Here is a 72,089-nt window from a genome sequence, read left to right as displayed (position 1 = left end):
GCTGAAAATTGCCTCTGCAGCAATCGGCGCGCCGCGCCAGAAGGTGGAGCGCCGCTCCAAATAACTGGAAATTGTGGTCGAGCCCAAAACAGGTTTCAGCAACTTGTTTTGGCCATAACTTTTCGACCGTAACTCCGTTTTCGATGAATCAAATATCGTTGGAAACGTAATAAGATATTCTATCCAATGGTAAGGCTTTGAAACATCAACTCAAACTTTATTTGGGGTTGAAAAGATACGTACACACCTTGTCACTTCGGACAACGACCAGTTTCCTTCGACGTTCGAGCAAGCAACACGTACACTTCATACACGCATCGTACACCATAAATACATTATGTACAATAAATATTTGGGTCTTACAACTCTCCCCCACTTAAACTCGATCACGTCCTCATGATCTTCTCCACTTAACCAATTCGAAACTACTCAACGGTCCTCAATTATAAGTCCCAATCCGACTTTTCTAAGCAATTCTTCCCAATGAATCGCCTTTAACAACTAAAATCGTCACCCGCGATTTTATCGAAACTAAAATCCGAGCACTAAAACCTGCTCAATCCCCCATACATCAGGAAAACTCAACAGATCTCGTACCGAGATATCAACCCTATAGTGTACCCTTTCCAAGTACAATGCTAAAAACAACCAAATATCGACCTAAGGTCAACAACCCAAACGATGAAGACCAAGTAAAGACGAATCCTTACGGATAACACTTACCATCTAACACCCTTAGTAGTGCGCAAACATAGCTAATACGCAACTACCCAATTACGTGAGCAAAATACGGCTATTACATCACTAATCACACAACATGGTCCTTACGACCGAACCATCAGAGCTTAAAACAACCAGTGGTTCTCAAGTCCAACAACGCGAAGGTTAGTTCACACGAAACCCATGGTGTACAAAAACGGCTATCGTGATATATCCGTAGTGTGCAAAAAGGCTATTGCAACACTACCAACCATATGTGAGCGAAACACGGCTATCGCATCACTATTTATCAACGTGTGAGTAAAAATTGGCTATCACTCACAACCACGAGTGGTTAACGAAGAGCTAATCCTTCCGGATATCCCTCGTCACCTATCTTAAGTCAAACGCGGTCAACATAGAGATAACCCCAAATAAACACCACATAATCACCTTGTAGTTCACAAAATGGCTATTGTGTAACTACCACCCAAAGTATATGATAATGAGGCATCGTAACCTTTCTCAAAGTCCCATTACTCTATTCCCAAAGGTAACCACACGGCTATCACAATCGAGCCAAGAACCACCCACATTACTCATAGACACAACAATAATTCCCTAGAAGAGAATCCGGCATACACATCCCTTTACCGAGGGATCTTACCTTGCTCGTCGAACACGTAAATTATCTCCCAATGAGATTTACCACCTTACCACCGCGGTGATAATTTAAATCCAAAAACCGTAAGTATAATTTATTCCAAATCGTACTTTTACCACAATCGACCAATGTAGGTCTCAACACTAGCTTCGAATCCCTACGAGCATCGTCCAAATATCACTGCAATAGAACACCTTCGTGCAAGAGTACAAACTCCCCCACTTAGGACTCCGCTTTGTAACCACATCATCGAATAATAGCATCCCGTGGAATGACCACTAACCTAACAACTAATGCGCCAAATCGCATTACTGTAACTCCTATGAGAGAGACGAGGTTCACCCGTCTTGCATCTCTTAATACGCACGTTACCATAATCTTGCTCCAACCTTGAGCATACGAAGGAATTTAACCTATCCTTAAACTCTTTGAACGAAGAGTCTACCACAATTTACACAAACCTTACACTTGCAATAATCCAATTGCTATAGTTTGTCAAATTTCCACCTAGTCACTCATGTACCTAAGGGTTTCTATCCGGTACCCTAAGTACAATGTAGCCGCAACACCATCGGAGTCGAATACCACGCTAGTAGGTATGAAAGAGGCACCTAACGTTGCGTCCCGTAGACTCCATTTCCAACATACATCAAGACCAAAAACACTCGATCTCAAGGGTTCTATCCACCCGTCGAACCTCATGGTTCAACAACTTCAACACGAAAGCAAAACGCTCTAATAATCGAACACCAATGCACATACCTATGGCTTGGTAGAAACATTTCCTAACACTAAAGAATGCTTGGTTGCACCAAGTCTTACGCCCTTCGCCCGACAACCAAACGTCATCATAGGGTGTTTTCATTAGGAATGCCACCCATACTAATACTACGTATTACCGCCATGCATTCGTCCCCAGGGCGAATTTCCATGAGTCAACGACTCAAAAGCTACCCCGGTGCACTATCATCAAAATCGCTAACAAACCGAATCTTCACCGAGTTCACTAATCCCGCACCCTTATGGGTACCTTTGAAACATACACTCACTTGAGACTAATTAGACCACGAAACAAAGTTTAAGTCTCTAATACATACATGAATCCATCGGCACACAATAAACAATAATAAGGCATATTTGTACCAAAGACGAAAATACCTGAAACATCATCGTTGGACTTCTGTGCTTCACTATCCATCGAATACTCGCGCTCTAACCTCTTAACTCGATCGGCGAACGATTCGGAACACTCCAACCTTTTGTGTCCCTCCTTCCGGCAATTAAAGCACATGATCGTACTTGAAGGCATATTTGGACAATCGCGTGTCATATAACCTCATTGTAGATGATCATAACCCGTAGGCGCGAAATCCCCCAACTTACAATCTCTTTTAGCAATCAATTTAGGACACTTTGGCTTTTGGTGCCCTTCCTTCCAACAGTAAAAACATAACTTCTTGCCCGACGGGCACTCGCGAGCCTTATGTCCCCTTTGCCCACATTTGTAACACTTCAACCCACAGGGGCCCAACGCTCCCTTCTTCATGCTACTAGCCGCCTCAATTACACCTCTACTTTGATTATTAAACAACTCGGGACACTTCGACTTCCGGTGTCCCTTTCTTCGATACTTGAAGCATATGTCGTCTTTAGGAGGCGCAAGCGTGCAATCACGCGATAGGTAACCCTTTTCAGCACAATTATAACACGTAGGTACATGACCTCCCTTACTCCTCTTCTTCACGTTTCTGACGCCTTCAGGCGCACTTCTTGTCCTCTTACCAGTAGCACTTGGCTCCAATCTTGCAAGTACATCCTCTTTACTACTACCTCGAGGTTTAGAAAACCTCTTCTCAAACTCTTCCCTTACAACCTTAGTCACTTGGTCTCGGACCATTTCGGTTACTCGTCCTTCGATTGACTCTTTGACTACTTGACCAACTCCGTTGGCGAAACCCAAGACGCGTTGCTCAATCGCGGCGTCAACCATTACCGCTAACTCGCCCTTCCTTTCATGAGTAGGCCCTTCCGTTCCGTATTCATCTTCCGTCTTCATTCTTAAGAAATGAAATAGATTAACCAATGGAACGAAAAGATATAACATGTATGTATATATATATATATATATATATATATATACATATACCACACTACCCCATCTTGCTCAACAATCGTTGTACATTGCTTGTTTGACATGATTTGCACCCGTAACAACGGTAGCTAGTCGTTGTTACGCTAGCACGTCGCGTTAACTCGCTAGTACAACGTCTATCTCGCTTGATGATTGCTAAACACAACACAAACAATTAGTACATGATTAGTTCACATAAACCTATGCACTAACCAATCCCGTTCCGACTCAAAGTCCTACAAGTCCCGCATAACGCGCACACAAAAAGTCTAAGTCTAGGCGCCTATCTCAAGTCACCTAAATACCTTAGACCATGCTCTGATACCACTTGTAACAACCCAAACCAACCCGCGAACAAACCACGTGAAAATACAAAATAAAAAAAATTTGCTGCAGAGTGAACTGGCGCGGCGCGGCCATTCGGGTCTGTCCGGAAAGTCTCAAAATGCGAAATAGATTGACTAGTTCCCGACACTTTTATACGAAACGCTTTTTACCATACCTCCAAATATGTAAAACTAACCTGTTTCAAATATAAAATCAATGTTTTACAAGCAGGGCCCACATCGGCCATTTTACGAGTTTAATACAATTTACGAGTTTCGACCACCAAAAAGTTTAAGTTCCAAACTACACAATGAGCATGGCGTTTGGGATTAAGCTACCCAACTATCGGTCAAACTCCAAGAGCTACTAAAGCCAAAAGCATCCCCTAGCATCAAGCGGGATCTCTAGTCCAAAACGATGCCCTTACCCTTGTCCAAAACCGAACCTATAAAAATAGTAAACAATGAGAGGGTAAGCAAAGCTTAGTGAATGCAATAATTATACGAATACATATATAATTATACCTACTTGCATACACTTACACACCAAACCGTAAACACGCTAGCATACACATTTAGCTTATCGTCACAATAACAAGCTATAAATCTCCAATACCACAAGCTAGCATAACAACCGCATATGAATATAACTCGAATAATATAATACGCTTACAACACAAATAACCATGGTTAACCAATAGTACAAGGGAACGGCGCTCGCGAAAACGCCATCGGTGTTCATAACATCCGTTAGGGCACTTAACACCTCGCACCACTAACCCCTAGGGTGGCACCTTAACACCTCGGCACATCACCCTGAGTGGCATCTTAACACCTCGATGCATCACTCATTATTTTTATGGAGTGGTGTCTTAACACCTCGACACTACACTCCTAGGTGGCATCTTAACACCTCGATGCTACACCCGAGTGGCATCTTAACACCTCGATGCTACACTCTTCACGTGAAACGTGGTGTCTTAACACCTCGACACTACACATTTCACGCTACAACAAATAGATACATTATATACCTACACATATAATTATTCCACTCACATTGTCGCCTTGAAGAATGCTACCGAATAATCTGCAACTCGTCAATAGAAAGTACCTATTCCATTATCACAAATTCAACAACACACTTAGATTGGATTTACAAACTAACCCAATTTGACACTTAGTGCAAATTTGACCCAAATGCACTTCCAAGTACAAACCGCGCCCAAAATTAACCAATAATCACTAGCACAAGTGAGAATGGTCTTAATACGCCAATTAAACCCAATCATAGGTGTTAAACACCTATCTTTCCCATAAAGACACTTAAACCCTAATTTGACCCATAATAAGTCAATAACACGCCATTAGCAAGTTTTGACACCAAAACATATTTAACTCGGTTTTATACTTCAACTTAATCCATTTTAAGTTTATAAACCTTACTAAATCGACAATTGGGTCATAACCGTCACCAAACCCTAATTTTGACCCATAGTCAAAATTAGTCAACCAAATAACCCTAAATGGGTTCCAATACTTCCATAATCACTAAACCTAGTGATTAAACCCAAATTCAAGTTCTAAACATAACCAATTTGTTCACCAACCTAAAATCCACCAACACTAACAATAAACCCGATTACTAGCATCACTAAACCCACTTCATGAGTCTAAATGGGTTTATCAACAAATCAAGTTCAAACCCTAACTTTGAATAGCAAAATCAACAATGAAATTCGGAGTTAGAACTTACCAATACCGCTAAAATGATGCCGTTGACGAGTAGAACAAATTTAATGCTTGAGGTTTGACCCGAAACAACCTCCTTCTTCTCCAAATGGAGTTCTCTCTCACTAGAACTCAATCTCTCTCTAGGGTTTGAGGATGGGAGTGTTTGTGTGGGTGAGAAATGAGCTCTAATGGAGTTCTAGGTCAGTCTTGATGACCCCAAACCGACCCTAATTGAAAAGACCAAAGTACCCCTCATTTAAACCTTTTAAAAAGGCTGAAAATTGCCTCTGCAGCAATCGGCGCGCCGCGCCAGAAGGTGGAGCGCCGCTCCAAATAACTGGAAATTGTGGTCGAGCCCAAAACAGGTTTCAGCAACTTGTTTTGGCCATAACTTTTCGACCGTAACTCCGTTTTTGATGAATCAAATATCGTTGGAAACGTAATAAGATATTCTATCCAATGGTAAGGCTTTGAAACATCAACTCAAACTTTATTTGGGGTTGAAAAGATACGTACACACCTTGTCACTTCGGACAACGTCCAGTTTCCTTCGACGTTCGAGCAAGCAACACGTACACTTCATACACGCATCGTACACCATAAATACATTATGTACAATAAATATTTAGGTCTTACAGTTTGTTTTAAAAACGAATGCAGTCTTTGAAAAACGTCTCATATAGAGGTCAAAACCTCACAACGAAATCAATTAATATGAAACGTTTATAATTATTATGAACGGGACATTTCATTCCAAATGATCTGGAAGTGGTTTCAATTCTAACTCGGGAGGTTCTTCAATTGAAGACTTGCTTCGGTAATCCACATCACGTTCGAGTTCTTTGAACTCCTCCTCAGTCGGCTCATAGCCGTTTTCCATTAAGGCGGTTAAAATATCCACCTCCTCAACCTGCAACTCCTCATCAATTTCAACCAATGAGCATTCTCCTAAACCCTGTAACTCTGGGAATTTCTGCAAAAACTCAGACTGGACATCCACGGTGTTAAGAAAATAACATGTATCATCGGTGTAAGCAGGGTATTTTAAAGCATGGTCGATTGAGAATGTTGCACTCAAGTCATCTATCCTAAGGGTCAACTTTTGGCCATAAACATCGATGATACACCTAGCAGTATTCAAAAATGGCCGACCCAAAATAAGTAGAATCCTTTCATCCACTTCCAAATCCAAAACCACGAAATCAGCCAGGAAAACCCATGACCCGGTCTTAACTAGCATATTCTCGATAATTTCACGAGGGAATTTAATAGAACGGTCAGCTAGCTGAATAGCCATACGCGTGGGTATTAACTCCCCGGGGTCTGGCTGTAAATAAATAGAATAAGGCATTATTTTTATGCTAGCCCCTCAAATCCGCCAACGCCATCACACAGTCCAAATTACCAAGTAAACAAGGAATGGTAAAACTCTCAGGATCCTCAAGCTTCTCGGGAAGCTTGTTTGCCACTACCGCTGAGCATGCAGCATTCAATCTAACTGAAGACACATTCTGCAGCTTCTTCCTGTTAGTTAGCAAATCCTTCAGAAACCTTGCATACTTTGGCATACCTGCAATCACATCAATAAAAGGCATATTTATATTAACTTTTTTAATCAAGTCCATGAATTTGAACTTTTCCGCCTCAAGCTTCTCCAATCTCTGCTTTCTCGGGAATGGGAGTAGTGGTTGATACTCTTTAACTACCAGTTTAGCAGCAATGGTTTCCGGTACCCTGACAACTTTCTCAATCACCTGTTCTGGCTCCTTTTCCCCCCTCCGGTTCACTAACGACAACCGGTTCACTATCCTTAGCTAACAGCACTCGCAAATCATACTCATCGGGATTCCGCGGTGAATCATATGCTAAACCACTTCTGATGGTGATAGCATTAACGTGCCCATTCTTCGGGTTAGTATCTGTTTTACTCGATAACTCCCCCGGTTTCCTTTCATTAATTTGATTAGAAAGTTGACCAATTTGTTTCTCCAGATTCTGAATAGCCGCTTGTTGATTTCGAAACATTTGATCATTCTTCTCATTGTTCTGGGTCACAGTAGTAACAAGCTGAGTTTGAGACATCACAAGCTTTTCGATCATCACTTCTAGGTTAGACTTTTTCTCTTCGACTTGGGGCTTCTGAAAATATCTGAGAACTTGCTGTTGATAACCTCCACTAGATCCTGGCTGGAACCTCGAACCTTGATTACCTTGAGGATTATAAGGATTGTTGAAATTCCTATTAAACTGTGCACGTCCCTGAAACTGATTGTTGTTCTGTTAACTAATATAAGCGATCTCTTCTTTCTGGTTCATAGTCAAACCTGCATCACAATCTTTTCCTAAATGTAATCCCCCGAAAAACTCACAACCAACCTTAATACCATGCATGTCCTTTTCCAACTTCTCCAAGTGTCTACCAAATTTGTCTAACTTAGCATTAATAGACCCATAATCATCATACGCACCAGTGGTTTTGGTTCTCTTAACTGAAGCTGAACGAGATGACTCATGATCTTGATGCCATTCGTGAGTGTAGGCAGCTTGCTTTTCAATTATCTCTAACGCCTCTTCTTCTGTCTTATCCATTAAAGTACCACCTGCTGCTTGATCACTACTCTGACGCATTGGTATGTCACAACCCTTATAGAAAATCTGGACCTTTTGTAAATCATTCAACCCGTATTGTGGACACGAGCGTAACAAATTAGAATAACGGTCCCAAGCATCAAATAATGTCTCACTGCTCTTTTGTCTGAATTGTGAAATATCTGCTTGAAGTCTAGCAGCTCGAGACGCAGGGAAAAACTTTGATAAGAACTTATCTTCCAAAACTTCCCAAGAGGTAATCGCTCCCTCTGGTTGCTTATCTAACCATCTCTTAGCTTCTCCCTTAAGAGTCCAGGGAAAAAGCCTTGTCTTGATCGAAGTATTGGCAACCTCATGCAGCTTGAATAAGTTGCAAACATCATTGAAAATACGAAGATGCTCGTTAGCATCCTCACTATCCTTGCCATGAAATTGGCATTCAGAAGAAATCAAACTCAGAATTGGCCATATGATTTAAAAAGGCTGAGTGATGTTTGGTTGAGTAATCGAATTGCCTTGGCCATCTCGGGTGGCCTTCAGCTTTTCTGCCATAGTCTGAGGACGAGGTGGTTGATTGGCTATCTCTTCAGTCTCGAATGTATCTAATGAAACGTAAGAGTCTTCTGCTTCGTGGATTTCAGGTGGTGTATCAGGCACCACAGTCTCAGCACTACTACCCAAATTAATTATATTATCACTTGAAGAAGCTGCTGAATCCACTGTAGACTGTTTCTCTTGACTTGATGCTCTAAATAACTATCTTTCGGGTTAGTCAAATGGTTGAAGAACAGGAGAATTAGAAGAACGCGTATGTGGCATGCACTACCTGTTATCTGCGAAATCACAACTAACGACTGATTAAACGCACCGATTCAACTGAGAATAAACGAAAAGTAATAATAAACTATAATTAAAACTAAACTAAGACCAATTAGATAACAATCTTAATTTTCGACATAACTGTCCCCGTAAGCGGCGCCAAAAACTTGATGTGTGAAATTGCGTTTATAATTTATATGTGGAAAATACCGGTTAAAAGGATTACTACACACTAACGGGCAGTGTACCCGATCGTGCAATAGTATGAAGTTGGTAAATCCGTATTCGTTCCAAGGACAGTTTAAACGTGAAAATTAAGGTTGCTACTAATGAAATTAAACTAAGTTAATCTATTGAAATGAAAATTACGAGATAATAGTTTTGTTGGCTATTTAATGATTAGCCAAAACAATAGTATTTTTTTTTTATCTAAAAACAGAAAAGGACAATATTTTTTGGTATTTTAAGATTTAAGCTTTAAAGCAACAAACAAATAAAACAAGATAGTTGTAAACAATAATGAGAAAGAATGCTTGTCTAGACCTTTTACACCTAATATTGGATGCATTTAGATTAAGCCTCAGTTATTATCTAACTTATGTGAATTATCTAGTCGGTTCACCTGGAATTCCCCAGCGCAAACACTTCAATTAAGATTACACGACACGGAATTCCCCGTAGCCTAAGACCTCCTAAATGTGACTAAATATCTCAACTGAGATGAAGACTCGAATCACACTCACACCAACTCTCGTTGTGTGTGATTCACCCCTATTTTGTCTAGCCTTTTGAATTCAATTTACTCTCGTCTCCGAGTAAGCAAACAACCAATTAAGACAAACCAATTGTAAATTAATGTACTAAATTATTGAACTCTCATCCTATCAAACAAGTACACAACCAATTGAATCGAAAAGTATAGCTTCAATAAGAATCGTTCTTTAATTCAAACATCAAATCATCATTAATTAAAAGAATAACTGATAAGTAGCATCTAATTCAAAGGTTTATAAGTCTAGACAAACATTAAATAACTTAGCCAATAACCATGGCAACAATAGAAATCAAAGTAATAAATAATAAAGAAAAGATTGTTTGATAATTTAGAATCAACCTAACACGATGAATCTTGATTAGTGCTGAGATTGATCCTTGAAATCGGAATGATTGGAGCGTTATAGTGACCTTAGAATTTCCCAAAATTGACTGAAAATCGCCCTTCTTGCTCCAAAATCGGCTGCCAAAAAGATTCCTTTTCCTCCTAAAAACTGCTCCCTATTTATAGGGTTAAATATCTGGCCGACCCGATCTGCGCGGTGCGCAGTATTATGCGCGGCGAGCACTACTAAACAATTTTTGTTGTTCGTAATTGAAGATTACTGATCTGTTTTGAAGCACATTTGCACGGTGCGCATGCTTCTGCGTGACGCGCACTACTGAATACAGAAATTCTTCATCCATTTTTGTTTATAACTCGACTAAATCACCACCAAAGTCACCCAATAACGTAGAACTACTGTAAACGCACCATAAACACCATGAATCAATCAAATAACACTTCTCAGCTCCCAAATCATAAACTTCCAAATAATCGCGAATAATAACCAAAACCATATCCGAATGGACTAAAAATGATGGATATTGCCATGATAAATATATGAGAAATGTGCAATATCAAGCATCACCATCATCAACACCAACAGGATCATTACCACCACCAACAACCACATCCGTATCCCACACCTCAATATCACATCTAAAATCTGTACTTCGAGCATCAACATCATACGCACCATAGGTACTAAGGAGTACCAACAACAACAAATGATGAAGTATTGATTTCATTAGTGAAATACTCCGCGAAGATTATGTAATCTCTAATGTTTTAGAGATTATTCATTTCTAATTCAAGTCAAAAATCAAATGAACTTAATATGATATTAACTCATTACATCTGTATTACATCTGAAAAAAATATACATACATATATTTTCATAAAGACTGTAATGAAAATTCTTTGTACAAAGTATTAATTGTGAAATCTTTAACGGGTAGGTAATACCCGGAAAATATTTAAGTTCGCACTTAATATCTTACACTGTACATTCTTCAATTTTGATTCAAAAATCATTAACTATACTCACTATCTTCACAGTGATACACAATCATTTCATACAAATTCAATTACATATTCTGACAGAATAGAATCCAAGTCAAGATTTAACAAGTGACATCATTCTTTGATCTCTACATCTTTCAAAGCTATACTTTGACTTCAAAACTGTGCAAGATCCTTTAGCATTGTTATTACCGAAAATAATCTTGCAATCCCTTTTCAAAGTATCCAGTTTTACCACACTTCCAACCAGTCAACTTCGACTTATCAGATTAGCCTCATAGTAACTTTGATATATACGTTTTTGTTACCGGGGAACCTTTTATATTCCACCACATTAACAGTAAACGTACGAGCAACTTCATTAGCCTTTGACTTAAGCCTCTCCGAAAAGTCACTATATTTGTTCATTAAAACCCTATCATATACTCATCCGCATCTTGTAACGAGAATTGCCATACCAATTACTGGGAATCAGCAATCAGTATTTTGAATCTCACGGCGTTTCTACATCAACAGTTATATATATACATATAATGTCTATCTCCTAGACTTACTTACTTTTAATGTGAAGTTTCTGAAAAACACCCCAAACTGCGAAACTAGTTCTCCGAATTTTGGAAAAATGCTGATGAAGCAGCAAAAACTGTAAACGACTTTAATAGTCGAAAGTTTGATGATAAAGAGTAGTGTGTTGAAAAAGCTTAGAAAATGAGAAAATTTGGTACTAAAAACGGATTGAGAAAACCATGAAGGAGGCTGTGGACAAATTACGAAGACTAAACCTACCTTCAAAGAATCCAAATGATTCATTATCTGCTGAAGTCATTAACGAATACCTTGCTTCTAACTCTAAACCTTTATGAACAAATCTTCTTCATCATCCTTCGATATTAGAAATTCTAAGATATCATCATATCTTTCATTATAAATATCTTCGATATTTCTGAAGATATCTTCATAACTATTATTATCCAAAATTAATTATCTCTTCGCGCTATCTGTGTTACAACATAAAAGAAACTATTTTAGTTTCTAAATTCTAAAAATTTTGAAAAATGGATGTTTTTGAAGTAGTGTTGGGAATTGAAGCATGAGTTAGTATAATATAATGACACTTGATCAACGTGATTATATTACATTAAGTCATGCTGAGTTTCTAATGGAACGTGATAAAGGTTCACAGATCATACCCTCATCATGAACCATGGTACATAACTCTTTCATTCTATTTAACCTCTAAACTATCAAGAAAATATTTTTCTTGATGATTCGGTCTTTTTCGGATATTCTGGTAATTTGACAAATCAAATCATGCTATTACCTTTCCTTTCTGCTTTGTATATTATGATCATTCGAAACTCCATACCTACGAATTCTGGACCATTATTCGCTTAACTTGAAGTCGAGAAGAGAAAATGAAAGCATGAAGCTCCGAAATATAATGGAGAATATAAAGCCCGATAACAACCCCGAAATTACAAACCGTGTATATCAATGCGTATATGTGATGACCCGTCCAAATCCAATTGGACGAATACATCATTCATCGATTTCACAGAGAGGTTTTGACCTCTATATGATACGTTTTGTAAACATTGCATTCTTTTGAAAAGGCACACCATAAATGAATATATAAATCCAAGGTTTTCTACATCTGATGATTTCTACGTATAGACAATCATCGTATATAATAGTTTACCATAATACATCCGTTGACAGTGCAGTCAAAATAAGATACATGGTGATGATTTTGTGAATGCAAAGTTTTCTCGAATAAAGCATGTATGACTCCATGCACATAGCTTGTATAACAGATAAGCAAACAGCGGAAGACTTCTAGGAATATGAGAATAAACATGCTTAAAAGTGTCAACACAAAGGTTGGTGAGTTCATAGTTTTAATGTTGAAAAAATCTGTATATAAAGGTGGATCACAAGATTTCAGTTGCTTCATCCAGAAACGTTTATCAAAATATTCTACAAAATTGAGCACCCTGGTAACTAAACTTTAACGTTATAATAAGTACCCCTGTTTTAACATACATGCAAAAAACATGTACAATACACGCAATCCAACGTGTACTAAACTCAAATAGCATACGTCTATTTTATTGTTCAGGCTAGGGTTTCTATACCTGGAACAGACGGGGATGTTAAGCCCTATGGATCCATATATAACTACTCGTGCCCACCAGTTCTTATAACCGGCAGTTACTAGTTACCAAAGCTAAGGGATTTTCGGTTCAAACTCGGTGTAGAATTTAGTATGTACTTGTATCCATTGCGTTTAAAATAAAGTGCATGTATTCTCAGCCCAAAATATATATTGCAAAAGCAATTAAAAATGGATCTATGAAACTCACCTTAGCAGCACATAAATTCATTCACCGAAATGTGACCGAAATTCGGAATGCAAAGTAACCGTAGATCTCAACCTAGAGAGTATATGTTGGTCAATAAATGTCTAACAAGCTAGGTCGGGTCATAGTGTATCACAATCCTAATGCTCGAGACCGATATGAAAAAGTTAACAAAAGTCATCTCAAAAGTCAACCTGACCCAATATGATCTTTAAATCTATACATGTTTATTAACATAGTATAAGTCTTGATAATTGAACGAATTTATAGTTTATCAAACTCAAAATATTATTTATTTCAGGAGTTATATTATATTTGAATTATCATGGCAATCGAAAATATTTTATTATTTCACATAGTTTTCCGATACTTGTAGAATCAGATTATAGTGTTTATAAAGCTTTAAAACATGATAAGACAGTCAACTTTGACAATTGTTCAACAAGACGAGACGTGCCTTATATAGAAATTCATTTACTCGATTAGTAATATTTGAAAATCCAATTTATCAATCTTATAAAAAAGTTGTTTAAATATCAATTGCAGATTCAAAAGCAATTTCAATTAATGTTAATCATAATTCAGTTGATCATAACTTTTAATCCGTTCCTCGAAAACACACGATTTCTAAATGAAAAGTTATTAATTTTTTGCCAGCTTTCCAATAACATGCATATCATATACCTTATATCAGTAGTATATGTATTAAATTTGTAATTCATCCTATAACTATCTAACGACAAAATTTAGCATACAAGCATGCAAAAACATATATACTTGTGCACTAGACATGGATACACTATTAATATATAAAAGGTAAGATATGAATGCTCACGTATCAATATTGTGATTCAATATTGCAGGAAAGTACGTAAACGCAACGGAAATGTTAAACGCTAGGTTGACATTTGACACATGATCATAACCCCCAAGCAATACCCATAACCTCCATAGCTATAACCCATAATTTCCTTAGCTATATCCCGCTCGAAAAGCTTGTTTTGAAAATAACTTGCTCATGACCTCGTCGTAGTATTTTATGTATAATAATACTAATAATAATACCAACAATACTAATAATAATAATAAGATTTATAATAATAATAATAATAATAATAATAATAATAATAATAATAATAATAATAATAATAATAATAATAATAATAATAATAATAATAATAAATATAGATAGCAGATATTGAGAGATATATGTGTGTGCAACAAATCTGAAATCGATCAAATTTATAGAGAGTGCCTGACCCAGACTGCCATGCGATCGCATGGCTATCTAGGCCATTTCCCATGCGATCGCATGGGATGGCTTTTACAGCTCATGTTGTTTTGTTATTTTGCTTGTCGACATAATATTATAATTATATTTAATATATTTAATTTATATTAATTAATTATATATTATATTATATTCACGTGCATAGGTAACTTGTAATTTTTGTTTCGATAACTTGTACGTTGAAGTTCAACTTATGTTCCGGTTCCGGTTTCTCGAACGTCCTTTCGTACGCTTTATTAATTTGCATTCTACGTTTCGTGACTCGTACCATTGTCAAAATATAGACTTAAATTATCCATAAACTATATCACTCAACATGTAACTTTAATGCTCGAGGGTTTTGGTTATATGCTTCATTAAATCATCTTCTCGTTATTTATATATATAATAATATTAATTTAAATCAAAACGTTTTATATCTAAGTTAATATTATATTTTATAACATTTGTAAAATATACATACATTTTCATTTTGAATAGTGGTTTTTGAAAATACTGTAGCTTTTCGGGTACTGTAGCAATTCAAAAATACTGTAGCAAATTAGTGTTTTACTTGTTCATCTTAAACGTTTTAGTTAACTTATCTAAATATCAAACGAATTAATTGAATGTTACTATCGTTTACTAAATAACTTGAAATTATATATATGTATATATCTTTATTTAATATACATAAATCAGTTTTTAAATACACATTGCAAGTTATTTATAATTAATTTTAATAATTAATATTCCAACTTATTGTATATATATATATTTTTTAATTCAATCGTTTGGAATTATCTTTTAACTCCATAGTTAAATATATCAATTAGATATTCAAACCAATAAGTTTAATGTATAGTATTATACAATTAATACTTTGTTATCGTTTTCTAGTTATAATATACACATATCTATTTACACATAATTGTTTGTAAATCGTCGAGAATAGTCGAAGGGTAATTGAATATATAAAAGTAGTTCAAAAATTTTGAGATTCAACTTTTTAGACTTTGCTTATCGTGTCGGAAACATTAAAGATTAAGTTTAAATTTGGTCAGAAATTTCCAGGTCGTCACAGTACCTACCCGTTAAAGAAATTTTTTCCTGAAATTTGATTGGGATCGTCATGGCTGACAATAAGTATGTTTTCATGACTCATATGAGTTAAAAATTAGAGTTTTATCATCACTGAGTAATATAAATAAAACAATTGTTTATGCGAAGAGTACGAGTGAAGTTATCGCAAAAGAGTGAAGATGAGTAAATACATGTTCGCCTTAACTCGTGACGTAGCCACGGTTGATTTCCGAAATTCAAGGAAATTAAAGAAAATCTTCAAAATCTAAATAAGATTTGATTCTTCGGTAATTAAGGAAATTAGGATTTTCTCTGATTCAATGTGTAATCTGCCTCGATTTCTATGTCCGTTATTTCGCTATAAATCAACCTCTTCCGTTCCATTATTTTCATCGCTCCTACATCTTCTTTCTCATTTCATACTTTCAAAAGATTGTGAAAATGCTTCATCCAGTTCTGATCCTTGATCTCATTCTGACTGTTACCACAATCATCCTTCTATTCCAACTTCCACCAGAGGAATCTGTTTACTTCTACTTCGCTCTTGGGGTAGTGGTTTTCATAATCCTTCCTTGCATTTGTCTTTCCATAATTATTGACATCTATGGTTAATGATCTCTTCTATTTGCTGTGATTTATTCTCCTCTTTATATTTCAAAGCTTTGTGCTTGCTTTCTCTTCCCGACTTTAAGTCAATCGAATAATGGTCCAGAATTCGTAGATATGAATTTCAGAATGAACATAGTTAATGTTCTAAGAAAGAAACGGTAATAGCATAATCTAACTTGTCAAATTACCAGAATTCAAGGGAAAGATAGGACTATCCAGAAAATACGTTCTTGATATGTTTATAGATTAGATAGAATGTAAGAGTCATGTAACATGGCACATGATGACGTTATAGTCTGTGAATCATCATGTTTCATTAGAACTCAGCATGACTTACTGTAATATAATCACGTTGATCAAGTGTCATTATATTATACTAACTCATGCTTCAGTTCCCAACACTACTTCAAAAACATTCATATTTTAAACTCAAAGGTTTTCAAAATATAGAAACTAAACAGTTTCTTTTATGATGTACTACAGATAGCACTAGGTGATAAGTGATTTTAGATAAGAATAGTTATGAAAATATCTTCAAAAATATCGAGGATATTTATAATGAAAGATACGATGATATCTTAGAATTTCTAATATCAAAGGATGATGAAGAAGAATCGTTCGTAAAGGTTTAGAGTCATGAACAAGGTATTCGTTAATGACTTCAGCATATACTGAATCATTTAAATTCTTTGAAGGCAGGTTTAGTCTTTGTGATTTGTCCACAGCCTCCTTCATGGTTTGCTCAATCCGTTTTCCAGTTCCAACTTTTCTGAGCTTTGCCAACACACTATTCTTTATCATCAAACTTTCGACTGTTAAAGTCATTTACAGTTTTTGCTGCTTCATCAGTATTTTTCCAAATTTCGGAGAACTAGTTCGCAGTTTGGGCATTTTTCAGAAATTTCACATTCGAAGTATGTAAGTCTAGGAGATAGACGTTATATGTATATATATATATATATAACTGTTGGCGTAGAATTATTCCGAAATTCGAGAATAATGATTGAAGCTTTTTGGTATGACAACTATTGTTACAAGATGTAAATGGACATATGATGGGGTTTCGATAAATATAATGATTTTTCGGAAAGTCAAAGATCAACAAAATTGTTGGTAAGTTTCCTGCTAATGTGGTGGGACATAAACAGTTACCCGGTAATGACGACGAAAAGGGAAAACGTATATATATCAAGGTTACAATGAGGTTAATCCGAATGAAAAAGTCAAAGTTGATTTGCTGGAGGTGTGACAAAATTGGCTAATTTGGAAAGAGATTGCAAAGTTATTTTTGGTAATAACAACGCCAATGGATCATAGATTCGTGTTAAACTTCTACTTAAATTCCAAGAGTTTTCCAGGTGCATGACTATATGCATAAGTCTTTCCTTTCGTAGGTAACGTGTGGTTGGATCATCCTCTCGGTTGTTTCTTAATTGAGATGTTTTCAAGAATCATGAAGGGTTTGAACGCAGATTGTAATCGTCATATGATGTTCTAGAATTTTGAATAACATAATTATTTTTCTGGGTTTTATGAATAGGAGTGATGTTCTAGCACAGTTTTGAAATCAAAGTACAACTTTGAAAGATGTAGGGATCTAAGAGTGATGATATCGATTATATCTCGACTTGGATTCTGATATGTTAAAATTAGAATATATAATTGAATTTGAATGAGTATGGTTGTTTTGATTTCTATGAAAGAATATATCTTGTTTTAAAAGTAATGAGTATAGTTGATGATTTGTTAAATCAGAATCGAAGAATGTAACATATTAATTGTGAATTTATTTATCTCTCGGGTATTACCTACCCGTTAAAATATTCTCATCATTAACAGTTTGTACAAATGAATTTTTAATTACAATCTTTATGAAAATATACCTACATATATATTTTCTTTAGATGTAATCATGGATTTAATTTAATCTCATCTGGTTTTCGATTAGGACTAGAATATATAATCTCTAAAACTTTAGATATTACATAATCGCCGTAGAATATTTCTTCAATGAAGTTATGAATTAATACTTCATCGTTTTTTGTTGTTGGTATTCCTTGGTATCTACAGGGGGTATGACATTGATGCTCGAGGTACAGATTGTGATGTTGAGGCATGTGATGCGGACGTTATTTTTGGTGGTGGTAATGGTACTGTTGGTGTAGATGATGGTGGTACTGTTGATGCCGGTGATGCTGCTGGTGCTTGTAACCTTTGCACCATATTCTCCAAAGCCACTACTCGAGCGCGAAGCTCATTGACTTCTTGTATTATACCGGGGTGATTGTCGGTTCGGACGAGCGGGTGAATAAGATCTAGAATTTGAGATAGTATATAATCATGACGAGATACTCTGGAAATGAGAGAGAAAATGGTATTACGAACATGTTCGCCAGTAAGTGCTTCAGGTTCTTCGCCAAGAGGGGAATGTGGTGGATGAAAGGGATCACCTTCTTCTTGTCTCCAATGATTAAGTAGATTACGAAATCATCCCCAATTCATCCAGAATAGGTGATGGCTAATTGATTGATCCATTCCGGTTATGCTGCTTTCAGAGCTCAGGTCGAATTCCATATCAGAATAGCTGTCGGAATCCAAGGAATTTGAACTAGATGCAGGATCCATCTTGTATAATCAAGGAATTAATTTTTGATATGAAATAGATTATAGGACTTAGATTGGTATTCTTCAACACATAATTTATATATGTACATATAATACCAAAATCCCATTAATTACGGAGAAATTTTCGGAAGATGTCAGGAAAAGTTTACAGTAGCAGATATGCTAAGATATGAATTAGTCTGTACACTATCTATGCAATAAATGCAGGAAAACGTGTCTAGACTTAAGAATGATAAGCAAGTAATTTCTGACAAGAAATGATAAGCAAAATTCGGTAAAAACAGATACGGTCATAGTCCAGACTCACTAATGCATCCTAACAATTACCAGTTAAACACACTAATGAAAATTCTGGTTCCCCATGACCTCAAGCTCTGATGCCAACTGTGATGACCCTTCCAAATCTACTTGGACGAATACATCATTCATCGATTTAATAGTGAGGTTTTGACCTCTATATGATACGTTTTGTAAACATTGCATCCTTTTGAAAAGGCACACCATAAATGAATATATAAATCCAAGGTTTTCTACATCTAATGATTTCTACATATAGACAATCACCGTATATAATAGTTTACCATAATACATCCGTTAACAATGCAGTCAAAATAAGATACATGGTGATGATTTTGTGAATGCAAAGTTTTCTCGAATAAAGCATGTATGACTCCATGCACATAGCTTGTATAACATATAAGCAAACAGCGGAAGACTTCTAGGAACCTGAGAATAAACATGCTTAAAAGTGTCAACACAAAGGTTGGTGAGTTCATAGTTTTAATGTTGCGCATAATCTTTATATAAAGGTGAATCACAAGATTTCAGTTGTTTCATCCAGAAACGTTTATCAAAATATTCTACAAAATTGAGCACCCTGGTAACTAAACTTTAACGTTATAATAAGTACCCCTGTTTTAACATACATGCAACCAACATGTACAATACACGCAATCCAACGCGTACTAAACTTAAATAGCATACGTCTGCTTTATAGTTCAGGCTAGGGTTTCTATACCTGGAACAGACGGGGATGTCAAGCCCTATGGATCCATATATAATTACTCGCGCCTACCAGTTCTTGTAACCGGCAGTTACTAGTTACCAAAGCTAAGGAATTTTCTGTTCAAACTCGGTGTAGAATTTAGTATGTACTTGTATCCATTGCATTTAAAATAAAGTGCATGTATTCTCAGCCCAAAATATATATTGCAAAAGTAATTAAAAAGGGATCTATGAAACTCACCTTAGCAGCACATAAATTCATTCACCGAAATGTGACCGAAATTTAGAATGCAAAGTAACCGTAGATCTCAACCTAGAGAGCATATGTTGGTCAATAAATGTCTAACAAGCTAGGTAGGGTCATAGTGTATCACAATCTTAATGCTCGAGACCGACATGAAAAAGTTAACAAAAGTCATCTCAAAAGTCAACCTGACCCAATATGATTTTTAAAGCTATACATGTTTATTAACATAGTATAAGTCTTGATAATTGAACGAATTTATAGTTTTTCAAACTCAAAATATTATTTATTTTAGGAGTTATATTATATTTGAATTATCATGGCAATCGAAAATATTTTATTATTTCACATAGTTTTCCAATACTTGTAGAATCAGATTATAGTGTTTATAAAGCTTTAAAACATGATAAGACAGCCAACTTTGACAATTGTTCAACAAGACGAGACGTGCCTTATATAGAAGTCATTTACTCGATTAGTAATATTTGAAAATCCAATTTATCAATCTTATAAACAAGTTGTTTAAATATCAATTGCAGAATCAAAAGCAATTTCAATTAATGTTATTCATAATTCAGTTGATCATAACTTTTAATCCGTTCCTCGAAAACACACGATTTCTAAATGAAAAGTTATTAATTTTTTGCTAGCTTTCCAATAACATGCATATCATATACCTTATATCAGTAGTATATGTATTAAATTCTTGATTCATCCTATAACTATCTAACGACGAAATTTAGCATACAAGCATGCATAAACATATATACTCAAGCACTAGACATGGATACACTATTAATATATAAAAGGTAATATATGAATGCTCACGTATCAATATTGTGATTCAATATTGCAGGAAAGTACGTAGACGCAAAGGAAATGATAAACACTAGGTTGACCTTTGACACATGATCATAACCCCCAAGCAATACCCATAACCTCCATAGCTATAACCCATAATTTCCTTAGCAATATCCCGCTCGAAAAGCTTGTTTTGAAAATAACTTGCTCATGACTTCGTCGTAGTATTTTATGTATAATAATATTAATAATAATACCAACAATACTAATAATAATAATAAGATTTATAATAATAATAATAATAATAATAATAATAATAATAATAATAATAATAATAATAATAATAATAATAATAATAATAATAATAATAATAATAATAATAATAATAATAATAATAATAATAATAATAATAATAATAAATATAGAGAGCAGAGATTGAGAGATATATGTGTGTGCAATAAATCTGAAATCGATCGAATTTATAGAGAGTGCCTGACCCAGACTGCCATGCGATCGCATGGCTATCTAAGCCATTTCCCATGCGATCTCATGGGATGGCTTTTACAGCTCATGTTGTTTTGTTATTTTTCTTGTCGACATAATATTATAATTATATTTAATATATTTAATTTATATTAATTAATTATATATTATATTATATTCACGTGCATAGGTGACTTGTAATTTTTGTTTCGATAACTTGTACGTTGAAGTTCAACTTATGTTCCGGTTTCGGTTTCTCGAACGTCCTTTCGTACGCTTTATTAATTTGCATTCTACGTTTCGTGACTCGTACCATTGTCAAAATATAGACTTAAATTATCTATAAACTATATCACTCAACATGTAACTTTAACGCTCGAGAGTTTTGGTTATTTGCTTCATTAAATCATCTTCTCGTTATTTATATATATAATAATATTAATTTAAATCAAAACGTTTTATATTTAAGTTAATATTATATTTTATAATATTTGTAAAATATACATACATTTTCATTTTGAATAGTGGTTTTCGAAAACACTGTAGCAAAGAGTGGTTTTCGAAAACACTGTAGCTTTTCTGGTACTGTAGCAATTCGAAAATACTGTAGCAAATTAGTGTTTTACTTGTTCATCTAAAACGTTTTAGTTAACTTATTAAAATATCAAACGAATCAATAATTGAATGTTACTATTATTTACTAAATAAATTGAAATTATATATATGTATATATCTTTATTTAATATACATAAATCAATTTTTAAATACACATTGCAAGTTATTTATAATTAATTTTAATAATTAATATTCCAACTTATTGTATATATATATTTTTTTTTTAATTCAATCGTTTGGCATTATCTTTTAACTCCGTAGTTAAATATATCAATTAGATATTCAAACCAATAAGTTTAATGTATAGTATTATACAATTAATACTTTGTTATCGTTTTCTAGTTATAATATACACATATCTATTTACACATAATTGTTCGTGAATCGTCGAGAATAGTCGAAGGGTAATTGAATATATAAAAGTAGTTCAAAAATTTTGAGATTCAACTTTTTAGACTTTGCTTATCGTGTCGAAAACATTAAAGATTAAGTTTAAATTTGGTCAGAAATTTCTGGGTCGTCACAGTACCTACCCGTTAAAGAAATTTCGTCCCGAAATTTGATTGGGATCGTCATGGCTGACAATAAGTATGTTTTCATGACTCATATGAGTTGAAAATTAGAGTTTTATCATCATTGAGTAATATAAATAAAACAATTCGTTTATGTGAAGAGTACGAGTGAAGCTATCGCAAAAGAGTGAAGATGAGTAAATACATGTTCGCCTTAAATCGTGACATATCCACGGTTGATTTTCGAAATTCAAGGAAATTAAAGAAAATCTTCGAAATCTAAATAAGATTTGATTCTTCGGTAATTAAGGAAATCTAAATAAGATTTAATTAAAGAGAATCCTAATTTCCGCAATTTCCAAAGAATCAAATCTTATTTAGATTATGAAGATTTTCTATTCCTTAAATTCCGGAAATCAATCATTACTACGTCAAGAGTTAAGACGAATCTTTATTCTTTATTTCACTCTATTACGATAACTTCTCTCATACGCTTCGAGTAATCGGATTATTTTATCCATATTATTCAACGGTGATAAAACTCTATTTATCAACTTATATTCGTCATGAAAACATTTTTATTGTTAGCCATGATGACCTCACTCAAATTTCGGGATGCAATTTCTTTAACGGGTAGGTACTGTGATGACCCGGAAATTTCTGACCAAATTTAAACTTAATCTTTGTATGATTAACGTTTCCGACACGATAAGCAAAGTCTGTAAAACTGAATTTCAAAATTCTTGAACTATTCAAATACCCTTCATTTGTTCTCGACGGTTCGCGAACAATTATATGTAAATAGATACATATATATCCTATAACTTGAAAGCGTAACAAGGTATTAATTGTATGATACCGTACATTAAACTTATTGGTTTAAATATCTATTTGAATATATATGATAAGTTGGAATATTAATTGTATGAATAACTTGCGACGTGTACTTAAAACGTGTTTATGAATATTGAATATATATTATCTTGGTTATAAACATTTGATAATACTATTGTATTAGTAAATAACAAGATGATGATTTATAGAAGCAAATGACCAAAACAATCAAATGTATAAGTTATATATCGAGTGATATAGTTTATTGATAGTTTAAGTCTATATTTTGTCAAAGGTACGAGTCACGAAACGTAAAGTGCAAGTTTCCTAAGCATACGAAAATGCGTTTGAGAAACCAGAACTGGGACGTAAGTCAAGAGTCAACGTACAAGTCATCGGAACCAAAATTTCAAGTTAACTAGGCACGAGAATATAATATAATATATGATTAATTAATATAAATTATATATATATTATATAATTATTATATTATGTCGACGAGCTAGATTACAAACTTGATCATGAGCTGGAAAGGGGTACTCCGCGATCGCGGAGCCCTCATACACACAAACATCGCAATCGCGGAGCTGGGTGACACAAAAGTGGCAAAATGAGCCATGCGATCGCATGAATATAACATATAAACCCCATGCGATCGCATGGGGACTGATTTCAGGAAAAGTGTATAAATAGAGCTCGAGTTTTGCTTCTGCACACACACCTCTCTCTCGATATCCTCTGTATTATAATTATATTATTATTATTATTATTATTATTATTATTATTATTATTATTATTATTATTATTATTATTATTATTATTATTATTATTATTAAAGATTAAGATTATTATTATTAATCTTATTATTATCATTAGTAGTATTATACAAAAAATACTACGACGAGGTCTTGAGCCTGTCACTTTCAAAATAGGTTTTCGAGCGGGATAGAGCTAAGGAAACTATGGGTTATAGCTATGGAGGTTATGGGTAATGTTCGTGGGTAATATTCGCAAGTCAAACCTAGTGTTTATCATCTCTGTTGCGCCTACGTACTTTCCTGCAATATTGAATCACAATATTGATACGTGAGCATTCATATCTTATCTTTTATATATTAATAATGTATCCATGTCAAGTGCTCGAGTATATATATTTATGCATGCTTGTATGCTAAATTTCGTCGTTAAATAGTTTATGATGAATCATGAATTTAATACATATATTACTGATATAAGGTATATGATATGCATGTTATTGGAAAGCTGGCGAAAAATCAATAACTTTCATTTAGAAATCGCGTAATTTCGATGAACGAATTAAAAGATATGGTCAACTGAATTATGATTGACGTTAATTGAAATTGCTTTTGAATATGCAATTAAGATTTAAACAACTTGTTTATAAGATTGATAAAGTGGATTTTTAAATATTACCAGCCGAGTAAATGAATCCTTATATAAGGCACGTCTCGTTTTGTTGAACAATTGTCAAAATTGACTTTTTGAAATGACTTTTGATAACTTTTGTATGTCGATCTCGAGCATTAGGATTGTGATACACTATGACCTGACCTAGCTTGATAGACATTTATTGACCAACATATGTTCTCTAGGTTGAGATCTATGGTTATTTGGTATTTCGAGTTTCGATCACATTCCGGTGAATTACTTTATGTGCTGCTAAGATGAGTTTATAGATCCCTTTTTAGTTGTTTTTGAAATCTATATTTTTGGGCTGAGAATATATGCACTTTATTTTAAACGCATTGGACACAAGTACATACTAAATTCTACACTGAGTTTGAACCGAAAATCCCTTAGCTTTGGTAACTAGTAACTGCCAGTTATAAGGACTGGTGGGCGCGAGTAGCTGTATATGGATCCATAGGGCTTGACATCCCCTTCTGTTCCAGGTATAGAGACCCTAGCCTAAACTATAAAACAGACGTATGCTATTTGAGTTTAGTACACGTTGGATTACGTATATCGTACATGTTGGTTGCATGTATGTTAACACAGGGGTACTTATTATATATACGTTAAGTTTAGTTACCAGGGTGCTCAATTTCCTAGAACATTTTGATAAATGTTTCGGATGAAACAACTGAAATCTTGTGGTCTACCTTTATATACAGATTATACGAAACATTAAAACTATGAACTCACCAACCTTTGTGTTGACACTTGTTAGTATGTTTATTCTCAGGTTCCTAGAAGTCTTCCACTGTTTGCTTATATGTTAGACAAGCTATGTGCATGGAGTCTTACATGGCATATTTTTGAAGGAAACGTTGCATTCACAAAATCATCACCAAGTATCTATTTTGACTGCATTGTCAACGGAAGTATTATTGTAAACTATTATTTACGGTAATTATCTATATGTAGAAATCATCAGATGTCGAAAACCATGGATTTAAATATTCATTTATAGTGTGCCTTTTCAAAAGAATGCAATGTTTACAAAACATATCATATAGAGGTCAAATACCTCGCAAAGAAATCGATGAATGATGTATTCGTCCATATGGATTTGGATGGGTCATCACATCAAAGGTTGACTAATGGAAGCATACCCTTTTATACACCTCCTGTAATACCCCGTGAGGCCCAAAAATCCTCTTAATTACTTCAATGACTTAGGAAGTGGCCACTGTTGCATTACTTCAATCTTTGCAGGGTCAGTAGAAACACCTTCTGCAGTAATCACATGACCTAAGTATTCAACCTTAGGTGTTGCAAAGATACACTTTGATTGTTTAGCATAAAGTGTATTTTACCTCATTAACTGCAGTACCATATCCAAATGCTGCACATGTTCCTCTAGACTGGAGCTATAAATGAGTATATCATCAAAGAATACCAACACATACTTCCTTTAGAACTTCTTGAAAATTTCATTCATTAATGATTGAAATGTGGCTGGAGCATTAGTGAGACCAAATGGCATTACAAGAAATTCATAATGTCCTTCATGGGTACTAAAAGTTGTTTTAGCAATATCATCATCAAACATCCTGATTTGATGATAACCAGACCTTAAATCAAGCTTTGAAAACACTGTTGACCCACTAAGTTCATCAATTAACTCTTCAATAAAAGGAATTGGAAACTTATCTTTCACAGTTTGCTTGTTAAGCTCCCTATAGTCAATACACATTCTCCAACTGCCATCCTTCTTTTTAACCATCACTATTGGTGCAGAAAATAGACTCTGGCTAGCTTTTATGACTCTTGTATCAAGTAATTCAGTAACCATATTCTCTATGGCATCTTTTTGGGTTGGAGGATGCCTATATGTTCTGACATTAATTGGTAGTGTCCCTTCCTTCAAAGGAATTCTGTGGTCATGACTTCTTTTTGGTGGCAGTTTAGTGGGTACTTCAAATTTGTCAGAATATTCCTTCAATAGTTGGGCAATTTGTGGTTCTACTTCCGTTGACCCATTATGTTGTGTGTCCATGCCATAGCAAGTGACATGATAAACACACAAACACATAGATGCCAGATAAGCCCCTTGCTACACACAACTCTTGTCCATTTGCTTACCCTTGACCCACTGCAATGGTGCCTTTTTTCCCCTTAAAACAATTCTATCTTTGTTGTATGTAAATACCATTTTTAATTCATCAAAATTCCATATGATGTTACCCAACTTCTTAAGCCATTGTATGCCCAAGACCATGTCACAGCCCCTAATTGGTATAATCACCATATCATCAATGAATTCCTTACCATTCATTTGCCATTGAAACTGTTTGCATTCCCCAGAACTAGTGATTTTGTTACCTCCTGGTATGCAGACCTGCATGGTACTCATGTTGCTAGCTAAACACCCAACTTTCTTTGCAAATTCTAAATCTAAAAAGTTGTGTGTACTTCCAGAATAAATTAATATGTGAACAACTTTCTTGTTGATGTGACCATAAACCCTCATAGTCTGATAATCAGTTGTTCCAGTCAAAGCATGTAATGAAATTTGTGGAGAGTACTCAATTACCTCATCTGGCACATCAATGTCTTCATGAACTGAGGTTGTTATTTGTATTGCAGGTTCATCCACTTCACTTCCATCTAACCCATCATCTGCCAACACTTATAGTGAGTACATTTGTTCACTACACTTGTGACCTGGGGCATATTTTTTTTTATCACAATAGGAACACAGCCCTTGTGACCTCGTATCTTCAAAATCTTTTTATGACAATTGTCTTTTTGGTGCAGGGTTCTTGACAGGAGCATTGTATGGTGTAGATGCCAATGCTAATCGGTTATTGTTTGAGGGCAGGGTTAGTGTAGTGGTAGCAGTTTGTGATTGGGTTCATGTTTTGTAACCAGAGTAGGTAGTTCTTGGTGTGGATAGTAATGGAGTGAATCTTTTCTTGGTGGCAGTTATGGTGTCTTCTTGTAACTTGGCCAAGCAATATGCATCTTCTAAAGATTTAGGCCTGAACATCCTAACAGGTAACTCAATCTCCTTTTGCAGGCTTGCCAAAAACAAACTAATGCCTTGTTTTATAGTGATCTTTACCTTGTTCAACAATACTTCAAATTCATCCTTGTAGGTTTGCACAGACCTACTTTGTTTAAGATTCTTGAGCTCAGCCATTAGATCTTCAACAATGGATCCAAATCTCTTGAGAATTGCTTCAGAATAGGTGAGCCAATCCACATCTTCACCATAGATTTTCACAAATTTTTGGTGTCAAGTTAAATGTCACAATCCAACAATTTTATGGCCCAACCCACTAAGTTTGTGGCCCAATATGTCAAAATCAAAAAAGGCCCAAGAACCTCATGGAAGTTCACTAGAACTTTCCCATGAGTTCTTCCATGGAATGGTATAGAATGTCCATGGAAATATCTAGACACATGAAGCTTCTAGTTCTTAGATCTTAGCCATCCATTGTATTTAATCCTAGCCATCCATTTTGTGATATGAGTAGTATAAATAGGGGTGGCCTTATTTGGAACATCACACCTCAAATCTTAAACATTCTCTCTTGTAACGCATTCTCAAGCAATATAAGTATTTTCTTCAATTCTATTTGTTCTATAATATTTTGTCTTTTGGTTACTTGAATCGTTATAAGGTCCGAGTAAGGCTGACTTAGTAGAGACTAAGTGCTGCACGTGAGCTTATTGAGATAAGTCTGTGAAATTTGGTATCAAGAGCAAGGTCGATTCAAGGAGATGGCAACCGAGACCGAGAAGAATGTGAGCTCAACAAGTGGTGTGATGGGTGATGAGACTCATGGTCGGGCAGAGACTCGCCAAGGAGCCAAGAAGAACCGAGGTACGTCCAAAGACTTTGTCGCAAACTTGGACAAGAGGATCATGGATGTAGAGACATCCATGGATGACGTGAAAGCAAAGTTCGAAGACATCCACCAACGTTTAGATGGTTTGGACGGGGACTTTGACGAATTGAAATATGATTGCAAGAGTGAAATCAACGTGCTAGACGTTGACATGCGACATAAGATCCATGACTTAAGGGGTATGCTCATGGGTGAGATTACGAAGTTGCGAGGCAAAATGGAGGGGGAGGTCTCCACTATTCACCAACGCCTCGTGGATTTACAAACCAACATGAACTCTTATTTGAGATTCATGGCTAGTGGGGGTGGCAACACTGGATGCAATGCTCTGAAGGTAGACGTTCCTAAGCCGTCACCATTCGTGGGGAAGCGGGAAGCCCGAGCAGTTGATGATTTTATATGGGAGATGGAACAATACTTGGAGGGAGTCAACATAGTGGATGATGCAATGAAGATCAAGATGGCAACCCGTTACCTGAAGGATACCGTAGCATTATGGTGGCATCGTCGATATGGAGATATCAAGAAAGGTACGGTTACTATTGATACTTGGGATGATCTCCTTATTGAACTTAAGAATCAATTCTACCCCAAGAAGGCTCAAAAGGATGCGATGAGTCGTCTACATAAATTACATCATTTCGGGAGGATTCGGGAGTATATTAAAGAATTCACGAACCTTAGCCTGGAGGTCCCAGATATTCCCGATGATATTCTTCTCTTCTATTTTCTAGATGGTTTGCAACATTGGGCTAAAACGGAGTTGGAGAGAGGAGGAGTCCAAGGCCTTGCCACCGAAATTTCTCAAGTGGAGGCACTAGTCGACCATGCTAATAAGAAAGATTCGTTCAAGTCAAAAGATAAGAAGGTGAGCCATGAAAAAGGTGGGGGAGATAAGCCCGCCCAATCAAGGAATGATAATACACGTAAGCCACCAACCGGGAATAACAAGAGCATAAAAACTTCTTACAAGAATGATGGATGTTTCATATGTGATGGACCACATAGAGCCCGAGATTGTCCGAAGAAAGCTAGCCTTCATGCTATGGAAGCTCAAAAGGCGGGTTGTCAGGATGAGGATGTGTGCATGGGATCGATGCAAATACTCAACGCTATCAACGCCAAGGTGGAGGTACCCAAAGTAATGGCTAAAGGACTCCAATTCGTGGAAGTTTATGTTCGAGGAAACCGGGTACGAGCTTTGGTAGATACGGGAGCTACTCATAACTTTGTCTCCACCGAAGAAGCTAAGAGATTGGGGATTAAAGAGATAAAGGAGGGTGGAATGATAAAGACGGTGAACGCGAATGCTAAACTGATTAGTGGGGTGGCTAAAGATGCGCAAGTGAATATTGGAGAATGGGAAGGAATGATTCATCTATCAGTCGTGCATATAGATGACTTCAATTTAGTACTTGGGATGGAGTTCCTAGATCAGGTACGAGGTTTCCCTATGCCGTTCACTAACTTACTGTGTATCTTAGATGGTGGGAAAACTTGTATGGTGTCGACCGAACGTGGAAGCAAGAGTGCATCCAAGTCACTTTCGACCACACAATTCAAGAAGGGATACAACAAGAATGAGACTTGCTATTTAGTGGTAGCAAGGCAAGAGACGGCCGAAGAAAAGGGAAAACTAGAGGTACCCAAGGAGATTGAGAAAGTCCTTGATGAGTTCAAGGATGTCATGCCTAAGGAGTTACCAAGGAAGCTACCACCTAGGAGGGAGATAGACCATGCGATCGAGTTGGAGCCAGGATCAAAACCACCTTCCAAAGTCCCTTACCGAATGGCCCCACCCGAGTTGGAGGAGTTGCGGAGACAACTCAAGGAGTTATTGGATGCGGGATATATCCGTCCCTCAAAAGCCCCTTATGGTGCACCGGTGCTATTTCAAAGAAAGAAGGACGGGTCCTTGTGAATGTGTATAGACTACCGAGCACTGAACAAGGTAACTATCAAGAACAAATACCCAATTCCGCTTATTGCTGATTTGTTCGATCAACTTGGGAAAGTGAGATACTTCAGCATGTTGGACTTGAGGCCGGGATACTATCAAGTACGAATTGCCGAAGGAGATGAGGCTAAGACCACTTGTGTGACGAGATATGGCGCTTATGAATTCCTAGTCATGCCCTTTGGCTTAACCAATGCCCCTGCCACATTTTGTACTTTGATGAATAAATTATTTCACCACTTCCTTGACAAGTTTGTCGTGGTGTACTTGGATGACATAGTCGTGTATAGCGACACCATGGAAGATCATGTGAGGCACTTGAAGCAAGTATTCCAAGTACTAAGGGACAACGAGTTGTATGTGAAGCTAGAGAAATGTTCATTCGGATTAGAGGAGATGGATTTTCTTGGACATAGAATTAAAAATGGGATGTTACTCATGGACGGGGTTAAGGTCAAGGCAATTCAAGAGTGGGAGGCACCAATGAAGGTGACTGATTTATGATCTTTCCTTGGTTTAGTAAACTACTATCGTCGTTTTATCAAGGGATACTCGGCGAAAGCGGCTCCATTGACAGAATTATTAAAGAAGAACAAAGCTTGGTTGTGGGATGAGAAATGTCAAGCAGCATTCGAGGAGTTGAAAGGAGCTGTCATGGAAGAACCGTTGTTGAGACTTCCAGATGTGACCATTCCGTTCGAGTTACACACAGACGCATCGGACTTTGCTATTGGAGGAGTTCTAATGCAAAAGGGTCACCCGATCGCGTTCGAAAGCCGGAAACTTAACGAGGCGGAAAGAAAGTACACTGTGCAGGAGAAGGAGATGACAGTGATGGTTCATTGTTTGAGGACATGGAGGCATTATCTTTTGGGATCAAGGTTCGTGATCAAGACGGATAATGTGGCAACGAGTTATTTTCAAACCCAAAAGAAGTTGAGTCCCAAACAAGCTCGTTGGCAAGACTTCTTAGCCGAATTTGACTATGTGTTGGAGTATAAGCCTAGGAAAGCCAATGTGGTAGCTAATGCCCTAAGTCGTAAGGTGGAGTTTGCAGCGTTCACAAAACCACAATTCTTCCTTCAAGATCGTATAAAGGAGGGATTAGAGCATGATCCTATAGCCAAAAACCTTGTTGGATTGGCTCGAGATGGGAAAATGCGAAGGTTTTGGCTCAAGGGTGATCTATTATTCACCAAAGGAGACCGGTTATATGTGCCTAAGTGGGGTGATCTTAGACGGACAATCTTGAAGGAGTGTCATGATTCAAAGTGGGCTGGTCATCCAGGTATCAAGAGGACGCTGACATTAGTAGAAGGCACTTATTATTGGCCAAGGATGGAAGACGACGTAGAGACGTACGTGCGGACATGCCTAATATGCCAACAAGACAAGATAGAGCAACGCCAACCAGGAGGACTATTATAGCCGCTACCTACACCGAAAGGACCATGGGAGAGTGTTTCCATGGACTTCATTACTTGCTTACCCAAGTCGGAAGGGTGTGGGAGTATTATAGTCATGGTAGACCGATTTTCTAAGTATGGTACCTTCATAGCCGCATCATCCAAAGTTACCGAGAATGAAACCGCAAAACTATTTTTCAAGAATGTGGTGAAGTATTGGGGGATACCGTATGTGATAGTAAGTGATCGAGATCCAAGGTTCACATGGCGTTTTTGGACGGAGTTATACAAGATCATGGGGACAGACTTGAATTTCTCCACGAGTTTTCATCCCCAAACGGACGGACAAATGGAAAGGGTGAATGCACTATTGGAGCTCTATCTTCGACACTGCGTAAGTGCAAATCAACATGATTGGGCTAAGCTTCTTGATATTGCTCAGTTATCTTATAACATGCAGAGGAGTGAGTCCACGGGGAAAAGTCCTTTTGAGTTGCTAACAAGGCGTCAACCATTGACCCCGAATGCCTTGGCCGCTTCATACGATGGAAGAAGCCCATCCGCTTATAGGACGATGAAGGAGTGGTACAAACAGGCCGACTTGGCACGAGCATCACTAGATAAGGCGGCTAAGAAAATGAAGAAATTGGCGGATGAGAAAAGACGACATGTTAAGTTCAAAGTTGGGGACCAAGTAATGGTGAAACTTCTACCTCAACAATTCAAAACATTTAGGAAAGTGCATAATGGATTGATTCGGAGATATGAAGGCCCATTCTCGGTGATTGGACATGTTGGGAATGTATCTTATCGAGTTCAACTACCGTTAAAATTAAAGATTCATCTAGTCTTCCACGTAAATTTTCTAAAACCTTATCATGGAGATGAGGAAAACCCAGAACGAGGAGTTTCCAAACGTGCACCAATGGCAGTTGCGACTTCGTTTGATCCTGAGGTGGAAGATATCTTGTTGCATCGAATGGTATGAAGACGAGGTGTGCCGAGCTATAGAGAATACCTAGTTAAGTGGCGTAACTTACCCGATAGTGAAGCAAGCTGGGAGGCCAAAGACTTATTGATAGTGCTCCAAATGAACATATATTTAGTAGCAATATCCTCCCAATATGTAAATTATTTAGTTGTAATTGTCCTATTGTAAGTTGTAATCATTTATATTAAATAAGTGCGAAGATAAAAGGCGAAAATGACGATTTGAAGACGCAAATGACCAAAAAGCTCAAATGTACAAGATACAATCCAAGTGGTTCAATTTATTGATAAGAAACGTCTAAAAATGACAAGAGTACAAGTTGCGGAACGGAAAGTACAAGATATTAAATTATACGAAAGGACGTTCGAAAATCCGGAACCGGGACCTGAGCCAACTATCAACGCCCGACGCAACGGACTAAAAATTATGAGTCAACTATGCACAAGAATATAATATAATATTTAAATAATTATATAAATTATTTATATATTATATATATTTAAATATAATGTCGACAAGCAAATGGCCAAAAAAATGTGAGCTGGATTCCTGACCTCCGCACTCGCGGAGCTTTAAAGCATAGAACCTCCGCACTCGCGGAGCAGCCAAAATCAGAAATGTCCGATAAATGCAACCAGCTTCTGCCGAGTTCAAAATATATAATAATAATAATAATACTCCTCTGTAATAGTAATAATATATATATATATATATATATATATATATATATATATATATATATATATATATATATATATATATATATATATATATATATATATATATATATATATATTATATATATATAGTATAGTGTAGTTTTATATTAGATTAGTTTTGGGTTATGCAAAGGTTATTTTACGGGTTTTAAAGTCGGAGCTCTGTCTGTGTAACACTACGCGATAAATAATCAATGTAAGCTATGTTCTCTTTTTTAAATTAATGTTTCGTACTTAAGTTATTATTATGCTTATTTAAGACGAAGTAATCATGATGTTGGGCTAAAATACTAAAATTGGGTAATTGGGCTTTGTACCATAATTGGGGTTTAGACAAAAGAACGACACTTGTGGAAATTAGACTATGGGCTATTAATGGGCTTTATATTTGTTTAACTAAATGATAGTTTGTTAATTTAATATGAAGATTTACAATTGGACGTACCTATAAATAACCACATACACTCGATCGGACACGATGGGCGGGATATTTATATGTACGAATAATCGTTCATTTAACCGGACACGGGAATGAATTAATAGTCACTAGAATTATTAAAACAGATGTGAAATTATATACAAGGACACTTGGTGTAATTGTTAACAAAGTATTAGAACCTTGGGTTACACGCAGTCGATATCCTGGTGTAATTATTAAACAAAGTATTAAGACCTTGTTACAGTTTAAGTCCCCAATTAGTTGGAATATTTGACTTCGGGTATAAGGATAATTTGACGAGGACACTCGCATTTTATATTTATGACTGATGGACTGTTATGGACAAAAACCAGACGGACATATTAAATAATCCAGGACAATTAACCCATGGGAATAAACTAAAATCAACACGTCGAACATCATGATTACGGAAGTTTAAATAAGCATAATTCTTTTATTTTCATATTTAATTGCACTTTTAATTATCGCACTTTTATTTATTGTCATTGTATTTAATTGCGCTTTTAATTATCGTACTTTTTAATTTTCTCGCACTTTTATTTATCGAAATTTCATTATCGTTATTTACTTTACGTTTTAAATTAAGTTGTATTTATTTTTAATATTTTACATTAGGTTTTAACTGCGACTAAAGTTTTAAAATCGACAAACCGGTCATTAAACGGTAAACCCCCTTTTTATATATTATTATATATTATTATATATATTTTGTACAAATATAGTTATTTAAAATATAGTGTGAAATAAGCCATCTCCCTGTGGAACGAACCGGACTTACTAAAAACTATACTACTCTACGATTAGGTACACTGCCTATAGTGTTGTAGCGATGTTTAGGTATATCCCATCTGTAAATAAATAATTAAAACTTGTGTAATTTGTAACGTATTTCGTAGTAAAAAATAATAGTATTTCCGTACCCCCACGCTACGACATCAAGTTTTTGGCGCCGCTGCCGGGGAACTCGGCGAAACACTATATTTTTTATTTTTATATATATTTGTATAAATATATTTTTAGAAAAACAATATAAAATTTAAAAAAAAAACGGAACCATTTTGAGTCTACAAACATCCGCACTCGCGGAGCCATTCTGCCATGTGGAACCGCAGTCACGGAGCTGTCTTACACAGCAAACCTGGTACGCAGCATTTAATACGGATTAGGGTTTTATTATTTATTATTATTAATATTTAACCTAATTAGGGTTCTTATTAATTAATATATTTGTATTTAGTTTTAATAATAACTTTTAATATTTAGTTTAATTATTATTATAAATTATATATATTAATATTTTTATATACTAATAATCTAAAAATAATATTTTTATAAAAATTGTACTTTTTACAACTTTTAGTATATTTTTTATATTTTTATCTTTTTATTCGTTTTAGCGTAATTTTTGTATTTTTCGTTCATATTTAGTTTTAAATATACTTTTTCCCATAGTTATTTTTACTTCTAGATTTTTAGGCTTTGCCGTAAAATCTCTTAAGTACTTTTTCTTTAGACTAAGATTTAGGTGCTTTATAATTTTGCGACACCGTTTTTAGTTTTTAGTTCCTTTTTAAGTTATTGCCATTTGGGATATAGTTTTTCTTTTAAGCTTTAATATTTTTAGACGCAACTTTTAATTCTTAAATTTTAGTGCCTTTTAAGTTACGACGCGCTACTTTCTTATTTTTTATTCTGCGACGCCTAATTATTTTTCGCCTTTTTATTTTTCGACGTTTTTCGACGCGCACTCTTTTTCTTTCTTATATCTCGACACTATAGTTTTTAGGACATAGAATTTTTCTATTTCTTCTCTAAAATTTTTTTAAATTTCAACGAAAAATTATTTTAAGTGGTTAAATTGATAGACATCCAAATTTTCTGCTTCGTAGTAATAGTTGGATTTGTTAGTGGCTGAGTTGTGAGCTTCCGATTTAAAGGGTTCTGGCTCCCTGCTGCATCTATTGGCTATTCGAAACGTGGGCAAAAGCAGAAAAGTCTATTAATTTGATAACTTATATAATTTTTATTTTTATAACTAATAGGATAATTAAGTAAATGCACCACATTGTAGCTAAAATTTGGTAATAAGCGCATTATGGAAAATCTCGAGGATATTTTGGAAACTTTTTATGACATCCGAAATCAATTTAATCAATACTCTCAAACGGGTGTTGATGACAATTCGTTCGGTCAATCTTTGATCACGAATGACGAAACAATAACTGGTTGTGAAATCTACGGAGATTATAACTCAACATGGGAATGTTATTATTACGTTCCTATAAAAAATTATGCACCCATAGAATCTGAATGGAATGATTATGAGGAATACAATTCAAATTGGGATTATTCCCAAGAATATATCCAAACTCAACAACCAGAAGACGAGGAAAATTATGTGCCTGAAAATTCTTTAGATTATATGAAAATCAAACTCGAAGAACTTGATGCTCAAAATAAACAAATGAGAGAGTTTGTAAATCGGCAAGCTGAAACTCTATCAGATTACACACCTGTTAATCTGAGGATTCGTGTGCAAGAAAATCTCATATCATCGAATTTTGATGAATTCGAGAGCTCCGAAATCACCAATTATCCCGATGATACTTTTTATTCAGCTTTATTAATTTCACAACATATCGACACATTAGCCTCTACCGACGAAATCAACGATTCATCAATGGATGAAGAAGAAGAAGTAAGGGTGACAAATTGGTACTCTTGGAAAAACGATAACGTTGAAAATTTTACCCCCGAGAGCAAAATGGTGGGACCGATAAGTGTAGTGACCCGAACTTTTCCATGTTTATATATATATTAAATGAAATTGTTATTTATATGATTAAGTGTTTCTAACATATTAAGCAATCAAACTTGTTAAGACTTGATTAATTGAAATAGGTTTCATATAGACAATTGACCACCCAAGTTGACCGGTGATTCACGAACGTTAAAACTTGTAAAAACTATATGATGATATATATATGGTTATATATATATTTAACATGATATTATGATAAGTAAACATATCATTAAGTATATTAATAATGAACTACATATGTAAAAACAAGACTACTAACTTAATGATTTTGAAACGAGACATATATGTAACGATTATCGTTGTAACGACATTTAATGTATATATATCATATTAAGAGATATTCGTACATCATAATATCATGATAATATAATAATTTAAAATCTCATTTGATATTATAAACATTGGGTTAACAACACGTAACAAGATCGTTAACCTAAAGGTTTCAAAACAACACTTACATGTAACGACTAACGATGACTTAACGACTCAGTTAAAATGTATATACATGTAGTGTTTTAATATGTATTCATACATTTTTGAAAGACTTCAAGACACTTATCAAAATACTTCTACTTAACAAAAATGCTTACAATTACATCCTCGTTCAGTTTCATCAACAATTCTACTCGTATGCACCCGTATTCGTACTCGTACAATACACAGCTTTTAGATATATGTATTATTGGTATATACACTCCAATGATCAGCTCTTAGTAGCCTATGTGAGTCACCTAACACATGTGGGAACCATCATTTGGCAACTAACATGAAATATCTCATAAAATTACAAAAATATGAGTAATCATTCATGACTTATTTACATGAAAACAAAATTACATATCCTTTATATCTAATCCATACACCAACGACCAAAAACACCTACAAACACTTTCATTCTTCAATTTTCTTCATCTAATTGATCTCTCTCAAGTTCTATCTTCAAGTTCTAAGTGTTCTTCATAAATTCTACAAGTTCTAGTTTCATAAAATCAAGAATACTTCCAAGTTTGCTAGCTTACTTCCAATCTTGTAGAGTGATCATCCAACCTCAAGAAATCTTTATTATTTACAGTAAGATATCTTTCTAATACAAGGTAATACTCATATTCAAACTTTGATTCAATTTCTATAACTATAACAATCTTATTTCGAGTGTAAATCTTACTTGAACTTGTTTTCGTGTCATGATTCTGCTTCAAGAACTTTCAAGCCATCCAAGGATCCTTTGAAGCTAGATCCATTTTTCTCACTTCCAATAGCTTTATTCAGAAAACTTGAGGTAGTAATGATGTTCATAACATCATTCGATTCATACATATAAAGCTATCTTATTTGAAGGTTTAAACTTGTAATCACTAGAACATAGTTTAGTTAATTTTAAACTTGTTCGCAAACAAAAGTTAATCCTTCTAACTTGACTTTTAAAATCAACTAAACACATGTTCTATATCTATATGATATGCTAACTTAATGATTTAAAACCTGGAAACACGAAGAACACTGTAAAACCGGACATACGCCGTCGTAGTAACACCGCGGGCTGTTTTGGGTTAGTTAATTAAAAACTATGATAAACTTTGATTTAAAAGTTATTCTTTTGGGAAAATGATTTTTCTTATGAACATGAAACTATATCCAAAAATCATGGTTAAACTCAAAGTGGAAGTATGTTTTCTAAAATGGTCATCTAGACGTCGTTCTTTCGACTGAAATGACTACCTTTACAAAAATGACTTGTAACTTTTATTTCTGACTATAAACCTATACTTTTTCTATTTAGATTCATAAAATAGAGTTCGATATGAAACCACAGCAATTTGATTCACTCAAAACGGATTTAAAATGAAGAAGTTATGGGTAAAACAAGATTGGATAATTTTTCTTGTTGTAGCAACGTGAAAATTGGTAACAAATCTATATTAATCATATCCTAGCTAACTTATATTGTATTATATATGTATTCTAATATATTATGTAATCTTGGGATACCATAGACACGTATGCAAATGTTTTGACATATCATATCGACCCATGTGTATATATTATTTGGAACAACCATAGACACTCTATATGCAGTAATGTGAGAGTTAGCTATACAGGGTTGAGGTTGATTCCAAATATATATATACTTTGACTTGTGATCTAGCCTGAGACATGTATACACTGGGTCGTGGATTGATTCAAGATAATATATATCAATTTTTTTTCTGTACATCTAACGTTGGACAACTAATTGTAGGTTACTAACGAGGACAGCTGACTTAATAAATTTAAAACATCAAAATGTATTAAAAGTGTTGTAAATATACTTTGAATATACTTTGATATATATGTACATATTTGTTATAGGTTCGTGAATCGACCAGTGGCCAAGTCTTACTTCCCGACGAAGTAAAAATCTGTGAAAGTGAGTTATAGTCCCACTTTTAAAATCTAATATTTTTGGGATGAGAATACATGCAGGTTTTATAAATGATTTACAAAATAGACACAAGTACGTGAAACTACATTCTATGGTTGAATTATCGAAATCGAATATGCCCCTTTTTATTAAGTCTGGTAATCTAAGAATTAGGGAACAGACACCCTAATTGACGCGAATCCTAAAGATAGATCTATTGGGCCTAACAAACCCCATCCAAAATACCGGATGCTTTAGTACTTCGAAATTTATATCATATCCGAAGGGTGTCCCGGAATGATGGGGATATTCTTATATATGCATCTTGTTAATGTCGGTTACCAGGTGTTCACCATATGAATGATTTTTATCTCTATGTATGGGATATATATTGAAATATGAAATCTTGTGGTCTATTGTTACGATTTGATATATATAGGTTAAACCTATAACTCACCAACATTTTTGTTGACGTTTAAAGCATGTTTATTCTCAGGTGAATATTAAGAGCTTCCGCTGTTACATACTAAAATAAGGACAAGATTTGGAGTCCATGTTTGTATGATATTATGTAAAAACTGCATTCAAGAAACATATGTCGATGTAATATATTTCTATTGTAAACCATTATGTAATGGTCGTGTGTAAACAGTATATTTTAGATTATCATTATTTGATAATCTACGTAATGCTTTTGAAACCTTTATTGATAAACTAAAGGTTATGGTTGTTTTAAAAATGAATGCAGTCTTTGAAAAACGTCTCATATAGAGGTCAAAACCTCGCAACAAAATCAATTAATATGGAACGTTTATAATCAATATGAACGGGACATTTCAGTTGGTATCCGAGCGTTGGTCTTAGAGAACCAGAATTTTGCATTAGTGTGTCTTATCGAGTTTGTTAGGATGCATTAGTGAGTCTGGACTTCGACCGTGTTTACTTGAAAAATGATTGCTTAACATTTTTGTTGGAAACTATATATTTTTAACATGTGAATATTATGTGATATATTAATCTCTTAACATATTTGATATTATGTGATAGATGTCACATGTGATATATTAATCTCTTAACATATTTGATATTATGTAATAGATGTCTACCTCTAGAACAAGTCCCATTGACTCACCTAATAATAATGAAGAGTCAAATGTAAATTGGAATGATTCGTGGACTGATTCACAAGTTCCCGAAGAGGAACCGGAAGAAGAGTCAGAACCGGAAGAAGAATCGGAACCGGAAGAAGAATCAGAACCGGAAGAAGAAATAGAACCAGTGGGGGAAATAATAAAATGGTTAAGTAGAAGAAAATTCTCAACCAACCGACCAAAGTTAATTATGGTCAATGGTGTTTCCGCCAAGGAAGCAAAGTATTGGGAGGATTACCAATTCTCCGATGAATCGGATCCCGACAAGGATTCCGATGATGTTATAGAAATCACCCCAACATATTTTAATAAGGCAAAAGAGAACAATAAGGGAAAGGGCATAAAAATAGAGAAATTTGATTCCAAACACGATGAACTTTATATGTATCGTCAACACCCGTATTTCTTAAGTTGTGACAATAACCCGGGAACCTCTAAACCACCAGGTTTTTCTAAACCAATGTGGAAAACGACGGCTCCTATTAGGGGAACATCATATATCCCTAGAAACTTGGCAAAACGAAACAAAACCGAAGAAGAAGAAACGAGCGAGTCGGAATAATATAGTTGTATTCGTGTGGTGTAATATATGTAATATAGTGTGCTTATGCTTTATGATATATGTAAAAATTGCTTGTATTAATAAGTATTTTTTTATTAATCTAACTCTTGTCTATTTTACAGTATAAAAACACAAAATGGATAGACAACCCAATATTTTAGGAGACCTACTCGGAGACATGATTGATGAAATCTTGTCTAGAGTCGGTCAGAATTCCTCGGCACAACTATTTAAGGCGAGATCAGTTTGTAAGACATTCGAAGAACATTCCAAGAATGCCTTGATTTATAAAAGGCTTTCGTTCGAAAGATGGGGGATATCACATTGGGAAATCCATAAGTTACGATGTGTTTACTTTGACGCATATATTGCGGGGAACCCAAATACTATTTTACACAACGGGTTAAGAAATTATTTTGACTCAATATATCCGAATATAGGACTTCGTGATTTAGAAAAAGCGGCTAACATGCAACATAAAGAAGCATGTTATGTTTACGGGTTAGTAATGTTCGCTTCTCACCAAAGTGAGAACAAGAACATCGGGCTACAACTATTAAACAAAACATTCCCACAAGTGACGGAGCCGGTAATTGGGGTAAGAAATGAGGTTTTTAGGTTATTACGAGACTGTTGGCCATTACGTAACCTTCATCCTTTTAACGACATTACAACACATTGTCTTACTATCGGTCACAACGGTTATGTTCCACAAAACCAAGGATGGGAAGTGGTATTAGTAAAACCAGAATGCATGACTTGTTTCTGGACGTATGAATTACGTGTCTTTATTGCCTTTGCTGAACGCCTTATTTATTAACTAGAATTATCTTCGCAACTACTTTGTATCAAAGTTTTATGTGCTATATTTCATGCTATATGTAAAAAAAAAGCGGTATTGTAAGTTTGCAAGTTATTGTATAAAGGATTGAATATGATAAAAAAAAAATTTTTTGTGATTAGTTTTTCATATAGAATTGTAGTAGTTGAAATGGTATGTTAGCTACTAAGTATGAACTTAACGGGTAGGTACTACCCGAATTAAAGAGTATAAAACGCTAATATGAAGAAAGAGCTTTTATAAATAAGTTCATATTACGCTTTGAAATACTATTGACTACTCTTGATATTCTATATGATTAACTCGTTTCATTTGACTATTTTGAAGGAAATGGCACCGACTACTCGACACACCTTGAATATGAGCGAAGAGGAATTTCGTGCCTTTCTTGCTTCAAACATAGCCGCAGTACAGGCTGCGCTACATACCAACAATAACCTTGGATCTAGCAGTACAGGAAATCGTGTAGGATGCACCTACAAAGAATTCACTGCCTGCAAACCTTTGGAATTTGATGGAACCGAAGGACCGATCGGATTGAAACGGTGGACCGAGAAGGTCGAATCGGTGTTTGCCATAAGTAAGTGTACTGAAGAGGACAAAGTGAAGTACGCTACGCATACCTTCACAGGTTCTGCGTTAACATGGTGGAATACCTATCTAGAGCAAGTGGGACAAGATGATGCTTACGCACTACCGTGGTCAGCATTCAAGCACTTGATGAACGAGAAGTACCGTCCCAGAACCGAGGTCAATAAGCTCAAGATAGAACTTAGAGGGTTACGAACCCAAGGATTTGATATTACCACGTACGAAAGACGATTCACAGAATTATGCCTATTGTGTCCGGGAGCGTTCGAAGATGAGGAAGAGAAGATCGACGCGTTTATGAAAGGATTACCGGAAAGAATCCAAGAAGATATAAGTTCACACGAGCCCGCCTCCATACAACAGGCATGTAGAATGGCTCACAAACTAGTGAACCAGATTGAAGAAAGAATTAAAGAACAGACTGCTGAAGAGGTCAATGTGAAGCAAGTCAAAAGAAAGTGGGAGGAAAATGGTGATAAGAATCACCAATACAACAACAACAGCAATTACAACAATAATCGCAACAACAATCCCAACGATCGCAACATCAATCGCAACTACAACAAACGGCCCAACAACAACAACAACAACAACAACAACAACAACAACAACAACAACAACAACAACAACAACAACAACAACAACAACAACAACAACAACAACAACAACAACAACAACAACAACAACAACAACAACAACAACAACAACAACAACAACAACAACAACAACAACAACAACAACAACAACAACAACAACAACAACAACAACAACAACAACAACAACAACAACAACAACAACAACAACAACAACAACAACAACAACAACAACAACAACAACAACAACAACAACAACAACAACAACAACAACAACAACAACAACAACAACAACAACAACAACAACAACAACAACAACAACAACAACAACAACAACAACAACAACAACAACAACAACAACAACAACAACAACAACAACAACAACAACAACAACAACAACAACAACAACAACAACAACAACAACAACAACAACAACAACAACAACAACAACAACAACAACAACAACAACAACAACAACAACAACTACTACTACTACTACTACTACTACTACTACTACTACTACTACTACTACTACAACAACAATCATCCCAACAACAATAATAACAGCAACAACAACAACAATCAGAAGTAGCTATGCCAAAGGTGTGAAAAGTATCACTCGGGGTTCTGCACCAAATTTTGCAACAAGTGTAAAAGAAATGGTCATAGCGCGGTGAAGTGTGAGGTCTACGGACCAGGGGTTAACAGAACGAAAGGAACAAATGGTGTCGGAACGAGTAATGGCGGAGCAAGTAGTGTCGGAGCAAGTTATGCCAATGTAGTTTGTTATAAATGTGGAAAACCAGGCCACATTATTAGAAATTGCCCGAACCAGGAGAACACGAATGGACAAGGCCGCGGAAGAGTTTTCAATATTAATGCGGCAGAGGCACAGGAAGACCCAGAGCTTGTTACGGGTACGTTTCTTATTGATAATAAATCTGCTTACGTTTTATTTGATTCGGGTGCAGATAGAAGCTATATGAGCAGAGATTTTTGTGCTAAATTAAGTTGCGCCTTTTGATAGTAAATTTTTACTCGAATTAGCAAATGGTAAATTAATTTCAGCAGATAATATATGTCGGAATCGAGAAATTAAACTGGTTAGCAAAACATTTAAGATTGACTTGATACCAGTAGAGTAAGGGAGTTTTGATGTGATAATCGGTATGGACTGGTTAAAAGAAGTGAAAGCAGAGATCGTTTGTTACAAAAATGCAATTCGCATTATACGAGAAAAAGGAAAACCCTTAATGGTGTACGGAGAAAAGGGCAACACGAAGCTACATCTTATTAGTAATTTGAAGGCACAAAAACTAATAAGAAAAAGTTTCTATGCTGTTCTAGCACACGTCTAGAAAGTACAAACTGAAGAAAAGAGCATCAATGATGTTCCCGCCGCAAAAGAATTTCCCGATGTATTTTCGAAAGAATTACCGGGATTACCCCCACATCGATTCGTTGAATTTCAAATAGATCTTGTACCAGGAGCTGCACCAATAGCTCGTGCTCCTTACAGACTCGCACCCAGCGAGATGAAAGAACTGCAAAGCCAATTACAAGAACTTTTAGAGCGTGGTTTCATTCGACCAAGTACATCACCGTGGGGAGCTCCTGTTTTGTTTGTCAAGAAGAAAGTTGGTACATTCAGGTTGTGTATCGACTACCGAGAGTTGAACAAACTTACCATCAAGAAACGCTACCCACTACCGAGAATCGATGACTTATTTGATCAACTACAAGGCTCGTCTGTTTATTCAAAGATTGACTTACGTTCCGGGTATCATCAAATACGGGTGAAAGAAGATGATATTCCAAAGACTGCTTTCAGAACACGTTACGGTCATTACGAGTTTATGGTCATGCCGTTTGGTTTAACTAATGCACCAGCTGTGTTCATGGACCTTATGAACCGAGTGTGTGGACCATACCTTGACAAGTTTGTCATTGTTTTCATTGATAACATACTTATTTACTCAAAGAATGACCAAGAACACGGTGAACATTTGAGAAAGGTGTTAGAAGTATTAAGGAAGGAAGAATTGTACGCTAAGTTTTCAAAGTGTGCATTTTGGTTGGAAGAAGTTCAATTCCTCGGTCACATAGTGAACAAAGAAGGTATTAAGGTGGATCCGGCAAGATAGAAACTGTTGAAAAGTGGGAAACCCCGAAAACTCCGAAATACATACGCCAGTTTTTAGGACTAGCTGGTTACTACAGAAAGTTCATCCAAGACTTTTCCAGAATAGCAAAACCCTTGACTGCATTAACGCATAAAGGGAAGAAATTTGAATGGAAGGATGAACAAGAGAAAGCGTTTCAGTTATTGAAGAAAAAGCTAACTACGGCACCTATATTGTCATTGCCTGAAGGGAATGATGATTTTGTGATTTATTGTGACGCATCAAATCAAGGTCTCGGTTGTGTATTAATGCAACGAACGAAGGTGATTGCTTATGTGTCTAGACAATTGAAGATTCACGAACAAAATTATACGACGCATTATTTGGAATAAGGCGCGGTTGTTTTTGCATTAAAGACTTGGAGGCACTACTTATATGGGGTCAAAAGTATTATATATACCGACCACAAAAGTCTTCAACACATATTTAATCAGAAATAACTGAATATGAGGCAGCGTAGGTGGATTGAATTGTTGAATGATTACGACTTTGAGATTCGTTACCACCCGGGGAAGGCAAATGTGGTAGCCGACGCCTTGAGCAGGAAGGACAGAGAACCCATTCGAGTAAAATCTATGAATATAATGATTCACAATAACCTTACTACTCAAATAAAGGAGGCGCAACAAGGAGTTTTAAAAGAGGGAAATTTAAAGGATGAAATAACCAAAGGATCGGAGAAGCATCTTAATATTCGGGAAGACGGAACCCGGTATAGGGCTGAAAGGATTTGGGTACCAAAATTTGGAGATTTGAGAGAAATGGTACTTAGAGAAGCTCATAAAACCAGATACTCAATACATCCTGGAACGGGGAAGATGTACAAGGATCTCAAGAAACATTTTTAGTGGCCGGGTATGAAAGCCGATGTTGCTAAATACGTAGGAGAATGTTTGACGTGTTCTAAGGTCAAAGCTGAGTATCAGAAACCATCAGGTCTACTTCAACAACCCGAAATCCCGGAATGGAAATGAGAAAACATTACCATGGATTTCATCACTAAATTGCCAAGGACTGCAAGTGGTTTTGATACTATTCGGGTAATAGTTGATCGTCTCACCAAATCAGCACACTTCCTGCCAATAAGAGAAGATGACAAGATGGAGAAGTTAGCACGACTGTATTTGAAGGAAGTCGTCTCCAGACATGGAATACCAATCTCTATTATCTCTGATAGGGATGGCAGATTTATTTCAAGATTCTGGCAGACATTACAGCAAGTATTAGGAACTCGTCTAGACATGAGTACTGCCTATCATCCACAAACTGATGGGCAGAGCGAAAGGACGATACAAACGCTTGAAGACATGCTACGAGCATGTGTTATTGATTTCGGAAACAGTTGGGATCGACATCTACCGTTAGCAGAATTTTCCTACAACAACAGCTACCATTCAAGCATTGAGATGGCGCCGTTTGAAGCACTTTATGGTAGAAAGTGCAGGTCTCCGATTTGTTGGAGTGAAGTGGGGGATAGACAGATTACGGGTCCGGAGATAATACAAGAAACTACCGAGAAGATCATCCAAATTCAACAACGGTTGAAAACCGCCCAAAGTCGACAAAAGAGCTACGCTGACATTATAAGAAAAGATATAGAATTTGAAATTGGAGAGATGGTCATGCTTAAAGTTGCACCTTGGAAAGGTGTTGTTCGATTTGGTAAACGAGGGAAATTAAATCCAAGGTATATCGGACCATTCAAGATTATTGATCGTGTCGGACCAGTAGCTTACCGACTTGAGTTACCTCAACAACTCGCGGCTGTACATAACACTTTCCACGTCTCGAATTTGAAGAAATGTTTTGCTAAAGAAGATATCACTATTCCGTTAGTTGAAATCCAAATCAACGAAAAACTTCAATTCATCGAAGAACCCGTCGAAATAATGGATCGTGAGGTTAAAAGACTTAAGCAAAACAAGATACCAATTGTTAAGGTTCAATGGAATGCTCGTAGAGGACCCGAGTTCACCTGAGAACGAGAAGATCAGATGAAGAAGAAATACCCGCATTTATTTCCAGAAGATACGTCAACACCTCCAACTACTTAAAATTTCGGGACGAAATTTATTTAACGGGTAGGTACTGTAGTGACCCGAACTTTTCCATGTTTATATATATATTAAATGAAATTGTTAAGACTTGATTAATTGAAATAGGTTTCATATAGACAATTGACCACCCAAGTTGACCGGTGATTCACGAACGTTAAAACTTGTAAAAACTATATGATGACATATATATGGTTATATATATATAGTTAACATGATATTATGATAAGTAAACATATCATTAAGTATATTAATAATGAACTACATATGTAAAAACAAGACTACTAACTTAATGATTTTGAAACGAGACATATATGTAACGATTATCGTTGTAACGACATTTAATGTATATATATCATATTAAGAGATATTCGTACATCATAATATCATGATAATATAATAATTTAAAATCTCATTTGATATTATAAACATTGGGTTAACAACATGTAACAAGATCGTTAACCTAAAGGTTTCAAAACAACACTTACATGTAACGACTAACGATGACTTAACGACTCAGTTAAAATGTATATACATGTAGTGTTTTAATATGTATTCATACATTTTTGAAAGACTTCAAGACACTTATCAAAATACTTCTACTTAACAAAAATGCTTACAATTACATCCTCGTTCAGTTTCATCAACAATTCTACTCGTATGCACCCATATTCGTACTCGTACAATACACAGCTTTTAGATGTATGTACTATTGGTATATACACTCCAATTATCAGCTCTTAGCAGCCCATGTGAGTCATCTAACACATGTGGGAACCATCATTTGGCAACTAGCATGAAATATCTCATAAAATTACAAAAATATGAGTAATCATTCATGACTTATTTACATGAAAACAAAATTACATATTCTTTATATCTAATCCATACACCAACGACCAAAAACACCTACAAACACTTTCATTCTTCGATTTTCTTCATTTAATTAATCTCTCTCAAGTTCTATCTTCAAGTTCTAAGTGTTCTTCATAAATTCTACAAGTTCTAGTTTCATAAAATCAAGAATACTTCCAAGTTTGCTAGCTTACTTCCAATCTTGTAGAGTGATCATCCAACCTCAAGAAATCTTTATTATTTACAGTAAGATATCTTTCTAATACAAGGTAATACTCATATTCAAACTTTGATTCAATTTCTATAACTATAACAATATTATTTCGAGTGGAAATCTTACTTGAACTTGTTTTCGTGTCATGATTCTGCTTCAAGAACTTTCAAGCCATCCAAGGATTCTTTGAAGCTAGATCCATTTTTCTCACTTCCAGTAGCTTTATCCAGAAAACTTGAGGTAGTAATGATGTTCATAACATCATTTGATTCATACATATAAAGCTATCTTATTTGAAGGTTTAAACTTGTAATCACTAGAACATAGTTTAGTTAATTTTAAACTTGTTCGCAAACAAAAGTTAATCCTTCTAACTTGACTTTTAAAATCAACTAAACACATGTTCTATATCTATATGATATGCTAATTTAATGATTTAAAACCTGGAAACACGAAGAACACTGTAAAACCGGACATACGCCGTCGTAGTAACACCGCGGGCTGTTTTGGGTTACTTAATTAAAAACTATGATAAACTTTGATTTAAAAGTTGTTCTTCTGGGAAAATGATTTTTCTTATGAACATGAAACTATATCCAAAAAACATGGTTAAACTCAAAGTGGAAGTATGTTTTCTAAAATGGTCATCTAGACGTCGTTCTTTCGATTGAAATGACTACCTTTACAAAAATGACTTGTAACTTATATTTTTGACTATAAACCTATACTTTTTCTATTTATATTCATAAAATAGAGTTCAATATGAAACCATAGCAATTTTATTCACTCAAAACGGATTTAAAATGAAGAAGTTATGGGTAAAACAAGATTGGATAATTTTTCTTGTTGTAGCAAGGTGAAAATTGGTAACAAATCTATATTAATCATATCCTAGCTAACTTATATTGTATTATACATGTATTCTAATTTATTATGTAATCTTGGGATACCATAGACACGTATGCAAATGTTTTGACATATCATATCGACCCATGTGTATATATTATTTGGAACAACCATAGACACTCTATATGCAGTAATGTGGGAGTTAGCTATACAGGGTTGAGGTTGATTCCAAAAATATATATACTTTGAGTTGTGATCTATCCTGAGACATGTATACACTGGGTCGTGGATTGATTCAAGATAATATATATCAATTTTTTTCTGTACATCTAACGTTGGACAACTAGTTGTAGATTACTAACGAGGACAGCTGACTTAATAAACTTAAAACATCAAAATGTATTAAAAGTGTTGTAAATATACTTTGAATATACTTTGATATATATGTACATATTTGTTATAGGTTCGTGAATCGACCAGTGGCCAAGTCTTACTTCCCGACGAAGTAAAAATCTGTGAAAGTGAGTTATAGTCCCACTTTTAAAATCTAATATTTTTGAGATGAGAATACATGCAGGTTTTATAAATGATTTACAAAATAGACACAAGTACGTGAAACTACATTCTATAGTTGAATTATCAAAATCGAATATGCCCCTTTTTATTAAGTCTGGTAATCTAAGAATTAGGGAACAGACACCCTAATTGACGCGAATCCTAAAGATAGATCTATTGGGCCTAACAAACCCCATCCAAAGTACCGGATGCTTTAGTACTTCGAAATTTATATCATATCCGAAGGGTGTCCCGGAATGATGGGGATATTCTTATATATGCATCTTGTTAATGTCGGTTACCAGGTGTTCACCATATGAATGATTTTTATCTCTATGTATGGGATATATATTGAAATATGAAATCTTGTGGTCTATTGTTACGATTTGATATATATAGGTTAAACCTATAACTCACCAACATTTTTGTTGATGTTTAAAGCATGTTTATTCTCAGGTGAATATTAAGAGCTTCCGCTGTTGCATACTAAAATAAGGACAAGATTTGGAGTCCATGTTTGTATGATATTATGTAAAAACTGCATTCAAGAAACATATGTCGATGTAATATATTTCTATTGTAAACCATTATGTAATGGTCGTGTGTAAACAGTATATTTTAGATTATCATTATTTGATAATCTACGTAATGCTTTTGAAACCTTTATTGATAAAATAAAGGTTATGGTTGTTTTAAAAATGAATGCAGTCTTTGAAAAACGTCTCATATAGAGGTCAAAACCTCGCAACGAAATCAATTAATATGGAACGTTTATAATCAATATGAACGGGACATTTCAATAAGTACCATTAATGAAGAAGAATTTGCTTCGATCCCGAAATTCACCATTCCACAACCTTCCAACCCAATATTCTCAATAGATGAGTCATCTACCGAAGATGAACTACGATCTGTAATAGATAATGACACCTCGGATTTCACCCAATTGGGTAATAGAGGTGAAAACTTTGATCCAGAGAATAAACGGAAGGAAATGTTAGGAATTGTCCACCCTATAGAAATATGTATGTCGGTGTATAACGATCCATTTGCTCAAGAACCAGAAAAGAGACATATCCATTTACTGAAAGCTACACTTACAAAAGAATTAAGTAGTGACGATCAGGTGGTTCTAAACATTAAACCCATTGATATATTACACACCACCCGAAATGTAAATAAGTGGCTCACTATTTTAATTCGTGGAACTTATTCTACCGACTTCACATGTCGTCAGCTAAGTGTGGGGAAGTCTAACCCCACTTAACGTTAAATTAGGGGTTCGGGTTAGTGCATAACTCGTTAATAAAAATGCACGATTAGGGTAAAAGACGCATTTTCAAAAATTAGCAAACAGTTCAGAAAAGCAACCGTTTTTGAAGAAAAACATGTGTGATAAAACAAGAAGGAATGAACGATGAGGTGCGCCATCTATCATTCGACGAGCTATGAAATTACAAACTGGGTATTTTTAATCACTTTTCTACACTTATCACCCTCGTGAATTTATAATTATAGTCTGATTTCATGCAAATGAGGGCATTGCATGATCTCAAGTGTGGGGAAGGGTTATAAATTCTCTCGGGTTTGCACTTGGTTTATTTGCCAAATTTTGTGAAAATTTTAAAAATTTTCAAATAAATGAATTCAAAATCATGTTTATACATATTTATGAACGATAAAACTAGGTGTTAATGCCGAAATTATTGTTACCTCGGAAAGGACATAAATTGAGAAACAACTAAAACGCTTGAATTTATTTATTAAATATAAAAAGACGCATGATAAAAGCCAAGTGTGAGGAGAATGTACCAAGTTATTCAATTAAAAACTATCTATTATATGTTTCTGTAAAGTTATTGCAGGTACTTCTGTTTTGGACTAAATTAACTGTTTTACCCGATTTATTGTAATACTTTTAAAAGAATTGATGGATCTACACGATGAATCAATTCCATCATTACAAGGAAGTAAAGTCTTCCAAAAAAGACACGCGCTTCTTGATTTAGGTCAAGAAGTTGTCGTCCAGACCAGCTGTAGGTTGACGAAAAATTTAGAAAAGTCATCTCTAAAATTGACTGGAAATCCACGGACCTCAGCATCAAACAGGGTCGCCATGCGGTCAGACTTATGCTAACCATGAGAGGATCTGTCTTGTAAAATGGGGAGGGCGCCGTACAAATTAGCTTGATAAGACTAATGAATCAGACCCCCAGAAAGGATAATCTCCTTAAAAGATCAAAAATCAGCTTTTAAGACTGATATTACTCAATCCTTGAGATTGACCTTAAAGATTGAGAATTACAAACTCATGGAATTCAATGATATCTAAACTCGAGCTTGAACGAGAAAATATTTTGATCAAATTGCAAACCGATTTGTTTTCTGAAAACCCATTTTCAATGCTTTCATTACCATTGAACGTAAAATCCTAGGAATTCACCTGGAATTCATTAGGTCATCTGAACCAAATCGGATGTCAACCGTAAGAACGGTGGTTGCATAGCATGGTCTAAGACAGGACCTTGTGCCAGACCGAAAAAATCATAGGGTGATCTTTACTATTGCCCCTACAAAGGATAGTAATAGCATCCGACATGTTTTTAGACCATAATCAAATGCATGTCATTAGACATTGCCTTAACAGTTGCTTGTTCATCGCTTTCCTTTACAACCGGACGGTAGTTTGCCGAAAGGTAATATACGGGACAAGTAAACTAGACGTGTTGCTTTCCTAAATACAAGGTTAGTAAGTGGGTAACACAAAACCGCAAGTGTTGAGCTAAAATTTTCAAATCTGAAACCCACAAAACCCACAAAAATATTTTGAAAACACCGGTGAAGGGTTATTCCGGAAAACTTATCTAGGATAAAAGCTAGATTGAATTTTTAAAAGATCAAATGTTTTCATAAAGATTCAATTTCCTTAAGGATCTAAATTTTTATAGTCATGTGGGACTGTAAACCACACCGTTACTATCATTGTTTATACCGCCGTATCAAAATCACTGATGTATAAAGTGTGAAGAATAAAGAAGTGATTCGTGTGATTTAATTTCAAGTTCTGTATTGCTTGAGGACAAGCAACGCTCAAGTGTGGGGATATTTGATAGTGCACCAAATGAACATATATTTAGTAGCAATATCCTCCCAATATGTAAATTATTTAGTTGTAATTGTCCTATTGTAAGTTGTAATCGTTTATATTAAATAAGTGCGAAGATAAAAGGCGAAAACGACGATTTGAAGATGCAAATGACCAAAAAGCTCAAATGTACAAGATACAATCCAAGTGGTTCAATTTATTGATAAGAAACGTCTAAAAATGACAAGAGTACAAGTTGCGGAACGAAAAGTACAAGATATTAAATTATACGAAAGGACGTTCGAAAATCCGGAACCGGGACCTGAGCCAACTATCAACGCCCAACGCAACGGACTAAAAATTATGAGTCAACTATGCACAAGAATATAATATAATATTTAAATAATTATATAAATTATTTATATATTATATATATTTAAATATAATGTCGACAAGCAAATGGCCAAAAAAATGTGAGCTGGATTCCTGACCTCCGCACTCGCGGAGCTTTAAAGCATAGAACCTCCGCACTCGCGGAGAAGCCAAAATCAGAAATGTCCTATAAATGCAACGAGCTTCTGCCGAATTCAAAATATATAATAATAATAATAATACTCCTCTGTAATAATATATATATATATATATATATATATATATATATATATATATATATATATATATATATATATATATATATATATATATAGTGTAGTTTTATATTAGATTAGTTTTGGGTTATGCAAAGGTTATTTTACGAGTTTTAAAGTCGGAGCTCTGTCCGTGTAACACTACGCGATAAATAATCAATGTAAGCTATGTTCTCCTTTTTAAATTAATATTTCGTACTTAAGTTATTATTATGCTTATTTAAGACGAAGTAATCATGATGTTGGGCTAAAATACTAAAATTGGGTAATTGGGCTTTGTACCATAATTGGGGTTTAGACAAAAGAACGACACTTGTGGAAATTAGACTATGGGCTATTAATGGGCTTTATATTTGTTTAACTAAATGATAGTCTGTTAATTTAATATGAAGATTTACAATTGGACGTACCTATAAATAACCACATACACTCGATCGGACACGATGGGCGGGATATTTATATGTACGAATAATCGTTCATTTAACCGGACACGGGAATAAATTAATAGTCACTAAAATTATTAAAACAGGGGTGAAATTATATACAAGGACACTTGGTGTAATTGTTAACAAAGTATTAAAACCTTGGGTTATACGCAGTAGATATCCTGGTGTAATTATTAAACAAAGTATTAAGACCTTGTTACAGTTTAAGTCCCCAATTAGTTGGAATATTTGACTTCGGGTATAAGGATAATTTGACGAGGACACTCGCATTTTATATTTATGACTGATGGACTGTTATGGACAAAAACCAGACGGACATATTAAATAATACAGGACAAAGGACAATTAACCAATGGGTATAAACTAAAATCAACACGTCGAACATCATGATTACGAAAGTTTAAATAAGCATAATTCTTTTATTTTCATATTTAATTGCACTTTTAATTATCGCACTTTTATTTATTGTCATTGTATTTAATTGCGCTTTTAATTATCGTACTTTTTAATTTTCTCGCACTTTTATTTATCGCAATTTCATTATCGTTATTTACTTTACGTTTTAAATTAAGTTGTATTTATTTTTAATATTTTACATTAGGTTTTAACTGCGACTAAAGTTTTAAAATCGACAAACCAGTCATTAAACGGTAAACCCCCTTTTTATATATTATTATATATTATTATATATTATTATATATATATTGTACAAATATAGTTATTTAAAATATAGTGTGAAATAAGCCATCTCCCTGTAGAACGAACCGGACTTACTAAAAACTATACTACTCTACGATTAGGTACATTGCCTATAGTGTTGTAGCAATGTTTAGGTATATCCCATCTGTAAATAAATAATTAAAACTTGTGTAATTTGTAACGTATTTCGTAGTAAAAAATAATAGTATTTTCGTACCCCCACGCTACGACATCACTTATTGTGGCAGTTCACAGACAAAATCAAGAAGTATCACGAGGATCACACGACGAGGACGTCGTGAGCTTATATGGGGGAGAATGTCACAATCCAACAATTTTATGGCCCAACCCACTAAGTTTGTGGCCCAATATGTCAAAATCAAATAAGGCCCAAGAACCTCATGGAAGTTCACTAGAACTTTCCCATGAGTTCTTCCATGGAATGGTATAGAATGTCCATGGAAATATCTAGACACATGAAGCTTCTAGTTCTTAGATCTTAGCCATCCATTGTATTTAATTCTAGCCATCCACTTTGTGATATGAGTAGTATAAATAGGGGTGGCCTCATTTGGCACACCACACCTCAAATCTCAAACATTCTCTCTTGTAAAGCATTCTCAAGCAATATAAGTATTTTCTTCAATTCCACTTGTTCTATAATATTTTCTCTTTTGGTTACTTGAATCGTTATAAGGTCCGAGTAAGGCTGACTTAGTAGAGACTAAGTGCCGCACGTGAGCTTATCGAGATAAGTCCGTGACATAAAGCTTTGCTAAACAAATGGATTGAAGTTATCTTCACCTTTTCTTCTTCTTCTACACCATCCACAAAGAAAAATTGATTGCAACGATAGATCCAACCTTTAACATCTTCACCTTCAAACTTGGGAAATTCAAGTTTAGTGATCTTGGTAAGTTGCAATGACCCTCTTCTACTTCCACCTTCACCACCTTTAATTTTCTGCATTTAACTAGTCAAGTAGTTTTGCTAAACTAACACACTGCTTATTTGGGCAGTTAATTCAACGATTCCCTTTGTCACATTAGCTAAAGATGCTTGCACAACTTCAGCTACATATTCTTTAGTGACTTATTCGCCTGAACTTCTGGTGTTCATCACCATTTTTGTTGAAATTGAACAGTTAGAGATGATAACAGAATCGACGCTCTGATACCAATTGATATGTTGTTCCGAATTAACAATTGAATTGGAGAACAACTAGCCAACAATCAAGAATCCAAATAGAAGAACAGATTCTGAAATGTGAAAGCTAGGGTTTATTTGACTAAAGTCAAGATTAGAGAAATTGAGGAAGAATGTTTACAATCGTAAATTGAAAGCTAAATTCACCACAGACTAGCTATACACTATTTATACAGTGATCAATTGCAACAATATTGAACTAATTCCTGACTAATTCTTGTTAATCGTTTGAACAGGTGCGTTGGCGCCCAGAAGTAGTTGAAGTTGACTACGATTGACTTCATTGGTTCACCAAGATGCCATGTGCCGGTCACGTGATCACTTTTGAATTCATATCACTTGCTTCTCACGTGCTTCTGTAAATGATTCATATCAATTAATTAGAATCAAGAATATTAATTATTGTTTTTTTCTTTTAGTTTATGTGCGCCAGTCAAAGAAAGTGTCGGTTTTATATTTTTTCGTTGCCTAAGGTAATTAGCAAACTAATTTGTTATATTTTTCTTTATCTTATTTTCGATTTGTTCTTGTTTATATTACCCTCACAATACATTATGTGATTGATTGGTTTGTTACCAAAAACCATTTACTTATCTTATCTTCATAACTACGTAACAATTCCCAATTTTTAAGCTTTATTTGCATTTGAATAAATCTTCATCTAATTTACTTTCATGAACACTTAATTTTTGGTGCAGATCTATATATCCAGAAGAAATAATCGTTGAAAGTTTATATCGTTTTTTTTTTTGAACGGCAAGATTGCATCAGTCCGGACCAAAGCCTAGTTTATATCGTTTTCATGAACACCCATTATGTACTTTACATGTATTTACTATCAAGTATGGAATAATACGTTTTCTTTATTCGTGCAGTTTATTTTACAATTTATATATCTTGCGTTTTTTTCTGGGGCTTTTATATTAGTCATTGGAGTTTTATTTTATATAGGATTAGGAATGGCAATTGTCACCCTGATTCAATGGATATCCATCTGATTCACCCGATACATAATAGTTATAGATGATATAAATAGATATGGATACGGATATTGATAAACCTAAATGAATACGGATATGCATATGGATGAAAAACTTTCATCCATGAATATATCTATATACACCCGAAATACATTTATAAATACATAAATATAGATATATGAAAACACATTTACTATTATAGATGCATTTACAATTATACATATATATTTCTTGTAATTATATAACGAATTATCCGTGAAATATTACAATAAAACATATGTATATAATCAAATAGTGGTAGGATCAAGAGGGAAGTAACCATTCGGGGGGAAGCGGGGGCAAGCAAAAACTTTTTTTTTCTTCGTTTTTTGAAAAAACTTTGTTCACGAACATTATAGATGAGATGAAAATATGAACATTTAGTAGAGACACTTTGTGATAAATGTTTTTATTTTGGCGGGAAAACGCCGAAGAAGTAATATATAACAATTATCGTGTTTTTCGAGCGTATTTTGAGGTTTTAGCTATTGGGGTTTAGATATTAGGGTTTAGATATTAGGGTTTATAGGGTTTAGATATTAGGGTTTAGAAATTTAGGGTTTAGATTTAGGGTTTAGATTGAGTTTTTAACACGAACGGTTTAGAGTTTAGGGTTTAGGGTTTAGGGTTTGGGGTTTGGTGTTTTGGGTTTATTCCATAAACCCAAAACACCAAACCCTAAACCCTAAACCCTAAACTCTAAATCGGGCTAAATTTTACTTCACAAAACATGAAAAAAAACGTTCATATTCTTCACGAACAATATTATCTTGAATGTTATTTTTGTCGATCGTTTTCCCGCCTAAATAATAACATTCATCACGAAGTGTCTCTTCTAAATGTTCATATTTTCGTGTGATCTTGATGCCGGGAAAAAAAATTCAAAAAAAACGAAAAAAAAAAAAATTTTGCTTCTCCCCGCTTCCCCCCGATTGGTTACTTCCCCATTGATCCTGCCCCTAATCAAATATACATAAAAATTACACAAGTAAGTTTAACAAATTGAGTTATATCTTTGAAAAATATTACACGTCCTTATGAATAGATTTTAATTATGCCACATTATATAAATTTTTGTTATATTACATTTTATTTTAATCACATATTAGATTAGAAATTATTATAACATTTTTTTAATATCCAATGGATATCCATTAACCCGCTTAATCCATTGAATATGAATATTGATGGATGAACTGAAATTAAACGGATATGGATATGAATATGAATATATATATAGATGAACAAAAACTAAATAAATATGGATATGAATACGGCCTCACCCGATCCATTGCCATTCCTATATAGGATACAACGTTAACCATGATATAAACGGGTACAAATTGCCACTGTGCGAATGGAAATTTATGATTAGATGAATACAGTATGTTCGTTTCGTGATGCTGTTATTTTCGAATGCAATGTATCATCTTAAAAATCATGCATTTGATTTGGACATACCAAGAACCGCATCTATGGTAGCGAACAAACAAACATTCTATTGTAGTAGCTTGCTCTTACCATAACTGAATTCAAATTCTTCGAGTATAAAACTTTTATTTCATAATTCCGTGAATCAGCAGATATTTAACTAGTTTAGTTTTAAATCAAAAACTCACTCTGCAATATTTGTGAGTTCAATTGATCCATGGAAGGCATTACATATGGAGTATTTTATTTTATCCTACTTTTAGAAAAGAAAACAATTTAATGTTATATGATAAATATGCATGCTTGCTTAAACAAGTGAGACTTCCTGTCTCATTTCAATGCTAGTTCTGGTACTTTTTGTACATTTTTATTATTGTATCAATTGTATCAATCATTTTGTTTATTTTAATTTTGGTGTCAATGCAAGTTATGGTCCCAAAAAAAAAAAATAATGCTCATATTTTCAATAACACTATATTACAAATTTAATCAATTAATACATTAACATGTTATACGCATAAATAATCCATAAAAAGAGTGACAAATATATCAATACTCAACAAAAAATACTATACAAAAATATTGTACATACGTAAATCCCGTTATTTTAACTATTCATTGATTTATAACACGCGACTTCCCGAAGTAATTAATAATAGTTATAAACGAGGCATTGCCTGAGTGGTATACTAGGAACGGTCTGTTTGTCCTCAACGAGGATGTGCAGATTCGATTCTAAGGGCCGGGATCTAATTGATACTGCTAGCAATTAGCTTCTCGGAGGGGGTTTTCCCAACAACTGTACTGTCATGGTTGTTGCGATTTAGGTTTCCTTTTAACGCGTGTGTGAGTGTCATATAATCGCGAAGGTGGTTAAGTCCTATCTGGATGATGGCGATACTGCCGTTCAAAAAATAATTACTACATAATTAATAATTAATTATTTAATTAGTACTAAAAAGGTAGCTTTCATTTGAATTAACAAATCAATTGTCGAAATCTCACGATAAATGTTAGAATTCAAATCAATAATTAACCTAATAGAGAGACAATATGACATTATCATCCAAATCAATGGTTGAACTCTAAGTTATAAACTCCTTTAAAAGTTGAAATATAATCTTTTGAAAAAAAATGATATAATTACGACTTTCTTGTTATTTATGGAAAGAAAAGAAAAGAAGATTCGTTAGTAACTTAGTAACACGTTTTTCAAAAAAAAAAAAAAAAATATAAAAAAAAAATAAAATAAAAACTTAGTAACACAAGTACGTCGATTAGTTACAATTTGACGAAACTAATCATTAAACTACGCTATATTAAAGAGTCACTAGACAAGCACCTAACAATTGAATACATCTGACAATTGAAACTTCAACTCTCGCATCTTCGTACAATTCAAATTCTTAGAAACTGAATCTCCTACTTGTTTAATAGCAAAAACGTGCTTAGAGACTAATTTCGTCGAATTCATGTATGATCCGTTTCTATGCGTAGGGGACTTGGTGATAATATGGATATAGAACTATCATATGTATGATCAGTTAAGGTGTTATCAGTAACATTGTGTTATTCATACGAATTACAATGGCTACAAGGCTTGACGAGTTAATTACAAGGTAGAGAGAATTGGCTTAGGTGTGTGAGAATTATGGTGTGTTACTACTTTATGTGTATTATATGAAAGGCTTGGTTGGAATAAGAGATGGATTGTGTATTTATCTCACATATACACACTCCATACAATGGTTAATTCTTCTATATGCTTAGCCAAATTATTATATTATATTATATATTATATTATATTATATTATATTATATTATATTATATTATACCTTACATACTAAAACACACCCGGATTCTCGTCGTTTTAGTTGTTTTGTATTGCAGTTTTGATTTTGCGTTCACACTGTAATCGGTCCTTCACATATTATACCTTACATACTAAAACACAACCGGATTCTCGTCGTTTTAGTTGTTTTGTATTGCAGTTTTGATTTTGCGTTCACACTGTAATCGGCCCCTCAACTTTGACTCAATTTACACAACAGCCCCTCAAGTTTTCATTTTTTCAGAGGTAAAAAGTGTAAATATATAATTTTATTAAAATAAAGGAAATTAATTCCACCCGATTTTTTAACGGGCCCTATCTTCTCGCTCGGTGCGAGTTAAATTTTTCCGAGACCACCGTTCATCTCGATTATCTTACGAACCCAACGGGACTAACTATACTCGAAACGAACAACGTTAAAAAAACACTAAATATTTCGGATTATATTTCATATACATACATACACGTACAACAAACAACATACACTTACACCAAACAACCCAACCTATTTGATATATTAGGTACCAAACAATGTATATCTAAATTCGACCGCGCGTTAAATACAACTGCAATAACGCGCGGTCGAATTTTTTTCTAGTTTATAATATAAATCGAGTCCTAATATTCTTCCCTTTTATATGAGTTGTGATTGATTGTCCTTTTAAATTTTGTACACCGAGAACTTGATGCGTACTGAATGATTTTGCATAAAAAGATCATTTGCAGAAGAACTCTGAATTAATTTTGTAGCTTTGAAGCTTTCCTCCTTGACTTAACAATGTGTAAACTCAGATTCATGTTTAGATTATGATTATGTAATTGTTGTTTAACTATTGATTATGAACGATAGAGAAAAGTGTTTATTACCAAAATACGTTTACAATATAAACGTGTCACAAGGTATAAAAAAACCAAAAGGAGGGATGTATTTATATTTATTAATACTTTACAATTTAACACTTAAATACAAACTTTCACAACTCAAGATTAATTCCTAACAACGTGTTGACAGTCTCGTAAAAATGCAAAGCAACTCTAACCCGCCAAAAGCTTTAAACTCCGGTTATCACACTAGACATTATACTACTACGTACTTAGTAGTATGATTACAATAACGTCAACTATCTAATTAAAATTAATAAATAGAAATAGAAATAGTTGCTGTAAATAAATCCCAATAATGCAAACCATCCAAAAATAACAGTTGTGTAGTTGACCAGTCAATACACGAATTCCCAAATAAGAAAACACACTTATTCCTCTACTTCGCACCACACCCTTCCAATCATACTTCAAATCCCCGCTCGCCGTTGATCAATTTTCACTCCATCTTAAATATACATACGTCCGCAAACATACATCATCAGATTATCAAATCAAATCAAATATTTATAATATAAAAAAATGTCGCTTGCTAAACCATAAAACATGTGTTCCTTCTCCACCAACATCAACACCACCCTACCACCACAACTAACCACCATCAACTCTGTCTATATTCCCGCCGCCACCACCACCACACTCTGCATCTATATATCCACTTTAATCTTTGTTATATCCATTTTTTTCTTCCAACATGTCCGACCACTCAACACGTAGTCTCTTTTTCTCCGCCGCCGTCGATCACCTCTCGCCGTCGATCGTCGACTCACTTATCTCCGATGAATCTCTACTTCCGGATTACGTCAACCGCTGCCAACGACACCTCACCCACCGTCAAGATTCCATCAACTGGATTCTTAATGTATCTTATAAATAAATAATATAATAAATTATAATTAAATAAATTAAATTTATTATATACATGCAATAAATTAAATTTTTGTAATTAAATGTAGGCTCATGCTTTCTATGTGTTTCGTCCAATAACTGCAATACTTTCGGTCAACTATTTGGACCGGTTTCTTTCATCAACAACAGATTTTTTTGAGGTATATATCTATATAAACAATTTATATTGTATTAATTTATTTTATATATTATGAATTTGATTTGATTACAATGTATGTGTGTGAGAGCAGTGGAATAAGGGATGGGAGTATCAGTTATTATCAGTGGCGTGTTTATCATTAGCTGCTAAAATGGAGGAAGTTGAAGTACCGTTACTTTTTGATCTTCAAGTTTCGGAGCCCCGATACGTATTCGAGTCTAAGACAATTCAAAAAATGGAGCTTTTGGTTATGTCCACACTCAATTTTAGACTTCGATCCGTCACTCCTTTTGATTTTTTACATTATTTTATTTCCGTGCTACCGACGTCGTTTTGTACAGACAAACGTCATTTCAATTGTAAATGCTCGGATCTTATCATCAAAACCCTTCTCGGTAAACCCGAATACCCGACCCTGTTTCGTTCACTTACAATTGGCGGCTACTTTATCTAAGTTTCTGCATTTGTTATTTGTGTGAATGTGTGCAGTAATTGACTTTTTACGATTCCGGCCTTCGGTAATTGCAGCTGCCGCGGTGAAATCTGTCGCCGGCGAAGGTGTTGAGATACCGGAGAGTTACTACGAGAAAGTAAACAAAGTACTTTTCTCTCTATATTTAGATTATTACTATTATTATAAATTTTTTAATTATTATTATTATTATTATTATTTTATTATTATTACTATTATATACTCGTATTACAGAGTATATTTTTCATATATGTATAATTATTTTTGTTGCAATACTCATACTTGCCTATAATATCTATTGTGTTTTTTTATAAATAAGTGAAATTAATTTAATTCTAGACATGAAAAATGTGTAATTTGACGATCTATATTTTATTTTTGACAAAACATTGAGATGATATTGTTACATCTAAAGGTCATTTCAACAATCAATCTAAACTAAGAATTAAGAATATATGTAAAGTAGTACAATCAGTATTGCATAAACAAATCGCCTTTGTCTTAACGCTAGCCACGTCATGGGTTCAAAGTTCAAAGTTATGATTACGATATTATTCGTATAAAGTTACCGCTTGTGTTATGCTAAGGCTACTCCCTATCGTAACTAAACTATTCATCCTCTTAATCTTTCATATCAGCGCCACATCAACACCAATATTCTATAACTAACCCATAACTAAACACTCCCTATAATGGCTAAAAAAATACTCCTCTTAATATACAATGTACAAGCAATAAAGTATCAAGTCCAAACAATAAAAAGCCATTGGGACCCACAATTACTATAACCAACCTTCATACTTCTGTTAAATCCATGGTGGAAGCGGGTAACTAAAGCGGGTAACTAGCTCGTGCCTATGGTTCATTACGGGTAATGACGGGTAATGAGCGGGTAACGGACGGGTAACTAACCATAGGGGATCTAAGTGGTATTCAAGATATTCGGGTTTCAGAGGTTGTCACACGTCTTGCGATCAAACCTTATAGAATTCCTTCACGTTACTTTATGGGTGCGGGTCTCGTAATTTTCTACTGACACGTAACACGAATATAATCGAATCTGTTATATCAAGTCTGATGAGCGCGGTCAGTGACTCTTAAACGTCGTTCAAAATACAATCAATACTGCATAAACGAATTTAATTTCTAATATTTTTTTTGTCTTCAAAAAATAACGTTGTTCTAGTTAAGTCAAACATCGAATGAGTTGCAATATCCATAATTTATACGGCATATTAATGATTAAATGTCAGTAAAATTTAATATGCATGTCACCCATAATATATAGTCGTGATATATTATACTCCTAATTATTATTAATTATTAATATATTTATATATTTATATACAATTATATATTATATATAATAATGAATAATAATAATAATAATAATAATAATAATAATAATAATAATAATAATAATAATAATAATAATAATAATAATAATAATATAATTTATTTATTGTGTAAAATGAAATGTACAGGAAATGGTGAGAAGCTGTCATCAACTAATGCAAGAGTATTTGGTGGACACGTGTCCGTCGGCTGAAAATCACAATACAAGGAAAAGGTATTGGAGGTCCGATGATGAGCCACCAGCTAGTCCTGACGGTGTTCTGGAGGCGGCCACTTGTGTTAGCTGTGACACTCCTCATGATCGAATTTTAGTTCCGGCGACGTTATTAGAAGATAGAGGAGCTAAGCGAGTGATGGTTAATGTACAGGAAGACAAGCCATAGATGAAAGAAACTTTATATATATTACCTATAATTATAAATTATTATAAATTATAATTATATCTTGATCTTGAATGAAGTAAAAAAAAAGTGCCAACTTCTTTTTTATTTTTCTTTGATTTGTGTCGACTAATAAGTTTGCAGGGTCGTTGATTATGTGGATCAAGGGTCAGGATATAATGTTTGACTTTTAACAAAGTTTTATAAAGTTTTTTATACTGCTTGATATGGAGCATATTACAAAAAGAAAACAAATTTGCTAGCTGGCAGTGGAAGTCTGAAAATAGCTGGATAACAACAATTGGTTAAAAAAATTCATCTCCATTATTACATACTGGCCTTTTCCACATTTTTCATTTTATCTTTCTTTTTAAACCTTGTGATAAAAAATGATAAAACCTTCATGTGATGACTGTAGCACCTCACCTCTATTTGTTCTGCAAATCTCATCATGTGGGGTTCCGCCACGTCTTCTGTCATACGTCCCGTACTTTTCTAAACTTGTCCTTTCTTTCATTTTTCGTTTTCTCTTTCACAAAATTACAAGGGAGGTCCTTGTGTATGTTCAAAATTATATTTTTTTTCCGAACGGCTGCAATTTTTTTTTCTTCTTAAAAGCGAGATAATTCATTCAAACAAAAGATATACAAGGGAGTTTACGCCCAAGCGGACGCATACAACATTAAGCGAATAAGTTAAAACGATAAAATTGAGTTGCAAAGGTTGCACCCCACTCGATGTATCTATCTAGCAAACTAAATACATAGAAGGATTAGAGAGCCAATTGGTCCACTCGAGGATTTTCCTTTTGATTCTAGATGAAATCCATTCGAAAGATTCCACTTGTATTTCGTTCAATAACACCGGAGCGCACCAACCTTTATTTTGAAAGGCCTTCAAATTTCTATTCTTCCAAAGGCAGTATATAGATACCCATGCGACGGATTGCCAAATTTTGGATCCAAGTGAAGACATGCGACGGATTGCCAAATTTTGGATCCAAGTGAAGACATGATGTGTGATGATTTTCCATGTAACGAGTCAGGGCCATTTGATGGTGAGTAAGTGCCGAAATTTGTGACGATCGCTCCAAATTCATATGGACGAACACGTCATTCATCGATTTCATTGCGAGGTATTTGACCTCTATATGATACGTTTTGTAAACATTGCATTCTTTTAAAAAGGCACACCATAAATGAATATTTAAATCAAAGGTTTTTGACATCTGATGATTTCTACATATAGACAATCACCGTAAATAATAGTTTACAATAATACTTCCATTGACAATGCAGTCAAAATAAGATACATGGTGATGATTTGGTGAATGCAACGTTTCCTTGAAAAAAATGTCATGTAAGACTCCATACACATAGCTTGTCTAACACATAAGCAAACAGCGGAAGACTTCTAGGAAACCTGCGAATAAACATGCTAACAAGTGTCAACACAAAGGTTGGTGAATTCAAAGTTTTATAGTTTCATATAATCTGTATATAAAGGTGGATCACAAGATTTCAGTTGTTTCGTCCAGAAACGTTTATCAAAATATTCTACAAGATTGAGCACCCTGGTAACTAAACTTTAACGTTATAATAAGTACCCCTGTTTTAACATACATGCAACCAACATGTACAATACACGCAATCCAACGTGTACTAAACTCAAATAGTATACGTCTGTTTTATAGTTCAGGCTAGGGTTTCTATACCTGGAACAGACGGGGATTTCAAGCCCTATGGATCCATATATAACTACTCGCGCCCACCAGTTCTTATAACTGGCAGTTACTAGTTACCAAAGCTGAGGAATTTTCGGTTCAAACTCGGTATAGAATTTAGTATGTACTTGTATCCATTGCGTTTAAAATAAAGTGCATGTATTCTCAGCCCAAAAATATAGATTGCAAAAGCAATTAAAAAAGGAGCAAATGAAACTCACCTTAGCAGCATATAAAGTCGTTCACCAAAATGTGACCAAAACTCGGATTACCAAATAACCGTAGATCTCAACCTAGAGAACATATGTTGGTCAATAAATGTCTATCAAGCTAAGTCTGGTCATAGTGTATCACAATCCTAATGCTCGAGATCGACATACAAAGGTTATCCAAAGTCGATTCAAAAAGTCAATTTTGACAATAGTTCAACAAAACGAGACATACCTTATATAAGGAGTCATTTACTCGGTTGATAATATTCAAAAATCCATTTTATCAATCTCGTAAACAAGTTGTTTAAATCTTAATTGCAGATTCAAAAGCAATTTCAATTAACGTCAATCATAATTCAGTTGATCATATCTCTTAATCCGTTCATCGAAACTATTCGATATCTAAATGAAAAGTCATTGATTTTTCGTCAGCTTTCCAAAAACATGCATATCATAAACCTTTTACCAGTAACATATGTATTTAATTCGTGATTCATCATAAACTGTCTAACGACGAAATTTAGCATACAAGCATGTATAAATATATATACTCGAGCAGTAGACATGGATACACAATTAATATATAAAAGATAAAATATGAGTGCTTACGTATCAATATTGAGATTCAATATTAGACGTAACGGAGATGATAAACACTAGGTTTGATTCATAAATATACCCCCGAACATTACCCATAACCTCCTTGGCAATAACCCATAATTTCCTTAACTCTATCCCGCTCGAAAACCATTTTGAAAGTGACACGCTCATAACCTCGTCGTAGTATTTTATGTATAATACTAATTAATAATATTAATAATAATAAGATTAATAATAATATTAATCTTAATAATAATAATAATAATAATAATAATAATAATAATAATAATAATAATAATAATAATAATAATAATAATTTATATAATATATATATATATATGAGAGAAGAGGTCGAGAGATAGATTGAGTAAAAAATGGCAGAAACGATCGAGCTTTATAATGTGGCCTGATATCAGACCCCATGCGATCGCATGGGGAATGTGAGGGAATTACATGCGATCGCATGGATCCCTTTTCCAGCTCACATTGTTTTGATTTCTTCCTCGTCGACATAATATTATAATATAAATATAATAAATAATTTATATAATTAATTATATATTATATTAAATTCATGTGCATAGTTGACTTGTAATTTTCGTCCCGATAAGTCGTATGTTGTCACTTGACTTCTGTCCCTGTTTCGGTTTTTCGAATGTCCTTTCGTATACTGAGAAAACTTGCATTTTACGTTTTGGGATACGTACCTTTGTCATAATATAACCTTAAATTATCCCTAAACTATATCACTCGAAATATAATTTATACATTTGAGTGTTTTGGTCATTTACTTCTATAAATCAACGTCTCGCTATTTGTTAAAATACATTTTAAAATAGTGTTTTACTGTAGCAAATACATTTCGGGTACTGTAGCAATTCGAAAATACTGTAGCAAATTAGTGTTTTACTGGTTCATCTTAAACGTTTTAGTTAACTTATCTAAATATCAAACAGATAATCAAACCAATAAGGTTAATGCACAGTATCATTTTCATAACACTTTGTTACGTTTTCAAGTTATAACATATGTATCTATTTACATATAATTATTCGCGAATCGTTGAGAACAATCGAAGGGTAATTGAATAGTTCAAAATTTTGAGATTCAACTTCATAGACTTTGCTTATCGTGTCAGAAATGTTAATCATACAAAGATTAAGTTTAAATTTGATCAGAAATTTCCGGGTCATCACAAAATTCCACCATTTAAAGACCTGATTCCAAATATCGCAAGCGAGAGAACAATTAAAGAGTGAGTGATCAACTGATTCAAGATCGTTATCACAAATCGGGCAACGAACGCTATGAAGATCGATGCCTCTTTTGTTAAGCTCGATCCGAACCGGTAACCTTTTCTTCAACGCACGCCACACGAAAATCTCAATTTTTCTAGGAATTAAATTGTTTCTCAACATTTTATTCGGTGTTTGATTAGGAGCAGTGAGCACCTTAGCATCTATGAGAGTTGATAATCAAAGGGAGACTGCATCCATTGATTCCAATTACAAGCCTTTTTTCGGAATCTAGCAAAGATCCAATTGAAGCTTGTCGCCACAATACTGTCAATCACGTGGCACTTCCGAAATTTTTTTTCCTTGAAGATGTAACTGTTACGCAATCTCCATATATTCCATAATGTTGCAATGATAATGATGTTGACAATGAGGCGCTTGTTATTGTGAATGGGAACACCATCTATCCAAGCCCACAAAAGGAGAGAGCATTAACTATGAATGTCAATGATTATAGAAAGACAGAAGCAGTGACTTTTTAAATATAAGGGAAGATATAAAACCCAACAACAACTCAGAAATTACAAACCGTGTATATCAATACATATAGCAATATAAAGATACGGGAGAACTAAAAACACTATAAAACCAAGAGTATAGTAGAAGTAAATAGATTCTTCCTGCGGTAGATGAAAAAGAAGAATGACAAATATGAAAGTTAGGAGTATATCAAGAATCAGAACTGGATGGAGCATATTGACGCATGCTTTAAAGTATGAATTGAGGGAGAAATAATAGAAGATGTGAGCTGTGGAAATAAGGAAATGAAGGGAGTGGATTTATAGTAAAATATCCAACAGAGCAATCGAAACAGATTATTGCATTTAACCAAAGAAGATCCTAATTTCCTTAATTACGTAAGAACCAAATCTTATTACGAAGATTTCCTCTAAAATTCCTTAAATTCCGGAAATCAATTGTGACTACGTCACCGGTTATGACGAACTTGCATTTACTCATTTCAATCTTTTGTGATAAACTCTTCACAAAATCAAATTGTTTTACCTATATTACTCGATGATGATAAAACTCTAATTTTCAGCTTGTATGAGTCATGAAAACATATTTATTGTCAACCACGACGATCCCAATCAAATTTGGGACGAAATTTCTTTAACGGGTAGGTACTGTGACGACCCGGAAATTTCCAACCAAATTTAAACTTAATTTTTTTTATGATTTCGACACGATAAGCAAAGTCTATTTAATTGAATCTCAAAATTTTTGAACAATTTCATGAAATCATTTTATCTTTGACTATTCCCGACGATTCACGAACATTTGTATATATATATATATATATATATATATATATATAAATGTAAGTATAAATAATAATTTGAAATTATAAAATATAATTTAATCTTTAGAATTGAATATGTAAAATAATATACAAGGTAATAAAGTGATTATTAAACATAAAACTATATATAAGTATATATAATTTCTGAAAATAATTATTATGATGTATTCCTAAATATATATAAAAGTTTAACTATTATATGTTATATAAGTAAAATAAGATACAAAATAATTAAGTGTAATTTAAAATGAATCTATATATAAATATATAAGATTTTTATATTTCTATATTGTAATAAAATGTATAAATAATAATTATTCAATAAAAGATATTATATAATGTATTATATGATTATTAGATATTACATAGATTATATATATATATATATATATATATATATATATATATATATATATATATATATATATATAATACAAGTTAAAATTAATATGCTATAATATTATTACTTTCATTCTTAAAATAAATATTAATATTAATATCATGATTAATAATATTAAGATACAAATATGATGATTGATATATATATATATATATATATATATATATATATATATATATATATATAAATTGTTATATTATTATTAATATTATTATAATTAGTATTATTATAATTAGTATTAACTAGTTATCTAACCCTCGCTTCGCGCCGGGGGTTCGGTTTTTAATGTATTTTACTACGTTTAGTAAAATTATTTTGTGGCTAACGATGATGTCGTTGAAGCGCAAATCGAGTCGAACTAAAAGGTATAACCTGTGAGAGATCTAAATGTTATTTTAAATTAACAATATATGTGAATCTCCGCGTTTCGCTATGGGATTGTCGACTTTTAAAAACCCAAATATTTAGTGTTTTTTAAAAAGCGTCCGTTTTGCATATAGCTAGTGACATTGTGTTCCTAAAATTATTTCGAGTTTAACGATGGTGTCAGAAAAATTTAACTCGTTACGAGCGACAAGATATGACCCGTTGAATATTTGGTGAAGTTTATTTAAGATTTTTTATGAAAATGGTTATTTGACACTTTACCCCCCTGTTTGGGGAGTCGATTTGAATTTTTTAAAAAAGTGTAGGGGAAGTTGTTGGTAAAATGAAATTTAGTTAAAATAAATAAAAAAGAAGGGAAAAGTCGAAAATGCCCCTAGTTACTATTCATAACTTTTGTCTATTAGTTAATATGTAAATATAATTAGTATTATTATTATAATTATCAATAATATTTTTATTAATTTCATTAAGATTAATATGAATTATTATTATTATTACTCTTATTATTATTATTATAAATATTATTATTATTATTATTATTATTATTATTATTATTATTATTATTATTATTATTATTATTATTATTATTATTATTTATATTTAGATTATTATTAATATAATTATAATTATTAATTATTAATAATAATTATATAAAATCATACGTACGATTTTGGAATCCAATTCAGTTACACATAGCCATCAAACTGTTTTTCAAATTTGTTTCTGTCTCGAGTTTGTTAGATTTCATTATCATTCGTACCAATTTGTTTAAAATTTGCCATTTGATTTTTATTATTTATTTAAACGATCGATTATTGCCTGACGATTCAATTGGACTATAAATCAATCACTTTGTCAATGATATTAGCTCATTCACTCAGTTCCTTCATCTCCATATCTAATTTATCAATTCAACAGCTTTAATTTATTGAATTTAAAACGGAAAAATAAAAATACAGCTCGTTATGCTCTGTTCTTCATAATTTCATCAAAACCTCGAATTCGAATCCCATTTAAAAATCTATAAATGCAAAGTTGTTAAAAATCTTTCGTTTAAACTATCTGCAAAGTTTCAAAACCCAATTCTTCATATCGAGTACGAATTTTGGAGTCAAAGTTCTGTTTTCAAAAGTCAAAGAGTTTGTTCATGGGGAAATTCGAACTTGTTTTGATGTTTTAGATTAAATTGATGATTCAGATAGTTTACGTGAACGATTTAAAACCTTTTTCATGAAGGAATCGTGGTCTATAACAGCCTCTAAATTCAAATTTGATTTTAAGTTCAAACGTGTTCTTCAGCGTATTTTATTTTTATTTTTATTCTGTTTTAATTAATGTAAAAACTCCGTAATCGTTTCTGTATGAGTTTTAAACCTTAAAACTAATTAGTAAACTCATTTTTAGTTGGGTTTGATTCCTGGTTCGACTTGATTTTGATGAAGGAGAAGAAGTAAGTAGAAAATAAAGAATACGGGTCATCTTTTTATAGTTGGGTTTAATTTAAAAAAAATGAAATTGGTCGAGTGGTTAAGGGGTGTTTGGTATGAACGAGAGGTTTCGGGTTCAAGTCCGCTTGGTGCAAATTTTTTTATGGGCTTCTAAGGTAGTTTTACAGTTTTAAAA

General features: G+C 34.1%; 3 protein-coding genes across 3 annotated transcripts; 2 read left to right on the top strand and 1 right to left on the bottom strand.

The window, feature by feature from the left end:
- Positions 1-27,042: 27,042 nt before the first annotated feature.
- LOC139842743 (uncharacterized) lies at positions 27,043-28,131 on the bottom strand. Its single transcript, XM_071832851.1, has 2 exons — positions 27,858-28,131; positions 27,043-27,608 (listed from the first exon to the last, which is right to left on the bottom strand). The coding sequence occupies exons 1-2, from the start codon at positions 28,129-28,131 to the stop codon at positions 27,043-27,045; spliced, it is 840 nt and encodes a 279-aa protein (XP_071688952.1).
- A 1,799-nt stretch (positions 28,132-29,930) lies between these two features.
- On the top strand, positions 29,931-30,764 carry LOC139842742 (uncharacterized). Its single transcript, XM_071832850.1, has one exon. It carries the CDS (start codon positions 29,931-29,933, stop codon positions 30,762-30,764), a length of 834 nt encoding a protein of 277 aa, XP_071688951.1.
- A 31,220-nt stretch (positions 30,765-61,984) lies between these two features.
- On the top strand, positions 61,985-64,549 carry LOC139845530 (cyclin-D1-1-like). The gene is made up of 5 exons (XM_071835781.1): positions 61,985-62,152; positions 62,247-62,339; positions 62,430-62,733; positions 62,828-62,937; positions 64,295-64,549. Exons 1-5 carry the CDS (start codon positions 61,985-61,987, stop codon positions 64,547-64,549), a joined length of 930 nt encoding a protein of 309 aa, XP_071691882.1.
- The last annotated feature ends 7,540 nt before the right edge of the window (positions 64,550-72,089 follow it).

Source organism: Rutidosis leptorrhynchoides, chromosome 4 (assembly GCF_046630445.1).
Source record: "Rutidosis leptorrhynchoides isolate AG116_Rl617_1_P2 chromosome 4, CSIRO_AGI_Rlap_v1, whole genome shotgun sequence".
Taxonomy (NCBI): domain Eukaryota; kingdom Viridiplantae; phylum Streptophyta; class Magnoliopsida; order Asterales; family Asteraceae; genus Rutidosis; species Rutidosis leptorrhynchoides.
This window is presented reverse-complemented; position numbering and strand designations above follow the sequence as displayed.

What these genes read in the sequence shown, in the direction of transcription:
- LOC139842743 (XM_071832851.1), bottom strand. Translation starts at nt 28,131, where the DNA reads ATGGCTGAGCTCAAGAATCTTAAACAAAGTAGGTCTGTGCAAACCTAC. An exon ending in ACCAAGAACTACCTACTCTG is followed by an intron (nt 27,609 to 27,857) that starts GTTACAAAACAT and finishes AAGTGTTGGCAG; the next exon opens with ATGATGGGTTAGATGGAAGT.
- LOC139842742 (XM_071832850.1), top strand. Translation starts at nt 29,931, where the DNA reads ATGGGATCGATGCAAATACTCAACGCTATCAACGCCAAGGTGGAGGTA.
- LOC139845530 (XM_071835781.1), top strand. Translation starts at nt 61,985, where the DNA reads ATGTCCGACCACTCAACACGTAGTCTCTTTTTCTCCGCCGCCGTCGAT. An exon ending in TATCATCAAAACCCTTCTCG is followed by an intron (nt 62,734 to 62,827) that starts GTAAACCCGAAT and finishes GAATGTGTGCAG; the next exon opens with TAATTGACTTTTTACGATTC. An exon ending in ACTACGAGAAAGTAAACAAA is followed by an intron (nt 62,938 to 64,294) that starts GTACTTTTCTCT and finishes TGAAATGTACAG; the next exon opens with GAAATGGTGAGAAGCTGTCA.